Genomic DNA, 71,927 nt, shown 5'->3' with positions numbered 1-71,927 from the left:
GATTCTCGCAGCCGTTTGGGTAGGCACGGGTAGTATTTGCGGAACATACGATAGTTTCGAGAGTGCATAAGTGTTGACATATTTGATTCTAGCGCTTATTAACATTTGGCGTAGTCGGTTGAAGTGTAATACTGCTTGTAATTTGGGTAATATGGTTTGAAATGTGTGGTTGGAAGTCTCGAACAGGTTTCTCGAGAAGTAGGTCCCGAGTACTTTCAATACGTCCGTCACGGTCATTGGGACAGATTCTGTGCAGTTCCATGCCATTGTCCCCAAGTGCAGTATTTTTGATTTTTTTTTCAGGTTGAGACACAAGCCTGTATATTTTGTAATTGTTCCAAGATTTCCATTAGGTTAACATAATAATATTCAGGCTATTGCTTCAATATACAATTCGATATTAAGAAGTAAGTTAGAGTATGTTAGTGTCATCTGGGATCCTTATTTTCAATGCTACCGTGATTTAATTGAAAATGTTCAGAATAAGTTTGTAAGATATTTATATTACAAAAAATTTAAAAGATCTTCATATTTAGAAAGAATATCCTATAATACTATTTTATCTGAATTTGGGTTCTCTTCATTACAATCAAGAAGAGAACTAGCCAAACATATTTTACTTTATAAATTTATAAATAACTTAATTGATGCTCAAGACTGTAATCAGTTGATAGGATTCACAATTAAACCTAGAACGTTGCGTTCTTATTTGCCATTTTCTTTGGTTAATTCTAAAAATATTGTACATCAGAATTCAGTAATGGTTCAAATATGTAAAGCTCATAATGTACTAATACAAAATAATGTTAATATTGATTTTGCTATGTCCTACAAGAAATATTTATCTGTCATTAAACAATTTATTCTTAATTAGTTTTTTGTCTAAAAAATTGTAATTCTATATTTTAAGTTATTTTATCAATGCTAAATATAATTTTATAATACAATATAATATAACACAAACTGAAAATAGGCATTAATATCATTTAATTATTTGTGTATATGCAATTGGTTTATGTGTTTGTATATGTTAATATTTGTGTTTATGTATATGTTAATATTATGTTTATGTATATGGATATTATGTACCATAGTTTATTTACTGGTAAGCCCCCGTTGTAAGTGGAGCAATAGCTCTGTTATGGGGAGTATGTATAAATAAATAAATAAATAAATAATCCAGGTTATCACGCACCACCACTGTGATATCATCGGCGTATGCAAAAACTCGGTAGGTCATGCCATATGCTTGTATTCCTCGTAGTCGTTGATTTATTGGGTGTAGGAAGGGGCAAAGAGCTGTACATAAGGCGAAGAGTGAAAATGTGGAAACCTTGCCTAACAGAGTGTTGAAGAACAAAAAGGCGAGGATAATGTTCCATTTACACACAAATGTACCCGAGCCTGGGTGTATAGGCTCTTTATCGCTTCAACGAATGATTCTCCGCATCCAACATGAGTTAAATGCCGAAATATATAATGACGATACGATGAGTCAAATGCTCCCTTCAAATCCAGGGCCACTAGAGCTGCTTCCGAGTCAGGGGCTTCATTCATTACAGTAACGATGTCTCGTATGCTAGTGAGAACTGTAGTTGTATTACCTTTAGTTGCGTGCACAACTTGATGGGGGCCTAGTAGGGTAGCTGCACAGTGTTATAGTCGGCGCGTTAATACTCGTGCCAATATTTTATAATCGGCACATAACAAAGGGATGGGGCGAACATGTTCAGGTGTTGAGGGATGTATCACTTTCAGGATTAAGACCATGACACCTGTCGAGCTTGTACGACCTAACTTCTTCTGCGCAAAACAGGCATTGAGCCACCGCATAAGCAAGTCTGCCATGGTAGGCCAAAATGTTTGAAGTAATTCAATCGATAGTCCGTCTATGCCAGTGTTTTTTTTTATTTGAATTTGTTGGATGGCCGCTTCCACTTCTTCCTTAGTGAACGGTTGGTTTAAGATGGCTTCATCTTCCCCTGATAGCGTGAGGGTATTGGGGTATGACATGTGTTGTTCTTCCGCCTGGGATGCCTTAAATTGTGCTGCAAAGTGTTCATATAGGCATGCACGAATGTCTGAGGGTTGTGTGAGGCATTCGTTCCCTTGTTGCAATCTTGTTATGAGTTTCCTTTCCCACTTCCCTGTTCTGCTCTTACATGGGCAATACTGGCTTGTTCTTGGGGGTCAATTGTTGGGAGATGACTTCTCACCACGAAACCTGCCATTCGCTCGTGGTGCATCCTCAGTAGGACCGATTGTATTCGTTTCAGTTCCTGCAGGACTGGGTCGCCCCGTATGAGTTGTGTCGTCAACTCGTGGAGTACGCGATAATAGAAGTTGTATTTGTTATAGAAATCCGTGTGCATCATACGTGTGTATGGTATACAAAAATGCTTGATTGACGGCTTCGGGAACGTGTCCCACCATAAAATGATGTCAGTTTGGCGCCTGCTCATATTTTCCATTCCTTCCACTTTTGTTTGAAGGCTGTTAGAAATTGTTCATCTTGAAGAATCCGACTATTACGTTTCCAGTATCTCCGAACTGCAGTTCTGGTGTCGTTTGACATGTCTAGTTGCGCACTGAAGTGGTCGGTGAAGCAAGTGCAAAAATTCTTTATAGATGACACTTTGGGTAATAAGTTCGCACTTACATAGAAACGGTCTAATCGACTGGCCGAGTCTGGATGTATGAAGGTGAATCCTTCCAGTTGTGGGTGCATGGTTTCCCAGACATCTTTTGAGGTGAAAGGCCTCTACCAGGATAGAGAGACGAAGGGATGAGTTCAATCCTGGATAATGATCTTGTCGTCGTAACACACAGTTAAAGTTCCCAGCAAGGACAATATGTTGGTGGTTGCCCCTTAAAACTGTCGCCACTTCTGTTGCATAGAAAGTGTTTCGTACCTCGCGGACCACTGATCCTGAAGGCGCATAGATAGTACCACGTAATTCGCCCAGAGGGATGCAGGACAGTTTTGTTAACAGGTATAACTTGTCGTACAAAAATGGCAGTACCTTTAGCGTTGTATGTGAAATTATTATATATAGTGTAGTCGTGGTCACATAAAAAAATCGTCTGTACCAAACTCTTGAAGGAAAAGAAGATCGAGAGCACTTTGCTTTATATAATCAGTTAAGGCATGATGTTTGACTGTAGAGGATAGTTTGTTCAGATTTAATGTGGCAAAATGATACACGGGAGCCGTCATATAACACACTAATGATATAAACAAACAAAACATTGCATGTACTTACAGGTTTTGTAAAGAATCAGTATTTAGTGTGTTCTTAATCGTGGGAATGAGGGGTGTTTCCAAACCGTTGGGCACACTTGGGGTCAGGGTATACTTCACTGGCCATGGTGAACGCTGTTCGTTCGTTTTCTTCGCCGGGTGGGTGTGATTCTGGTCTGTGCTAAGTGGCTTCTTCCACTTCTTCTTTCTCAGTATGGGTGATGATGGGGTCGGCAATGATGGGGGTCCTAGAGTCAGGTCCATGTTTGTCGTCTGCAAAGAAACTGCATCTACTGGTGTTGAGTTCTCGATGGTTTCCACAGGAGTCATCTGCGTAGTATGGATACTTAGCGTCATGATTGTAGTCTCGTCATTGGAAGATACTGGACTGAACCTCCATGGGATCGACAGAATTTGTAATACTAGGCAGGGTGCTGTTTTCTTCGGTCGGCGTTAGAGGGACATCCTGTATTGTATCGGAACTGACTTCTACAGTTGATTCAGTTTGCGTCTTGGTTATTGTAGCCGGAAGTACTGACTAATCATTGTGTATCACTTCTTCCGCGCTGTTGAGATTGAATGGGGCGGGTCGCACTCTCCCGGCGTACGAGTTATCACTTGTGCGTGCTGTTGGCCTCTGGCGACTAGGGCATTGGTTAGAGAAATGATCGACCGCATAATAGTAGGAACAAGTACGCTCTTGACCATTGTACGTGACCCAATAACGGCCGCCACTGATCGTAACGTATGACTGTATCGCATGGGACAAGTTCATCTTTACTAATTTTCTTCCTGTTCTCACTGCGCACATGTGGTCTTTTGAGTACGTTGCGTCATCAAGGAAGATCACCTGTCCGTAGTTAGTACAGAATATATTGCTTCATCTGACATTTCACTCGACACGACGTGCAGCAGCACTATCACATGATTTTCATCTCCCCACTTCATTATCACTTCATGTTCGCCGTCATCGTCATTATACATATACACTCCTTTCGACTAGCGTAATAACTGTTCACCCGTCACTTTAGACAATAATTTCACAAAAACACATTTTCTATAATAGTCTACTTCTATACTTACAACCTGTTCTGGTTTCAGTTTCAATTTCGTACTTATCCAGCGATTTAGTTCATTTGACGTGGGTTTATTTCTCACTTCTCTAAAGTTCAATTTCAACGTGTTCACTCGCTTGATGGCCATTTTCAAGACTTCAGTTTTGTTCGACTGGACGATTACGTAAGACACGCCCGCTGTCTCAACTACACGCTACGTGAGAGAGCACTGATCCATCTTCCTCCTTCCGTGGTTCGCGCGAGACTGGCCTACAAACTTTCGTTCTTGAGAATAGCTAGGAGGAGCTGATCAGTGTGAAATGTAGATGCAACTCTCCTCCTACATGTAATGTGCAAAGAATACTTATTTGTAACAAAGAAAACGAAGGTAGTACGAATCGGTGCAATCATTTAATGGAGAATTGCACATGAAAACTTTTCATTCGATATTTACGGAGGTATCCTTGGATTGAACTGGAATGAGTAAAAGGGTAAAATTAGTATGTTCTGAATTACCACAAATATAAATAGCTATTTTATAAATATTTGTAAATGTCTTTGAAGCAGTACACAATTATCTTTAGAGTAACATAATTCACGATCTTATACGTAAAAATATCCCTTTGAACATGTGTCAATTCATTTATTTTTTTAGAAAATTAAATGTAGAAAACAGTGTAGCAACTCTACACTGCTATTACAAATAATGTTACAATGCTCTTGTTTAATAAAAGAAGAATTAAAAAGAAGAGCACATCGTAGTGAGACTCGAACCTGGGACGTCTGGATGCCCAGTCGAGAACTCTAAGCACTATTTTTTTTATTATTGTCTCATTCTGATATACAAGTTATGGAATTACATTGTTGTTGACATAAGTGTATTACTGCTATTACAATTTGAATTTCTATCTGGTTAACCTTTACATTTTTGTTTCACCTAAATTAAGTATAAAGCACTAATACGAAATTTGCATACCATTTCTTCCTTGCTTGGAGAGGAATTTTTTCGTATTGTTCTTGCAAAAAGATACTGAATTGTTTCTGAAAACTGCTCACGTCATTGTAAAATATATATAATAAGTATTCAGTTATCAACCGTTGTACTGCTCGTTGCTTTGTTGGTGCAAAAAAATTGAAATCAGGAAAAATTATATATGTATCCGTAAACTATGTTAATGAGGTGCGGCATATATGACTGAGCATTGTTCTCAATTTGTTCCATGCCGTGGAGGAGTTTCGACACTTTGTTATCCTGTGGGGTAAAGAGTCTGGCACGTTGCATGATATACAGTTAGGAGTGTCACTGATTCCATATTGGTATGTCCTACCTCTTGTCACTATAACACGATGAACCACTTTGTACCATATTGATTGGCCAGCTTTTGAAAGGTGTTTGGCTGAGACATTTTCCCATATTTGTGGCCAATTATGTGTATTGAAATCCCTGACTATTCGTGGTACTGTGTTCTTTGAACTATTGATTTCACTATATAACTTTTTAACAGATGGTGTAATTATGTCATGTCGTAATAACTGGTAGCATACCTTTAAAGCGATGTCCTTATAAAACAAAACCTTTTGGGGATACTTCGGAAATCGATGGGAGCTTCTGATGGAATGTTCCGTATTATCGTCTGTATACATGCTTGGGTCGTTGACTCGTGCAGTGAGAAAGCTGTTTGAAGGCCAGTCTGTACAAACAATGCTCTTGTCTGTGTTTTCGCGTGTATTAGTGCCAACCCACCTGTCTTCTTTGATAACGTGACCTCATTTATTGCCACCCGAAAATTGTATCGTGCCACATAAAGCAGCCAACAGCTTTGTTGACCTTGGCTAAGTGCTATGTTTTGAATGGCAGGATTCTTGCTACATACCAAAGTTTAGAGAGAGGAAAAACATTGATAAATCTTACTCGTGCTTTTAAACTCAGAGAGCGCAGCTTGTTCTCCTTGAGGACGTAGGTTGCCCTCTCGTACGTGAGTTTACTATTGGCTTCGATTGTTTCATCGATATTTGCATAAAAGTTTATACCTAAAACTTTTATTTTATTTTCTACAGGGATCTTCGTATTGTTTGTGAACGGATTCTCCTTGCCAAGGGGCATCAGGAATGACTTGCGATTGTTTAGTTTTGCTCCTGATGTGAGCTCAAAAGTATGTATTTGGCTTTTAACACTGTGCAGATCCCTTTCATGCTTGTGAAAAATTGTGACTTCATCCATGAAACTGCCAACTTGTATTGTGGTGGAAGCCAAAGAAATGCCCTGTAAATGATTCTGGATACTAAACAAAAAGGGGGCTATTGTGAGGACGTACAATGTGCTACTCAAGGGAATACCTTGTAGTACACCTCGTTGCATTTTAAAATTTGTTGTCAAGAAACCATTTGTTTTGAGTTTTAGCAGCATATGATTATATAATGTTTTGATCCAATTAATAAAAGTGTCTCCGAAGCCACATGCTTCTAAGACTTTGTACAGATATTCGTGACTCACTCTGTCATATGCTTGGGAAAAGTCTAAAGATAGAATTGCCTCCGATGCATTCTTATTGTGTTTGGTAATTATTACGTCTCTTATCGTTTGCAGCAAGTGATGTATACTTTGAGACGTATAACAAGCGAACTGTAAATTGCCAATAAGTTTAAACATATATTTTTTTAAACGCTGATTTATGCACCTACTTATAAGTTTGGTGTCACTTCTCAATATTGAAATTGGCCTAAAATCTGTGACGAACTTTGGATTTGCCTTTTTGGGAACTAACACTATAACTCCCGTGCTACTGGTCTTCCCTATTGTTCATGTTGTCAACACTTCGTTGACCGATTTCGATAATTCGTTTCCTATTAGATCCCAGAAACATTGATAGATATCTGATGGTAATCCATCTTCGGCTGTAGTTTTATTCCTCAGAGCTTTGGATACTGCATCATGAACTTCCTTGTTACTAAACGGTAGTGTGAGCTCAGTTCTTTTATTTTCCGTCAGTGATGCAGGGAGGTAGTTCAAAAAATTACATTGCGTTTCTGTTGGTTTAAAGGCTTGACGAAGAAGATTTTTATAGTATTGCAAAAACCAGTCGTGTATACTATGAGGGCTTGTGACAACGTCACCGGAATCTAAAGTTAATTTATGAATGACGTGACTCCTGGCGTGTTTATGTTCTTGGAGAATGTGACTTAGTGTGGCTTGCTCGTCAGGGTCTATAGGAAGAATCTTGCTCTTTATTATTGCTGCAGATTTTCGTTTCCTATGTATAGAAAGTAATTGCGCTTTTATTTCATTTGCATAGGGACGATCGAAATTACCTTGCAGTGCTAAACGATGGAGATCATTCAAGACTGCATACAAAAAAATATATTTGTTTCTTTGATCTCTAGTAACCTCTGTACTGAAAAATTTACTGACCTGACGAAATTTAGGCTTAACTCGAGTTTCCCGCCACTCGATTAGGGTCTTTTGCCCTGGCCAAGAGGCCTTGAGTTCGTTCCACGTTTCCCTGATTAGCTGGACATAACTACCATTGTGTAATAATGTGGTATTTAACAGCCAGTATCTGCTACCTTGTCGGGGTTTGATCAAATCTAAATTAATTTTGCGAATTGCCGGCTCTTTCAGTTCACTGTGCCCTAGGACCGGACGATATCAACACCATGTTTCTCAGGAAAACTGTGCAATCCCTGTGCTATCCCCTCGCTATCCTCACGCTTGGAAAGAAGCTAACATCACACCCATTCACAAAAGTGGTAAACATATCTTGGTTCTTCTTACATACTAATCTCCTTACTCTCCCGTATGTACATCATCTGTGAAAAAGTAATAAAAAATATACTGTACAAATTTGTTTCTCCTTACTTAAGCTCAAACAAACGTTTTTTCCTGGTAGCTCCTGTCTTACAAACTGATCTGTTTTTCTCTCACATGCTATGAGATGCATTTCAAATTATTCACAATTAGATGTAATGTACTTTGATCTGGCCAAAGCCTTTGATACTGTTAGTCATCGTCTTCAGATTCACAAATAATTCAATAGATTCAACATTCATGGCAAATTTCTAACCCTTTTCGCAGATTACCTTAGCGATCGCCAACAACGTGTCGCTCTTCCAGGAACTGTTTCTAACTTTCTTCCTGTCCTCTCTGGAGTTCCACAAGGTAGTGTTCTAGGACCTCTCTTGTTCATATTGTTCGTCGACGACCTTGCCGACCATCTCCCAGCTCCCTCTCGTAATTACCTTCTTTTTGCAGATCATTGTAAAATATTCAGATAAATCTCCACTTCCGACGATACTCATCTTCTTCAGAATGACTTAACAACATTTACTTCCTGGTGTCTGACATGGGACCTTACATGAGAGATCCAGTGTTCTCTGTATACAATAATAAGGCACCTGCTGCGTACAGTGATTTCATAAGAAAGGGAAAAAGAGCGAGGTGCGTACTAGCGATAGCAACGCAAAAAAATATATATAATTAAAAATGAGCATTTGAACCCCTAACGCCAACTAACATTTTAAAATATATTTCGAGCAAAATCGCATGTAAATTGTTTTTATCTCGCAAAAATTACTTAATCATCATGTCGAGTAGTGGTGGTGGTTTCAACATTTAACGTGTTGCTATACATTCCTCCTGAAATATTGCTTTTATATTTTGGTCTGTTTTACAGCTGTGACTCTTGTAATAAGCAAGGAGTTGTGGTTCATTAAGAGAGTAAGGATTAAAAACGTTAATAAATCTTCAATAAATATAATGAGTGAAAGTGAAAGTATAAAATGCTGTTCACAATGGATTCTGTTGAAGTGGATAGTTAAAATAAAAATCGTGTATCTTTCTTCTCACCACACGTTGGAAAAAATCGTTCAATAACATTGGGTCGATGCAAATCTTTGTTGTTTCCTTTTTCTTTACATACCTTTATCACTGTGTTGATGTAAACCCCAAACACTCCGCCGTGCATTTGACACCTTGGTTTATGTTGTCGGATGCGCCATTTGTTAATCTGGTCAAAATATCTCTTGGAACTGACTATAATTTATTTTAAAATAGTACTATGATATTACCGTCTTGCCATTTTCATGCAACAAAATAGTTACTTCACAGAACTTGCCTCCCCGATGGCGCAATTGTAGCGTGTTCGCCTTTGAGTAGGCCAGCTAAGCACATTAACTTGATTGTCCCTGCAATGGACCCTTCTTTGTGGGCAGGGACAATATCGTACTCATAGAGGAAAGTACCCATTCCAAACTATTGTCCAAAATGTCCTCACAAACACCACTGTTCATGTTGCTATTGACCAAAACTAATGGCCCCAGCCCAAACCAGGTAAAAGAGCCCCAAACCATGACACTACGGCCACGTTCACTTGGGTGTCCGATAACTTTTGGATATATAGTGTACAAGAAATGACTTATCTTTTTATATTTTAAAGTGCAGAGAAAATTTGTTCGCGTTGATGTTCTGCATGGCCTGTGAAAGTATATTGGTGTTGAAGTACAAATTACCGACTAGATATAAACAGTTAAAATGAATATACATATCAATGTTTTTCTATTTTTTCTTTAAAAACAGGTCTACTTGGTAAATAAATTCTTGAATGTTCGATTTTGAAATATAAATATTTTCTTCTGATGTGAAATACAAAACATACCACTTCCCTTGTTCGAATAATTTTAGTAAGACTAGTAGCAGAAATTCTGAAGACTCTTAGGTATTATACAAGGTGTTCCACTATTCGGCACTTTTACCCCCGCACTATGCTAACCCTAATATACAAAGGGAAATGTACAGTCTTTGCCTCCCCCCCTCTCAGTTTTTCGTAATAACGAATTCAAAACTGCTACTACAGGTTGACGCCTCAGTAGCACTTTCACCAAATTCAACGGAAACGATGCCATTTCGTAGTCTAGGTTATGTATCGTTTTGAACAACCTTCAGAAAGTTTTGAATCCGAAGGACAACTTCAAAAATTCAAATTCAAAAATGCTACTATAGCAGCACTTGTTTTGAATTCGAAAAATTCCTATGCCAGGATGATCTATGGGTTTTGTATAGTTTTGAACAACCTTTAAAAAGTTTTGAATCCGATTCAGTTTTTCGTAATAACGAATTCAAAAATGCTACTACAGGTTGACGCCTCAGTAGCACTTTCACCAAATTCAACGGAAACGATGCCATTTCGTAATCTAGGTTATGTATCGTTTTGAACAACCTTCAGAAAGTTTTCAATCCGAAGGACAACTTCAAAAATTCAAATTCAAAAATGCTACTATAGCAGCACTTGTTTTGAATTCGAAAAATTCCTATGCCAGGATGATCTATGGGTTTTGTATAGTTTTGAACAACCTTTAAAAAGTTTTGAATCCGATTCAGTTTTTCGAAATAACGAATTCAAAACTGCTACTACAGGTTGACGCCTCAGTAGCACTTTCACCAAATTCAACGGAAACGATGCCATTTCGTAGTGTAGGTTATGTATCGTTTTGAACAACCTTCAGAAAGTTTTGAATCCGAAGGACAACTTCAAAAATTCAAATTCAAAAATGCTACTATAGCAGCACTTGTTTTTAATTCGAAAAATTCCTATGCCAGGATGATCTATGGGTTTTGTATAGTTTTGAACAACCTTTAAAAAGTTTTGAATCCGATTCAGTTTTTCGTAATAACGAATTCAAAAATGCTACTACGGTTTGACACCTCAGTAGCACTTTCACCAAATTCAACGGAAACGATGCCATTTCGTAGTGTAGGTTATGTATCGTTTTGAACAACCTTCAGAAAGTTTTGAATCCGAAGGACAACTTCAAAAATTCAAATTCAAAAAAGCTACTATAGCAGCACTTGTTTTGAATTCGAAAAATTCCTATGCCAGGATGATCTATGGGTTTTGTATAGTTTTGAACAACCTTTAAAAAGTTTTGAATCTGATTCAGTTTTTCGTAATAACGAATTCAAAAATGCTACTACGGGTTGACGCCTCAGTAGCACTTTCACCAAATTCAACGGAAACGATGCCATTTCGTAGTCTAGGTTATGTATCGTTTTGAACAACCTTCAGAAAGTTTTGAATCCGAAGGACAACTTCAAAAATTCAAATTAAAAAAAGCTACTATAGCAGCACTTGTTTTGAATTCGAAAGATTCCTATGCCAGGATGATCTATGGGTTTTGTATAGTTCTAAACAACCTTTAAAAAGTTTTGAATCCGATTCAGTTTTTCGTAATAACGAATTCAAAAATGCTACTACAGGTTGACGCCTCAGTAGCACTTTCACCAAATTCAACGGAAACGATGCCATTTCGTAGTGTAGGTTATGTATCGTTTTGAACAACCTTCAGAAAGTTTTGAATCCGAAGGACAACTTCAAAAATTCAAATTCAAAAAAGCTACTATAGCAGCACTTGTTTTGAATTCGAAAAATTCCTATGCCAGGATGATCTATGGGTTTTGTATAGTTTTGATCAACCTTTTAAAAGTTTTGAATCCGATTCAGTTTTTCGTAATAACGAATTCAAAAATGCTACTACGGGTTGACGCCTCAGTAGCACTTTCACCAAATTCAACGGAAACGATGCCATTTCGTAGTCTAGGTTATGTATCGTTTTGAACAACCTTCAGAAAGTTTTGAATCCGAAGGACAACTTCAAAAATTCAAATTCAAAAATGCTACTATAGCAGCACTTGTTTTGAATTCGAAAAAGTCCTATGCCAGGATGATCTATGGGTTTTGTATAGTTTTGAACAACCATTTAAAAGTTTTGAATCCGATTCAGTTTTTCGTAATAACGAATTCAAAAATGCTACTACGGGTTGACGCCTCAGTAGCACTTTCACCAAATTCAACGGAAACGATGCCATTTCGTAGTCTAGGTTATGTATCGTTTTGAACAACCTTCAGAAAGTTTTGAATCCGAAGGACAACTTCAAAAATTCAAATTCAAAAATGCTACTATAGCAACACTTGTTTTGAATTCGAAAAATTCCTATGCCAGGATGATCTATGGGTTTTGTATAGTTTTGAACAACCTTTAAAAAGTTTTGAATCCGATTCAGTTTTTCGTAACAACGAATTCAAAAATGCTACTACAGGTTGACGCCTCAGTAACACTTTCACCAAATTCAACGGAAACGATGCCATTTCGTAGTCTAGGATATGTATCGTTTTGAACAACCTTCAGAAAGTTTTGAATCCGAAGGACAACTTCAAAAATTCAAATTCAAAAATGCTACTATAGCAGCACTTGTTTTGAATTCGAAAAATTCCTATGCCAGGATGATCTATGGGTTTTGTATAGTTTTGAACAACCTTTAAAAAGTTTTTAATCCGATTCAGTTTTTCGTAATACCGAATTCAAAAATGCTACTACAGGTTGACGCCTCAGTAGCACTTTCACCAAATTCAACGGAAACGATGCCATTTCGTAATCTAGGTTATGTATCGTTTTGAACAACCTTCAGAAAGTTTTGAATCCGAAGGACAACTTCAAAAATTCAAATTCAAAAATGCTACTGTAGCAGCACTTGTTTTGAATTCGAAAAATTCCTATGCCAGGATGATCTATGGGTTTTGTATAGTTTTGAACAACCTTTAAAAAGTTTTGAATCCGATTCAGTTTTTCGTAATAACGAATTCAAAAATGCTACTACAGGTTGACGCCTCAGTAGCACTTTCACCAAATTCAACGGAAACGATGCCATTTCGTAGTCTAGGTTATGTATCGTTTTGAACAACCTTCAGAAAGTTTTGAATCCGAAGGACAACTTCAAAAATTCAAATTCAAAAATGCTACTATAGCAGCACTTGTTTTGAATTCGAAAAATTCCTATGCCAGGATGATCTATGGGTTTTGTATAGTTTTGAACAACCTTTAAAAAGTTTTGAATCCGATTCAGTTTTTCGTAATAACGAATTCAAAAATGCTACTACGGGTTGACGCCTCAGTAGCACTTTCACCAAATTCAACGGAAACGATGCCATTTCGTAGTGTAGGTTATGTATCGTTTTGAACAACCTTCAGAAAGTTTTGAATCCGAAGGACAACTTCAAAAATTCAAATTCAAAAATGCTACTATAGCAGCACTTGTTTTGAATTCGAAAAATTCCTATGCCAGGATGATCTACGGGTTTTGTATAGTTTTGAACAACCTTTAAAAAGTTTTGAATCCGATTCAGTTTTTCGTAATAACGAATTCAAAAATGCTACTACAGGTTGACGCCTCAGTAGCACTTTCACCAAATTCAACGGAAACGATGCCATTTCGTAGTCTAGGTTACGTATAAGGTTTTGAATCCCAATCGGTGTTTCAAAATGACGAATTCAAAAACGTTTCTTCAAATTTGCAACTCAGGATAAGTTTCAACAAATTCTACCGTTGAATTTTCCATTTCTTAATACACTCAGGACTGTGCATATTACACTAGAAATTGTTTCATCTTAACACGCAATATTGAAGTTGATAGTACCTTAGAAAAGGGGCCACGCCTTATAATTTTGTCCGGATTGCAGGAGCGAAATACTGATAAAATAATGTGGACAGATATAATATTTATGAGTTTTACAAGCACGTATTCTCTGGCCCTCTTACTCTCATTCTCTCTCCTATTTTTTTTTTGTTTTTCTTTCGCCTTTTCTCTTTGCTGCTGCATCACTTCTTGTTTACCCTTTTCCACCATTGTCCTCTGCTTGTAATCCAACCACATCGCGCTAAGACGCCAGGTGTCCCAGGTTCGAATCCTGGCCTGGGCATGGATGTTTGGAGTGTCCATTCATCAATTTCATCACTCATCCCCATCTTCGCAAGTTAGCCAAAAGTGACACAAATAGCGAAGCAAAATAAAGCAAATCAATCAATCAATCAATTGTATTACAGCCCTCTCTTCCGCTTTCACCGTTTTTCTAATGTTCTTGTTATCTGTCTCATTTTTAGTATCTCTATCCATTCCAATCTAGAAAGAAGTAGGGAAGGGACTCGATGTTGTCACCTGTTGTAAAGCAGCTTGTCTACCATTCCTATCTCTCCTGTTTCAATCTTCACATAATCTCCCTATTTCTCTCCCTCTTGAGTTTCCCTAGCTCCGGTCTCGGTGGCGGAATGCACAGCTCGTTTCTCGGTTTTGAATCCCGGCCTGGGAATAGGTGTCCCTTCAATCAATTTCATCTTAGCATCACTCATCTTCATCTTCGCGATTAGCCATAAGTGGCAGAAAACCGAAACAAAATAAAATAAATCAAATGAAAGTTTCCTGGCCTTCATTGTATCCCTGTCCATGTATTTCAGTTGCTCGCTGTAGACTTTTTCTCTTTAAGTTATACTAGTATATTAGGTGAACCAAGCAAATTACATTAATTGATATGAATGATTTTTGTTTTTGCTGTTTGTTTCAATTTCGTTAATTTTAATGACCTTTTAAATGTCCATGTAGGAGATAAATCAGAAGTAAATGAAGTACACACAGCAGAACCTTTAGTTCCAGAACCTAACTTGACTGAAGTTAAAGATGCTATTAAAAGGCTAAAGAATAACAAAGCACCTGGCATTGATTTAATACCAGCTGAGTTAATTAAATATGGTGGAAATTCATTAATATGTCAAATTCATAAATTAATTTGTTTAATATGGAATAAAGAAGAAATCCCTCAACAGTGGAAAGAATCCATAATTGTTCCTGTGTTTAAAAAAGGTGATAAAATGAACTGCAATAATTACCGTGGAATTTCTCTACTCTCTACAACATATAAAATATTATCTAACATTCTTTTAACAAGACTAACCCCATATGCTAATGAAATTATAGGTGATTATCAATGTGGATTTAAACGTAACAGATCAACTACAGATCAAATTTTTGACATCAGACAGACACTTGAAAAAAAGTGGGAATATAATCAAAATGTCCATCAGCTATTCATTATATAATATATTAGTCGAGTTTGGAATACCTAAGAAGCTTGTTAGTATGATAAAAATATGCACCAGTGAAACAGAAAGTAAAATTCGTGTGGGTATTAATATGTCTCACAAATTTACAATTTATGATGGGTTAAAACAAGGAGATGCATTATCTTTTTTGCTCTTTAATTTTGCCTTAGAATATGCTGTTAGGAAGGTAAAAGAAACTAAAGAAGGACTAAAATTAAATGAGGAGACAGGTGAGTGGAGAAGGGTACATAATTTAGAACTACATAATTTGTATTCATGTCCAGATATTATTAGAATAATTAAATCAAGAAGACTTAGGTGGGCCGGCCATGTGGCACGAATGCGAGAGGAAAGAGGAGTTTACAGGATTCTTGTTGGGAAACCTGATGGTAAGCTACCTGTAGGAAGGCCAAGAAGAAGATGGAGGGACAACGTTGAGATGGACCTAAGGGAAATCGGTAGGGATGGAAAAGAGTATATAGAACTTGCTCAAGATAGGGAAAGATGGAAGGCCTGTGTTGCTGCAGCCATGAACCTTCGGGTTTAAGAAGGCTAGGGAGTTAGTTAGTAGTTAGATTATAAAAATTATAGAATGAGTGAATAAAATGTTATATATAGCAAATTAAGATAATTAAGAACATGCTCATATATGAAACAATTAGGAAAGTTATTAAGTGAGCAAATTAATTCAGAAATTTATCTGTTTTTGAATCTCTGGCGAGGAGAACGTCGCCATGTTTTGGTTGCTTGTCCCCGGTGGCGCTGTTGTCAAATTAGACGCCCCGAAGCACTTTACGGTTGCGCTCTTTATTATTCGCACTGGGCCATCGGCAGCGCTTGTTATTAGCGATCCTGGTTATTTCCCTTGGTTTTTGTTTTAGGAGGAGGCGCTATTGTCAGATTAGACGCCCCTAAAAATCCTCTATAGCTTTGGTTCAATTCTCTACAAGGAATGCAGCATAATTATTTGTCTATATTACTGAGAAGAGATATGGTAAAGAGAAATATTTGCGATAAATGAGAGAAATAAGACTTTTTCCAGTGGCAAAGAAGAATAGAAGAAATAAGAACTTGCTGTGGAAAGATACAAATACTAGACTTTATCGAGAATATAACAATATCTCATCGGAATATAGAAGATAATAAGAATTGCTGCTGAAAGAAGAAATAAGAATTGATATGAATAGAGGAAATAAGAAACAGCGATGAATAAAAGGGGATGACTATCTTTTGTAAATAGAAGAAAGAGATTGTCATAAAAGGTAGAAGAAAGAAAAAGAAGATTATACTTTTACCAAAGAAAAGAAGTGGAAATTGAAGAATGAAGAAGCCATTCATATAGTTTGTCATAGAAGAAATTGATGAAAGAAGAACGAGCCTTTCCATATTTTATCATAGAAGAAATTGATGAAAGAAGAAGAAGCCTTCCTATTACCATAGAGGAGATTGATAAAGAAGAAGAAGCCTTTTACCAAAAATAGAAGGAAGAAAAGAAGAAGAAGCCTTTTCCCAAATTAGAAGGAAGAATAGAAGAAGAAGCCTTTTCCCCAAAATTGTGAGAAGAAAAGAAGAAGAGGATTTCCTTTCGATTACACATATATATGTATATACAAGCTTCGCTATATATTTTCTCTGTATTGTGTATAGTTTTCAGAATATAGATCCGCATTTAACTATATCCTCTTGCCTATAAAACGCTTTCTCATTTGGAATTCTCGAATAAAGAACCTATCCCCCTGAGATAAAGATATCTGTAGCCGTGGTAAAGAACATTCAAGTACGTACCCCCAGAGGGAGTAGCATTTAGTGGCGCCCATAACGTGGAGCCTTGCCTTACCTTAACTTACCCACGAACAGGACGTAGCAAAATTCAAAAATGCTACTATAGCAGCACTTGTTTTAAATTCGATAAATTCCTAAACGAATATGATCTGTGGATTTTGTATTGTTTCGAGCAACCTTTGAAAGGTTTTGAATCCCAATCGGTGTTTCAAAATGACGAATTCAAAAACGTTTCTTCAAATTTGCAACTCAGGATAAGTTTCAACAAATTCTACCGTTGAATTTTCCATTTCTTAATACACTCAGGACTGTGCATATTACACTAGAAATTGTTTCATCTTAACACGCAATATTGAAGTTGATAGTACCTTAGAAAAGGGGCCACGCCTTATAATTTTGTCCGGATTGCAGGAGCGAAATACTGATAAAATAATGTGGACAGATATAATATTTATGAGTTTTACAAGCACGTATTCTCTGGCCCTCTTACTCTCATTCTCTCTCCTATTTTTTTTTGTTTTTCTTTCGCCTTTTCTCTTTGCTGCTGCATCACTTCTTGTTTACCCTTTTCCACCATTGTCCTCTGCTTGTAATCCAACCACATCGCGCTAAGACGCCAGGTGTCCCAGGTTCGAATCCTGGCCTGGGCATGGATGTTTGGAGTGTCCATTCATCAATTTCATCACTCATCCCCATCTTCGCAAGTTAGCCAAAAGTGACACAAATAGCGAAGCAAAATAAAGCAAATCAATCAATCAATCAATTGTATTACAGCCCTCTCTTCCGCTTTCACCGTTTTTCTAATGTTCTTGTTATCTGTCTCATTTTTAGTATCTCTATCCATTCCAATCTAGAAAGAAGTAGGGAAGGGACTCGATGTTGTCACCTGTTGTAAAGCAGCTTGTCTACCATTCCTATCTCTCCTGTTTCAATCTTCACATAATCTCCCTATTTCTCTCCCTCTTGAGTTTCCCTAGCTCCGGTCTCGGTGGCGGAATGCACAGCTCGTTTCTCGGTTTTGAATCCCGGCCTGGGAATAGGTGTCCCTTCAATCAATTTCATCTTAGCATCACTCATCTTCATCTTCGCGATTAGCCATAAGTGGCAGAAAACCGAAACAAAATAAAATAAATCAAATGAAAGTTTCCTGGCCTTCATTGTATCCCTGTCCATGTATTTCAGTTGCTCGCTGTAGACTTTTTCTCTTTAAGTTATACTAGTATATTAGGTGAACCAAGCAAATTACATTAATTGATATGAATGATTTGTATCATTTAGATTATTATACTGGCTTTGAGTCCAGATGTCAAAGGTTTGTTAGTCCGCAAAATGCAGTCTAGGGTGTACTAAGTTAGCATTTAGGGAACAGATTAGAGTATATTGTTTAATTCATGCGACAATTTTGAAAAATATGGAAAATTTTCTTTACAAGTGCAAGTGACACCCAAGTTATACTATAGCCGTCCGTAGGAGAGGAGCAAGGTTTCACACTTCATGGATGGAAGCAAACGAGCAGCAAAACTTTTTGAAATGTAATTTTAGCGTTTAGAATCTATTTTGTATGTATGCAACCAACCACAGGAAACGACCGCTCTGACTTAACTTCCAGGGGAGCGCGGCAGGGTTGCCACTAGCGTCACTTGGCAGTCTTACTCGAGTTAAATACAAAAGAGCAAAGATACGTATTTGCGATGTTGTAAGAATTACATATTTACAGTACTTGTTAGAATCTACACTCTTGACAGTGGTAGCGTCATTGCCTTGTAATCGAGGGGTTTCGGGTTCGATACCCGGTGGAGGCTCAAGTGGTTCGGATCCCACTTTAAACTGTAGGTCCAGTCCCGATTAGCCTTACTGTGCATAAAGTGGACTTAAAACACCAACTCAACCCAACTCAACACTCTTGAATTTCAGTCCTCATTTATTTGAAATCCTTTGCATTGGTAAGTTTGTAAGTACTGTAAATACTACTTACAACATCACAAATAACATTATTCTTTTGAATTTAGCTCAGGGAAGACTGACAAGTGACACTAGTGGCAACCCTGCCGCGTTCCCCTGGAAGTTATGTCAGAGCGGTTGTTTCCTGTGTTGGGTTGCATACATACAGGATAGATTTTAAGCGCTTGTAGCGCAGAAACTAAGCGCTTTCGAGGAAAAGTATATTAGGAAATGTTACTTTTTTTATGATATCTACCAGCACCCAAGCGTTGTTGAAGTTGTTTTGCGACACCCTGTAAATTAAATATAAAATTGATTTAACTTCTGATTTTCCTGTGTTCAGTACTGTCCTTCACTTCTCAAAGTTCTCTCGATCCATCCACATAGGAGTAGCTACGTCTGTCCATCTTGAAGTGCTTCCGAGTTCTAATTTGAAGAAATCCTGCTTTCAAGAAGAATTACAAAACAACCCTTTTCCTAGCTCCACCTTTTAGTCTACAAGGAACGGACATGTTTCCATTTTCATACTGGTGCTAATGCAGGCCCAGACTGGCCCACCGGGACACCCGCCAAAATCCTGGTACACCCTCTCAATGCCTTTCCGAAAACATATTTTTGTCCCCACGTTTTTGTCAACTCCTGGCAATCAGCGCCCTGTTGAGAAAAATTGCCACCGACCTCTTGGCAGCCCCAGTCCGGTGTAGTGCTAATGCACGTGTTTCTGGAGAACAATTAACAACACCTTGCAGTCACGGTAGCACGTAACACATTAACAGAATAACGACTTACCTTCTTCCGTTTGGAAACTGTTTTTGGGAAAATGTTTGCTTCAATGTTTTCGATTCTGTATGATTGTTTTGTCTGTCTCAAAACTATAAGTAACTATCCATCTAACAATACATAGCTGTTAACAATTGGGTCGTAATTTGAGACGGAGTGGTGGACTATTGCGGTAGTGGTTTAGATATGTCATCATTGGATATACTATATGAGTCAATAAGTTGAATTGTTCTACAACTCACACCTAGTATCAAAAAATAAAAGAGAAGTTTAACGCGGCAGAGTTGAAACCTTTCAACGCCTTTACATAAATGGCAATCACACTGTATTTTTGTCTCCAGGTCTGAAACTTCTATTTTATGGATTTCTTTGTATTGGTATGTGCGCCCGCTCGTGTTCGTATTTTACTGTATATCTTCCTGCACTCTATGGAAATACAAAAATATCGTTCTGTTAATATTTACTACAATTGGTCCACTTTGCATGTCAAATGTACGCCTAAAAAGTACATCTGACTGTACTAAAGGAACGTGGAAAAATTCTATAGGCTGAATTGAATTAAGTAAATGTATCGAACAGAAAGCAGTGGTCATTATTCAGCTGATTAGAAAGTACTTTCGTTTCTTGTTTTTCAAATTGCCTCGATACACTTATCGCCTTTAAAGAATGGTATCGAAGGTGTCGTTATTGAGATTGAACCCAAGTCTTAGGAATGTTAGGAATGTTTCTGTTAAGTTTTCTTTAAAACGTATTGTTGAATTCAAAGAACATCCTCTGTGGGATTTTAAAAACATTATTTTAGAAATTTCAGATTCTCGCCCGCAATAGCAGAATAAAAAGTTCGGTAGGGGAGACTGTTGTCCTATGGAACACTTCTAATTTACATTTAAAGTGTATATTGTTTACAAACATTACCTTCTTCTTTAAAATAATTCAAAGCACTGTGAACATATTCTACAATATTGTGGTAGTTAGTTCACTTTATCTGCGCTCTTGTAAACATTTTTTAAAGAGATGAAAATTGTTTAAAATGGGTGTGTAATGGTGTAATATGAAGAAGTGTAGTTACAGGATATTACATCGATTCAGTGCCGCATCTACAAGACGCAAAACCCCGCAGTGCAAGGGGGGGGGGCGGAGACAAGCAAGCCTTTAGGGGGCCCTCAGCCATTGTCATAGTGGAGGGTTAATATATGCATAGGCTATGGAAAAAATACAAACTTAGTTACTCAGGGGTACAGAAACGAATACAATATATACAGGTAAAAGAAAAATTATATTCCCTGTGCATATAGCACCGTGCTATGAAGGCACATTTAGGGAATGTGGCCTCACAGATTTTCGATGTCAGCCATCTTGGAGATGATGTGATCAGCACCACGCTGCGGTTGCCTTTACTCCCCGGCCAGATTCCATTTGATTTGAGGTTGGGTGGGCCCTAGAGTCGCTTTATACGGGGACAAAGCCGGAAAAATTACGACCTTAGATCACCCACCCTGGGTCTCCCGCGTGGCAGTCAGACTAGAATCAAATCAGGCTAGAATTTCACGAGAAATGCAGAGGTGAAGGTTTCTTCAACCTATCTTTAATCAGGAAAAAAATATGACTGCATGATTGTAACAAATGCATCATTTTCCAGGTGTGAGAAAATAACCCCCTTGCCATTTTTTAAAAAAAATTGAGTTGGGTGGGTGTGTGTAGGTGAGTGGAGGTAGGGGGGTAACCTTTGGTAATATTTTGCGGGGGGGCCCAAGACTTGTAGATACCGCACTGCGTCTATTGCTTGATAAGATGCAAATTTGTTTCAGAAGACTATGCTGCAGGCCTTCTTTCCCTCAGATTTTTTAAAAATAATTTTCCGAAAGTAAATACCGTACTTAGACAATTCACACAAAAGATATTGTAGGAATTTTTACTACCTATGAAATTATATATATTGTAACTTTTTGTATTCCATCACTAAGAAGAATTGATATTTTCCTCATTGTATGCATATATAAATGAATTAAAAAGGTCACATACTTTTATCAGATAAATTATTTGCAGATAGGTATTTCTATTTCAATTTAATCGCCTGGTTCAGTCCCGATTAGATTGTTTTAACAAAGTTCTGAGTATAGACTCAGACGAGAACAAACACAAACAAGGAGAAGGGCCTCACCATACACAAGACGAAACGAGATTGTGACAAGTTTCGGCTCGTCTCATCTCGGTAATATTTCGAATAGGTTGTGAGTTTACTATCTGAGTAAGCTTGTAGGTGTGTGCCAGTAGTTTCCAAGACACACGGGTTTCTATTAATTGAAACCTCGCATGCACTATCTCTTTTATCTATAAGTTAGGTGTGCTATTAATTCCATGTTAATTGCTTAAAATCTAGTTTTGTTATCACATGGAACACAAATTAACATAATTTATAGTTAAATTCTAAAATCAAACTATAAACATTCAAAGTTAAATTCTAAAATCAAACTATAGGAAAAATCATATAAATCTGCTGATTAGACAAATGAATGGGACTGTTCTTGCAGGTCTGATGGTTAACCAGTTGCTGTGTGAAGGGCACTGAGATCCTTGGACTTGATAAAAAGAAACGGTTCTATTGATTTCTCTCATCTGATAAAGCTAGATTCATAGCATTGACCCCGCTTTCACATTCAGCTGTAGATATTGTTACAATTTCGATTGGATTCACAAAGTCTTTGAGTGTGTTGGCAGTGTGATTTATATTTTATTTGTAAATGCGATAATATATAACATGCTTTCGCTTACATTAAACTTCACATTTTCACATAAACGAGGTACTAACATGTCGCTATAAAACACACGTTGACGCTCATCTGAATGTTATGTATCTGCATTCAACACAAATATATCCAGAATATTATATATATATTTATTTTGTTCAGTGTCTTCAGGACATATATTACATAGTTTGTTACATATTTGCTGTTATTTATGTCACAAACCAACTTTTACTGTAGTCGGGCCCCTTGGGGGAGTAGTTTGCAAATTACACTACGACATCAGAGGTCCAGGGGTCCCGGATTCGAATCCTGGACTGGGCATGGATGTTTATGAATGTCCATTCATCAGTTTCATCATAACATCTTTCATCTTCGCAATTAGCCAAAAACTGGCACAAAATGAAGTAAAATAAATCAAATAAAGAAATCAACTTTTACTCTAATTAACAAATTAAAGTAAATAATTGGAGCTTTCTAATTCAATTAAGATATAAGATAACTTTATCAAACAAAAACCATAAGTTATCAAATGGTCTGCTCTTTAATTTTGGTTATCTTCAGTTTTAATGACAAATTCACCGTTTTCGAGATATTCTTTTTTTAAATTTTCAACGTTAAATCTTGGCGCCATTTTTCAAGATGTCGTCGAAGTTACAGATTAGAGAGTTGTAAACTCTTCAAAATCGGATTCGTCACATTTTTTTTTACTATGGAGGCAGTTAGTTTCATTTCTGTTGCAATTAGTTGCCCAGACGACATTACTAGACTACGTTCTAAGGTGTTTCACTCAATGTAGCATATACTACTGTCAGATTTGTTTTATACCTGTTCTCAAATCAACCCCTAAATGAAACGTACACCAAACAGACATTACACTTAACTGTATAACATACCTTATTCCCACCAAAAATGAAGATCCGCTTTGCTAGGTATTCGAAGTCAAAGGTCACATCACGAAGTGTGAAACCTTGCTCCTCTCCTACGGACGGCTATAGTATAACTTGGGTGTCACTTGCACTTGTAAAGAAAATTTTCCATATTTTTCAAAATTGTCGCATGAATTAAACAATATACTCTAATCTGTTCCCTAAATGCTAACTTAGTACACCCTAGACTGCATTTTGCGGACTAACAAACCTTTGACATCTGGACTCAAAGCCAGTATAATAATCTAAATGATACAAATCATTCATATCAATTAATGTAATTTGCTTGGTTCACCTAATATACTAGTATAACTTAAAGAGAAAAAGTCTACAGCGAGCAACTGAAATACATGGACAGGGATACAATGAAGGCCAGGAAACTTTCATTTGATTTATTTTATTTTGTTTCGGTTTTCTGCCACTTATGGCTAATCGCGAAGATGAAGATGAGTGATGCTAAGATGAAATTGATTGAAGGGACACCTATTCCCAGGCCGGGATTCAAAACCGAGAAACGAGCTGTGCATTCCGCCACCGAGACCGGAGCTAGGGAAACTCAAGAGGGAGAGAAATAGGGAGATTATGTGAAGATTGAAACAGGAGAGATAGGAATGGTAGACAAGCTGCTTTACAACAGGTGACAACATCGAGTCCCTTCCCTACTTCTTTCTAGATTGGAATGGATAGAGATACTAAAAATGAGACAGATAACAAGAACATTAGAAAAACGGTGAAAGCGGAAGAGAGGGCTGTAATACAATTGATTGATTGATTGATTTGCTTTATTTTGCTTCGCTATTTGTGTCACTTTTGGCTAACTTGCGAAGATGGGGATGAGTGATGAAATTGATGAATGGACACTCCAAACATCCATGCCCAGGCCAGGATTCGAACCTGGGACACCTGGCGTCTTAGCGCGATGTGGTTGGATTACAAGCAGAGGACAATGGTGGAAAAGGGTAAACAAGAAGTGATGCAGCAGCAAAGAGAAAAGGCGAAAGAAAAACAAAAAAAAAATAGGAGAGAGAATGAGAGTAAGAGGGCCAGAGAATACGTGCTTGTAAAACTCATAAATATTATATCTGTCCACATTATTTTATCAGTATTTCGCTCCTGCAATCCGGACAAAATTATAAGGCGTGGCCCCTTTTCTAAGGTACTATCAACTTCAATATTGCGTGTTAAGATGAAACAATTTCTAGTGTAATATGCACAGTCCTGAGTGTATTAAGAAATGGAAAATTCAACGGTAGAATTTGTTGAAACTTATCCTGAGTTGCAAATTTGAAGAAACGTTTTTGAATTCGTCATTTTGAAACACTGATTGGGATTCAAAACCTTTCAAAGGTTGCTCGAAACAATACAAAATCCACAGATCATATTCGTTTAGGAATTTATCGAATTTAAAACAAGTGCTGCTATAGTAGCATTTTTGAATTTTGCTACGTCCTGTTCGTGGGTAAGTTAAGGTAAGGCAAGGCTCCACGTTATGGGCGCCACTAAATGCTACTCCCTCTGGGGGTACGTACTTGAATGTTCTTTACCACGGCTACAGATATCTTTATCTCAGGGGGATAGGTTCTTTATTCGAGAATTCCAAATGAGAAAGCGTTTTATAGGCAAGAGGATATAGTTAAATGCGGATCTATATTCTGAAAACTATACACAATACAGAGAAAATATATAGCGAAGCTTGTATATACATATATATGTGTAATCGAAAGGAAATCCTCTTCTTCTTTTCTTCTCACAATTTTGGGGAAAAGGCTTCTTCTTCTATTCTTCCTTCTAATTTGGGAAAAGGCTTCTTCTTCTTTTCTTCCTTCTATTTTTGGTAAAAGGCTTCTTCTTCTTTATCAATCTCCTCTATGGTAATAGGAAGGCTTCTTCTTCTTTCATCAATTTCTTCTATGATAAAATATGGAAAGGCTCGTTCTTCTTTCATCAATTTCTTCTATGACAAACTATATGAATGGCTTCTTCATTCTTCAATTTCCACTTCTTTTCTTTGGTAAAAGTATAATCTTCTTTTTCTTTCTTCTACCTTTTATGACAATCTCTTTCTTCTATTTACAAAAGATAGTCATCCCCTTTTATTCATCGCTGTTTCTTATTTCCTCTATTCATATCAATTCTTATTTCTTCTTTCAGCAGCAATTCTTATTATCTTCTATATTCCGATGAGATATTGTTATATTCTCGATAAAGTCTAGTATTTGTATCTTTCCACAGCAAGTTCTTATTTCTTCTATTCTTCTTTGCCACTGGAAAAAGTCTTATTTCTCTCATTTATCGCAAATATTTCTCTTTACCATATCTCTTCTCAGTAATATAGACAAATAATTATGCTGCATTCCTTGTAGAGAATTGAACCAAAGCTATAGAGGATTTTTAGGGGCGTCTAATCTGACAATAGCGCCTCCTCCTAAAACAAAAACCAAGGGAAATAACCAGGATCGCTAATAACAAGCGCTGCCGATGGCCCAGTGCGAATAATAAAGAGCGCAACCGTAAAGTGCTTCGGGGCGTCTAATTTGACAACAGCGCCACCGGGGACAAGCAACCAAAACATGGCGACGTTCTCCTCGCCAGAGATTCAAAAACAGATAAATTTCTGAATTAATTTGCTCACTTAATAACTTTCCTAATTGTTTCATATATGAGCATGTTCTTAATTATCTTAATTTGCTATATATAACATTTTATTCACTCATTCTATAATTTTTATAATCTAACTACTAACTAACTCCCTAGCCTTCTTAAACCCGAAGGTTCATGGCTGCAGCAACACAGGCCTTCCATCTTTCCCTATCTTGAGCAAGTTCTATATACTCTTTTCCATCCCTACCGATTTCCCTTAGGTCCATCTCAACGTTGTCCCTCCATCTTCTTCTTGGCCTTCCTACAGGTAGCTTACCATCAGGTTTCCCAACAAGAATCCTGTAAACTCCTCTTTCCTCTCGCATTCGTGCCACATGGCCGGCCCACCTAAGTCTTCTTGATTTAATTATTCTAATAATATCTGGACATGAATACAAATTATGTAGTTCTAAATTATGTACCCTTCTCCACTCACCTGTCTCCTCATTTAATTTTAGTCCTTCTTTAGTTTCTTTTACCTTCCTAACAGCATATTCTAAGGCAAAATTAAAGAGCAAAGGAGATAATGCATCTCCTTGTTTTAACCCATCATAAATTGTAAATTTGTCAGACATATTAATACCCACACGAATTTTACTTTCTGTTTCACTGGTGCATATTTTTATCATACTAACAAGCTTCTTAGGTATTCCAAACTCGACTAATATATTATATAATGAATAGCTGATGGACATTTTGATTATATTCCCACTTTTTTTCAAGTGTCTGTCTGATGTCAAAAATTTGATCTGTAGTTGATCTGTTACGTTTAAATCCACATTGATAATCACCTATAATTTCATTAACATATGGGGTTAGTCTTGTTAAAAGAATGTTAGATAATATTTTATATGTTGTAGAGAGTAGAGAAATTCCACGGTAATTATTGCAGTTCATTTTATCACCTTTTTTAAACACAGGAACAATTATGGATTCTTTCCACTGTTGAGGGATTTCTTCTTTATTCCATATTAAACAAATTAATTTATGAATTTGACATATTAATGAATTTCCACCATATTTAATTAACTCAGCTGGTATTAAATCAATGCCAGGTGCTTTGTTATTCTTTAGCCTTTTAATAGCATCTTTAACTTCAGTCAAGTTAGGTTCTGGAACTAAAGGTTCTGCTGTGTGTACTTCATTTACTTCTGATTTATCTCCTACATGGACATTTAAAAGGTCATTAAAGTAGTTCTTCCATCTATTTAGAATATCGCTTGGGTCAGCTAGAAAATCACCGTCTTTATCTTTTATCAAGTTTACTTTAGGTTGCCACCCCTTTCTAAATTCATTTACACCTTTATATAAATCTCGGATATTTTTGTTTTTGCTGTTTGTTTCAATTTCGTTAATTTTGCTTTTCAACTAATCTCTTTTTTTACTTCTAAACGTGCGGTTAACTTCTCGCTTTATTCTATTATAATTGTTTAGATTTGTATCATCAGAGTTATTTAACCACCTAAGTCTAGCCTGATTTCTTATTTCTATTAGATTATGACATTCATTATCAAACCATGGCTTACTTTTTCTCGGTTTATGGTATCCTATACTTTCCTTAGCTGCTGATTCTATTGCATTACGTATGTGCTCCCAATTCTTATTTACGTCTGTTTCATTTATATTTTCATCATCATTTAAATCCTGCAAAACATCAAATCTATTTGACAGTTTAATTTGGTAATCTTTCTTAATTCTTTCATCAGTAAACTTTCCTGTATCAAATTTTAGAACTTTCAGATTTTGTTTCTTATGATTTATCACTGCGAGTCTTTCTCTTAATTTAGCAATTACTAAATAATGGTCACTGGCACAGTCAGCACCTCTATGTGTACGAACGTCAATTATAGTAGTATGCCTTCTCTTATCAATGAGAATATGATCTATCTGATTATGAGTTTTACCATCTGGAGAAGACCAGGTATATTTATGGATATCTTTATGTTTAAAAGTGGTACTTTTCACAATTAAATTCTTTGAGGTTGCAAAAGTAATCAATCTTATACCATTATCATTACTTAATTCACGAAGACTTTCTTTACCAATCGTGGGTTTAAATGTGTCTTCTTTGCCAATCTGTGCATTACAGTCACCTAACAGAATTTTCATATCATACTGAGAAAATTTATCAAAGACCTGTTCTAACTCTGTATAAAAATCATCTTTAGTATTATCATCTTTATCTTCCGTTGGTGCATGTATGGTTATTAAAATAATTTTACACCACCTACCCTGTAAAACTGCATATGATATCCTATCATTAATAAATTCTACTGTTTTAAGAGCCGAGATAATTCTATTATTTATGAAAAAGCCTGTTCCAAAATTATGATTTTCAGTACCACCATAGAAAAAAGTATAATTTTTAGTTTTACAATTCCCTTCTCCTGGCCACCTAACTTCCTGGACAACTAATACATCTAATTTATACTTAACTATCTCATTAACTGTACACTGAAATGCTCCACGCCGGTAAAGGCTCACAACGTTCCAGGTGCCTAATATAATATCCTTATTCCTAATGTAGATCTTATCCTTCGTCCAGGGACCTCCCAAAGTAGTCCCCACCAGGAGATTCGAACGGGGAACTATTTTACCTCCGGAATATTTTACCTTGGGAACATCCATGGCCTTATATTGCAGTTTCTTGACATTTTTTTTCAGTGCAGAGTTGTCAGCTCTACGCCTAACCCCCAATATGAATGGAGGAACTACTACACAAGACAAACACAAACACATTAGACAACACAACTACTACACAAGACACACACAAACACATCACAACTATAACACAATATAAACATAAACACACCACAAGTACTACGCAAGACAAACACAAACAAATTAGACAGCACAAATTTATTAATCAGGAAAAAAAAAACATTGACATAAGGACTGAAGTGAAATCGCAAACATTGGTTGTTGACACAATAATACGTAATTTGATACTTACAGAAACATCGAAGGCTACTTATAGAACAGATCAATCCGACAACTCTTCATTGAAAATAGTTATATGATGCTGGGGTCCCGGGTTCGAATCCTGGATTCAGCATGGACGTTTGTGATGTCTATTCATCAATTTCATCATATCATCACTCACCCGATCATCGCAAATTAGCCAAAAGTGGCACAAGCAAAGCAAAATCAATCAAATCAAATCAAAACAGTTCTATGATGCTGTCATAAAGTGAAGTTTTTCATTTGAATTTGAATTTTTGGGTGCGTCATGGTCATGGTCCATATTATCCACATCTGAATTCAAAACGTTTTTTTTCACCCGAAAATAGAGTGAAATATAATAATATATAATATTCCTTTATATATTTTTCGTTTACTATAATATATATAATCGCTCTTCTCCGCTAGTAGTTTGTACAATGAGCTCTGTTCTTCTTTATATGGCGTGCTGCCATCTATCGTCGCTTCCGAGAAACCATTCCTCCTTGCAATTTTCATTGTGTCATCGAAACTGGCACGTGACAATTTGAATTTTTGAAGTTGTCCTTCGGATTCAAAACTTTCTGAAGGTTGTTCAAAACGATACATAACCTAGACTACGAAATGGCATCGTTTCCGTTGAATTTGGTGAAAGTGCTACTGAGGCGTCAACCTGTAGTAGCATTTTTGAATTCGTTATTACGAAAAACTGAATCGGATTCAAAACTTTTTAAAGATTGTTCAAAACTATATAAAACCCATAGATCATCCTGGCATAGGAATTTTTCGAATTCAAAACAAGTGCTGCTATAGTAGCATTTTGAATTTGAATTTTTAAAGTTGTCCTTCGGATTCAAAACTTTCTGAAGGTTGTTCAAAACGATACATAACCTAGACTACGAAATGGCATCGTTTCCGTTGAATTTGGTGAAAGTGCTTCTGAGGCGTCAACCTGTAGTAGCATTTTTGAATTCGTTATTACGAAAAATTGAATCGGATTCAAAACTTTCTGAAGGTTGTTCAAAACGATACATAACCTAGACTACGAAATGGCATCGTTTCCGTTGAATTTGGTGAAAGTGCTACTGAGGCGTCATCCCGTAGTAGCATTTTTGAATTCGTTATTACGAAAAACTGAATCGGATTCAAAACTTTTTAAAGGTTGTTCAAAACTATACAAAACCCATAGATCATCCTGGCATAGGAATTTTTCGAATTCAAAACAAGTGCTGCTATAGTAGCATTTTTGAATTTGAATTTTTGAAGTTGTCCTTCGGATTCAAAACTTTCTGAAGGTTGTTCAAAACGATACATAACCTAGACTACGAAATGGCATCGTTTCCGTTGAATTTGGTGAAAGTGCTACTGAGGCGTCAACCTGTAGTAGCATTTTTGAATTCGTTATTACGAAAAACTGAATCGGATTAAAAAAATTTTAAAGGTTGTTTAAAACTATACAAAACCCATAGATGATCCTGGCATAGGAATTTTTCGAATTCAAAACAAGTGCTGCTATAGTAGCATTTTTGAATTTGAATTTTTGAAGTTGTCCTTCGGATTCAAAACTTTCTGAAGGTTGTTCAAAACGATACATAAACTAGACTACGAAATGGCATCGTTTCCGTTGAATTTGGTGAAAGTGCTACTGAGGCGTCAACCTGTAGTAGCATTTTTGAATTCGTTATTACGAAAAACTGAATCGGATTCAAAACTTTTTAAAGGTTGTTCAAAACTATACAAAACCCATAGATCATCCTGGCATAGGAATTTTTCGAATTCAAAACAAGTGCTGCTATAGTAGCATTTTTTAATTGAATTTTTGAAGTTGTCCTTCGGATTCAAAACTTTCTGAAGGTTGTTCAAAACGATACATAACCTAGACTACGAAATGGCATCGTTTCCGTTGAATTTGGTGAAAGTGCTACTGAGGCGTCAACCTGTAGTAGCATTTTTGAATTCGTTGTTACGAAAAACTGAATCGGATTCAAAACTTTTTAAAGGTTGTTCAAAACTATACAAAACCCATAGATCATCCTGGCATAGGAATTTTTCGAATTCAAAACAAGTGCTGCTATAGTAGCATTTTTGAATTTGAATTTTTGAAGTTGTCCTTCGGATTCAAAACTTTCTGAAAGTTGTTCAAAACGATACATAACCTAGACTACGAAATGGCATCGTTTCCGTTGAATTTGGTGAAAGTGCTACTGAGGCGTCAACCTGTAGTAGCATTTTTGAATTCGTTATTACGAAAAACTGAATCGGATTAAAAAATTTTTAAAGGTTGTTTAAAACTATACAAAACCCATAGATGATCCTGGCATAGGAATTTTTCGAATTCAAAACAAGTGCTGCTATAGTAGCATTTTTGAATTTGAATTTTTGAAGTTGTCCTTCGGATTCAAAACTTTCTGAAGGTTGTTCAAAACGATACATAAACTAGACTACGAAATGGCATCGTTTCCGTTGAATTTGGTGAAAGTGCTACTGAGGCGTCAACCTGTAGTAGCATTTTTGAATTCGTTATTACGAAAAACTGAATCGGATTCAAAACTTTTTAAAGGTTGTTCAAAACTATACAAAACCCATAGATCATCCTGGCATAGGAATTTTTCGAATTCAAAACAAGTGCTGCTATAGTAGCATTTTTGAATTTGAATTTTTGAAGTTGTCCTTCGGATTCAAAACTTTCTGAAGGTTGTTCAAAACGATACATAACCTAGACTACGAAATGGCATCGTTTCCGTTGAATTTGGTGAAAGTGCTACTGAGGCGTCAACCTGTAGTAGCATTTTTGAATTCGTTGTTACGAAAAACTGAATCGGATTCAAAACTTTTTAAAGGTTGTTCAAAACTATACAAAACCCATAGATCATCCTGGCATAGGAATTTTTCGAATTCAAAATGGTGCTACTACAGGTTGACAGACATTAAAAGGTTGTACTCTTGCGGATGCATGAACGAGGTTTGGTCTTAATTTTTCTTTCATTTGTTACAGAGTACACATGTTTGCTCCGCTGGTAGTTTGCACCAAAAGGAACGGATATTTGTTCTTTTGGATTCTGGCTGAAAGTGATGGACACAGGTCTAATCTCCAGTGATAATTCTCTCCAAGGAAGCTTCACATTCATCGTTGTAGCAGTCGAGTAAGCGTTGACAGATCTCCTCATGATTGCGCTTCTGCCCTGCAGTAAGCTCTCTTGACACCCATCCCGCACTGACTTTATGAATGAGAAGCTTGTCGTGGATGATTTCGTTTGCAGAACCATGAATGATTTGATAATTATATTAAATGTACTTTATTTTATTATAATATTTTTGAATGGAAGTCAAATGCAAAGAATATGCCACCTCATCGATGGTCACTTGTCGATTCGTCAGAATCATCTATCGAGCTTGTGAAATCTTTCCGTCAGTGGTTGGAGGTGGATGGTTATCCTGCTCCCGTTTCTTGCTTCACGTTTGTCCGTCATTTTTAAACCTCTGTATCCAATCATACCCACTTCTGCTCTAAGCCTGCCATGAATTTCATCCCCTGTCACCTTCGAACAAGACCAATAGGATCATTCTTCCTTGGTGCACACTGCCAACGGATCAGCCATTTTTACTCTGTAACAAAAGAAAGAAAATGGAGCGATTTAGATCAACCCTTGGCCAGGCAACAACAAGAGTAACCACCTTTCAGCACGAGAGAGCTGAAGGCAGTGTGGCCAACCTGAAGAAAGTTATTACGATTTTTGACTTACCTCGTACATTCTTGCATAGTATAGGATTTTGCTTTACTTTTCGGTATATATCTTATTTCCATCGCATTTCTGTTCGTAGCGTCCTTCATACTCCGTAACTTTTGATTATGTACTTGAAAATTACAATAAAATATTAATGTCATTAATTTCCTTAATTCTAAATTTGTTTCAGGAACATAACCAAAGGATCAAGTTACTGCATCCATAAACCAGCACTAACAAATCCATTTAATATCTGTGAATCCATTGCATTGCAAATTTAAACTCACTAGATGTACCAATTAACGCTGAACTAAAAGTTCTGAGCATGAAGAGATTCTGTTTGATTTTTGCATAACTATTACAGTACATAATACAGGGTGATCGAAAAGTCCCCGAACCCAAACTTCAAATTTTTTTTTCGCCGGTCGTTATTATGATAATGTCAAAATTTCTGTGGAAGCAGGTTTGCGAGGGTCTTGGCTGTACACGACACAAGAGATGGCGCTGGGGAGTGGCACTAGCAGTCGTGGCGAGGAAATGAACTACGAGCAATGCTGGTAACAAAATAATCAGGTAAACCAAACCAACAGTTAACCTAAACTGTGACCCCACAAGAAAAAATCGGGTGTTGTTAAATCAGGTAATCTTGCCGGCCAAAGCCCTGATGAAATCAGGCGGTCATCAAAAAATTCACACAGAACTGCCATGGTGGCATTGGACGTATGGCATGTTGCCCCGTCTTGTTGCAACCACACATCTTGTTCATCGGCGTACAAAAGCGCGATAAACTGCTGTATAATGTCCTGGTACACAATAGAATTCACTCGGTTTTCGAAAAAAAAATCCTCCTCCACCGACAAAGTCATCCTTGCAACTGGCGTGATTATTTTGTTACCAGCACTGCTCGTAGTTCATTTCCTCGCCACGACTGCTAGCGCCACTCCCCAGCGCCATCTCTTGTGTCGTGTACAGCCAAGACCCTCGCAAACCAGCTTCCACAGAAATTTTGACATTATCATAATAACGACCGGCGAAAAAAATAATTGAAGTTTGGGTTCGGGGACTTTTCGATCACCCTGTATAAAGTACATAAACATTGTGTTCGTTGAATTGGCAAGGTGTTAACGAGAACTGGAATCGCCCACTACAGCCGTTAGGTCTGGAACAGATTCTTACAATTAGATAGTAAAATGTTAACAGTGTTCCCAATGAACTCCAAATGTATTTTTCCTTAGATTTCCCACAATTGTTTGTGACAAAGAACGTCTTTAGAGTTGAGAGTTCAGCAGGGGTTTTCATTCTGAACATGAACAGCCCAACATCATGCAGTACTGACGTTATACATTCATTGCTATAAAAAGCCTTCATTCTCTGATGAATGTCAATTGGGGGACACATTTTCTGTAGTTAGAAACTCTGTCACCACACGCAGTTTCAGGTGCACCGACATAGTATGGTTACATTCTGCCATTTTCCTCGCTCTTGTTCAGCAACCCCTGGTGATAGAAGTTTGAAACTTGGAATGAAGAAGGGGGAAGGTCTGAAGAGTACAATGCATGGTTGCTCAAATTCCAAAATGTCTTTACACTGTCACAAAAAATTAGGAGGCATTACTTTTTAGCCCGCCCTCGTATATTTTTGGATTGATGCATAAGTTCGTAGCGTTTTTATCACCGTGGCAAAGGTTTTTTTATTATTTCATACTCGCTTGAGATGAACAAAAGACAAAAATTACTTCATTGTCTATGACTGTCTATCAACGCTGGGACAGTATTTCGATTCCACGCCAGAAGAACTCAATTGACTTGTGGTTAAGAGCGTCGTCAAGTAAAGTTTGAAAATAATTTTCGTTACCAAAGGAGTTTCCGTGAAAATTGGTGGATTGAGAGCTGAAAATATGGAAATCAGAGGGCGCAAGAACGGGGATGTAAGTAGGATGTGAATAACCTCCTAAACAAGTTCTTGGCTAGCAACTTCGGCCACGTTAGCGGAGTGAGGGCGTGCATTATCGTGTTGGAGCAGCACTCGATGCAGCCTTCCTGGCCTACTCGCTGATTTGTGTTTTCTTCACTTAAAGCGTGCTGTATCCTGAACCTTACCCATGGAATGCAAATGTCGTACGATGATTGAATGCTCACATTTGCTAATTCCCGGGTCCGCTGACGTGGATTGTCGTGGATTAAAGCGTTTAAACGGTCTTCATTAAAGCCCGACGGTCTTCCTGAACGTTTAGAATCACTCCAGTCAAAATGGTTTCCTCTCTTTGAAATGACAGAACCATGTTCTTCCCCTGCTTTAACCTTTACCTGTTGACATTATCCGCGTACACGGTATATCTGTTATCAGCAGCCTCCGCTGCCTTTGCTCCTCAGACAGAAGAAGATATGTCGGAAGTGTTAGTTTTTATTGTTCTTTAGCCCAAAAATAACTCTGTCGTCCTTCAACCCTTCAAAATTCAAGCCACTCTAATTGCTGAACGTTAAACGATAAACAAACTGCAAAAACACCGATAAGAAATTATGCATCAACCCAATACAATGAAAGCCTCAACGTTGTTTCATACCATACCACTTCACTTCTGTATTATACACTATCGGTTTTGCAATGTACGTTGTATGATATATTTATAAATTGAGACTAATGTAGCGGTATTTCCGCAATCTTGTTATTTTTGTGAAAAACCTTTATAATAAACATAAAATAAATACTTATGTCCGCAGTTCCTTTTCAAAGGCAAGGCAAAGGTTCATACATTTCTGAAGCTTTTATGGCAACGAATGATGAGAAAATTTTCTCTGACTATCGACCAGGTGAGTTCTGAAAAGGTTTCGAAGCTTTCCAGAGCTGACGTCACTCTCATCTTCATGGTAGAAGTGAAGTGGTGAAAGTGATGCTAGCTCTTGAAAGCTTAGAATCCTTCCCAGAATTTGTTTTAAATTTCTACAAGCAGGAAGAACCAAGTTCTAAGTTTGTGCTGTGAGGTGGGCAGGGACAGAGACAGACTATATTCTATCCCGGCAATCAGGGCTTCTCATCCCCCCAAGGCCCATGACGCACTCCACCCCAAAATGTAAAACATCCCCCAGCGTTTATGCCGAATAAATCACTCAAATTAATTTTGTTACACAAAATTTGCGGAAAAATATAATACTAGAGCAGCAACAAAACAAAATTCTGGTGGTGGGGCAAGTGCCATGATAAACGTACCAATAATAATAATAATAATAATAATAATAATAATGGCTTTATTATTATTATTACTACTACCAAAGTCTGTGCTAAAGTATTTGTTTGGAACAAACTATTTGAAATATTTTTTTAAAAAAACGTCAATTTCACATTAGTTAATAATGGAAATCAAGCACACAAACTGTATTTTTGAATGGCAGAAAAAGAATGATAAATGCATTCCGAAGATACATATGTAACTTTCATGTACAACATATGTTTTACACATATGGAACATGGAGCGACATAAAATTGAAAATACATATGCAACAAGCTAACACTAAATTGTGTATTCAAAGTTTATTCAATACAAATATACAACACATATTAATTAAATACATTACACTACAGAAAACAAGGAAAATGCGAGCGAAGCGAGCAACAATATTTTTAGACCCAATTTTTGCAATTGAAGACAATATTGATTTAATACGGCGCAAAAAAATTCACTGGACGCCATGGAATTTTCTCTTTTACAACTTTTTTTTAGATCATTTGGTGCCCATGGCCGACTCCCGCCGTCCTTAGCTACAACTCTGTACTTGACGAAAACGAGCGTCAATAATGCGAGCGAAGCATGCAAGAAAAGTTTACAAAATGTATTTTTATTTGCATAAAATTTGAAATCGGAGCGGGTAATTGCTCCTCTGTGCCCCCTGCAGGTGTCGTAGGTCGTCAATGTTTGCCCCCCTTGTTACCCTAGAATTGACTTTCGCTGAAAGTTTGGGGGGGGGGCAATGACCCTCTGCCCTGTTTTTGCACCAATGTATACAACAGACATATATATGTTTAGATACTTTAGGCTCACTGCCATTGTTAGTCAACCTTATTCTGCACAGTTTGTCTCCTCTACTAACCTTCTATTAATGCCAATTCCACGCCCCCTCCATCCAAACCAATTCTAGCCTGCGATCGCTCGTGCCTTCACGTGTCATGCGATAACTCGCGTGTTAGATTTTTTCTAACAACTTGTTTCTTTCAGTTATCACTTATTATTTGCAAAATATATTTTATCAAACATCTTTTATTAAACATTGAAATCATTTTACATTGTTACAGCATTCTTCTTTATGAATATTTAAAACATTAATGCAAATAAGCACATAAAAATACAATTTATTACTGATATAAATTCAAATACAAAATGTTGTATAATTGAGGGTGTTTCTAATCAGATTCAGAGTCAACTTCTATTGCAGCACATTCACGGCAAACATAAACAGTTGTTTCTGTATGTTCTTTATATATTGGGGAGGAACACTTACAACATGAATGATATGTGAATCGATTCTTTCTTTTGGGACAATAGGCACATCGGGACTTTTCCTCTGATTCAAGAGTTCTCTGTTTTCGGCCGACTTTCAATGCTTGCAATACTTTTTATTTTCTCCTTCAGACGAAGTGATACATTTGGAACTGACATCCGTCTCATCATATGTGGTTTTGTAAGCATCATACTAAGTTGCGTAACAAATTTTCTACGAGCCAACAAGTCGCCTGTATTTGTTTTGTAAATTATCTGAGCATTTATTACTCCAATGTTGAGAAGGCTGAAAAATATTGGGAGAGGCCCGCGATTGCTTATTCTTGAAACAGAATATTCAGATTTCAGACGATCTACAACATCCACTCCTCCTTTTGTGAGATTGTAGAAAGTAATCACTTCTGGCTTTTTTGCCTCTCCAGAGTCAGGATCAATGCCGTCGTCATTATGCATGGTGGAAATCATAACATTTTTTTTCTGTTTCTTCTTTGGCACATAAGAGCAGAGGAGACAATTATTAGATGGTTTCTCTCCAAACGCAAAGATGCTGCTGTTTCCAAGCCTATCCTTGACAGATAAAAATTCCTTTGGAATTTCTCTTCTATTCAATCGAAGAGTTCCTACTAGTGTCAGCCTGTGGTTGGTGTACAGTTCATTAGCTAGAGGTATGGAGGTAAAATAATTATCCATGGTCACATTCCTTCCGCTGTTGTCAATTGGACTTATTAATCGCAAGACCACATTTTATGCATCATTGGGAACTTGGTAAAACCCAGATCGTTGTTTTCCTGCATAAATTTCCATATTTAGAGTGTAGAATGTTCTAGCATCAAAGAGTGCATATATTTTTATGCCATATTTTGCAGGTTTATTTGCAATGTATTGTCTGAACTTGGATCGTCCTTTGAATGCTTCTAACATCTCATCAATGGTAGTGTAAGCACTTGGCCTGTAACTATTCATGCAGACACTAACGAAGTCATCGAATATTTCTCTAATTGGAGATAGGTTGTCTTCTTGCTTCCTTTGTGCTCGTGTACTGATATAATCAAACCTAACAGCTTGGAGAAGAGTGTGAAATCTTTGTTTGCTCATTGACGCGATGAAAAAGTCTGGTGCAGTTCCATCTGTGGCCCACAACTCATCTGTATTTAGGTGCTGTGACGTCTTTACTCCAGCAAGATATAGTACTCCTAGGAATGCTGAAATTTCTTCAAAATCAGTTAGAGGGCAGTCCCGTGTATTACGTGAGTAGGAAGGTGCCATTTCCTTGAGCTTTACGTTTGTGTATTGGACAATATGTGTGATTAGAGAATCCGTAAAGAACAGTTTCCAACAGTCTAGAATTGACTTCAAATTCTTGGCCCCACCTATCACAATATTCTGTCTGGCGATTTTACTTGGTGGGCCTTTTTGCTTGAACCATATTGTTGAACCATCTTTGCCTCGATACGTATCACGGTTCACATGTCTTGAAACTGTCACAGAATCATCAGAATCACTAACTGACTGTTCTTCATGTACTGTTTACTTTGTTTGTCAGACATTTTACTGCTATTCTCTTCAATAACACAATGCCAAAACAACATTCATCAGATTGGAAGAACCAATGCACCTTTCCACTACACTGTACACAGACGGAATAATAAATGAAAGCGGTATTTCCCAAAGGAAAACTGTTGTACAATCATTCGCTGGAAATGTGACGCGATAACTCGCATGTTAGAAAAAATCTAACAATGCACTCGGCTAGGATCAAAGCCGCTAGTATAAGGTTTCGCTTTCAATTTCAATAACATTTGCTACAGTGTTGACAAGTAGAGATATGGAAGGAGGCATTTTAGCCTTAACGCATTGTTACCTCCAGTAACAATCTAGAAATAACAAAAGTTTTGCAATAGTTAGATTTTATGTAATAGCGCGAGCGATCGCGGGCTAGAGACATAAGAGGTGGTGTTTTATTTTAACCCTATCGCCGCGATCGCCCACATTTAGGTAGAAAAACTGCACATAATAATCAAAACTCAAAATCAATAACACCTCAATCAAACGATACGATACCCCCAGTTTTGTGAATTGGTATAAAATTGTGTCCCACCCAAAAATTTCCCAAACCTAACAGCTTGGAGAAGAGTGTGAAATCTTCGTTTGCTCATTGACGCGATGAAAAAGTCTGGTGCAGTTCCATCTGTGGCCCACAACTCATCTGTATTTAGGTGCTGTGACGTCTTTACTCCAGCAAGATATAGTACTCCTAGGAATGCTGAAATTTCTTCAAAATCAGTTAGAGGGCAGTCCCGTGTATTACGTGAGTAGGAAGGTGCCATTTCCTTGAGCTTTACGTTTGTGTATTGGACAATATGTGTGATTAGAGAATCCGTAAAGAACAGTTTCCAACAGTCTAGAATTGACTTCAAATTCTTGGCCCCACCTATCACAATATTCTGTCTGGCGATTTTACTTGGTGGGCCTTTTTGCTTGAACCATATTGTTGAACCATCTTTGCCTCGATACGTATCACGGTTCACATGTCTTGAAACTGTCACAGAATCATCAGAATCACTAACTGACTGTTCTTCATGTACTGTTTACTTTGTTTGTCAGACATTTTACTGCTATTCTCTTCAATAACACAATGCCAAAACAACATTCATCAGATTGGAAGAACCAATGCACCTTTCCACTACACTGTACACAGACGGAATAATAAAAGAAAGCGGTATTTCCCAAAGGAAAACTGTTGTACAATCATTCGCTGGAAATGTGACGCGATAACTCGCATGTTAGAAAAAATCTAACAATGCACTCGGCTAGGATCAAAGCCGCTAGTATAAGGTTTCGCTTTCAATTTCAATAACATTTGCTACAGTGTTGACAAGTAGAGATATGGAAGGAGGCATTTTAGCCTTAACGCATTGTTACCTCCAGTAACAATCTAGAAATAACAAAAGTTTTGCAATAGTTAGATTTTATGTAATAGCGCGAGCGATCGCGGGCTAGAGACATAAGAGGTGGTGTTTTATTTTAACCCTATCGCCGCGATCGCCCACATTTAGGTAGAAAAACTGCACATAATAATCAAAACTCAAAATCAATAACACCTCAATCAAACGATACGATACCCCCAGTTTTGTGAATTGGTATAAAATTGTGTCCCACCCAAAAATTTCCCAAACCTAACAGCTTGGAGAAGAGTGTGAAATCTTCGTTTGCTCATTGACGCGATGAAAAAGTCTGGTGCAGTTCCATCTGTGGCCCACAACTCATCTGTATTTAGGTGCTGTGACGTCTTTACTCCAGCAAGATATAGTACTCCTAGGAATGCTGAAATTTCTTCAAAATCAGTTAGAGGGCAGTCCCGCGTATTACGTGAGTAGGAAGGTGCCATTTCCTTGTGCTTTACGTTTGTGTATTGGACAATATGTGTGATTAGAGAATCCGTAAAGAACAGTTTCCAACAGTCTAGAATTGACTTCAAATTCTTGGCCCCACCTATCACAATATTCTGTCTGGCGATTTTACTTGGTGGGCCTTTTTGCTTGAACCATATTGTTGAACCATCTTTGCCTCGATACGTATCACGGTTCACATGTCTTGAAACTGTCACAGAATCATCAGAATCACTAACTGACTGTTCTTCATGTACTGTTTACTTTGTTTGTCAGACATTTTACTGCTATTCTCTTCAATAACACAATACCAAAACAACATTCATCAGATTGGAAGAACCAATGCACCTTTCCACTACACTGTACACAGACGGAATAATAAATGAAAGCGGTATTTCCCAAAGGAAAACTGTTGTACAATCATTCGCTGGAAATGTGACGCGATAACTCGCATGTTAGAAAAAATCTAACAATGCACTCGGCTAGGATCAAAGCCGCTAGTATAAGGTTTCGCTTTCAATTTCAATAACATTTGCTACAGTGTTGACAAGTAGAGATATGGAAGGAGGCATTTTAGCCTTAACGCATTGTTACCTCCAGTAACAATCTAGAAATAACAAAAGTTTTGCAATAGTTAGATTTTATGTAATAGCGCGAGCGATCGCGGGCTAGAGACATAAGAGGTGGTGTTTTATTTTAACCCTATCGCCGCGATCGCCCACATTTAGGTAGAAAAACTGCACATAATAATCAAAACTCAAAATCAATAACACCTCAATCAAACGATACGATACCCCCAGTTTTGTGAATTGGTATAAAATTGTGTCCCACCCAAAAATTTCCCAAACCTAACAGCTTGGAGAAGAGTGTGAAATCTTCGTTTGCTCATTGACGCGATGAAAAAGTCTGGTGCAGTTCCATCTGTGGCCCACAACTCATCTGTATTTAGGTGCTGTGACGTCTTTACTCCAGCAAGATATAGTACTCCTAGGAATGCTGAAATTTCTTCAAAATCAGTTAGAGGGCAGTCCCGTGTATTACGTGAGTAGGAAGGTGCCATTTCCTTGAGCTTTACGTTTGTGTATTGGACAATATGTGTGATTAGAGAATCCGTAAAGAACAGTTTCCAACAGTCTAGAATTGACTTCAAATTCTTGGCCCCACCTATCACAATATTCTGTCTGGCGATTTTACTTGGTGGGCCTTTTTGCTTGAACCATATTGTTGAACCATCTTTGCCTCGATACGTATCACGGTTCACATGTCTTGAAACTGTCACAGAATCATCAGAATGACTAACTGACTGTTCTTCATGTACTGTTTACTTTGTTTGTCAGACATTTTACTGCTATTCTCTTCAATAACACAATGCCAAAACAACATTCATCAGATTGGAAGAACCAATGCACCTTTCCACTACACTGTACACAGACGGAATAATAAATGAAAGCGGTATTTGCCAAAGGAAAACTGTTGTACAATCATTCGCTGGAAATGTGACGCGATAACTCGCATGTTAGAAAAAATCTAACAATGCACTCGGCTAGGATCAAAGCCGCTAGTATAAGGTTTCGCTTTCAATTTCAATAACATTTGCTACAGTGTTGACAAGTAGAGATATGGAAGGAGGCATTTTAGCCTTGACGCATTGTTACCTCCAGTAACAATCCAGAAATAACAAAAGTTTTGCAATAGTTAGATTTTATGTAATAGCGTGAGCGATCGCGGGCTAGAGACATAAGAGGTGGTGTTTTAATTTAACCCTATCGTCGCGATCGCCCACATTAAGGTAGAAAAACTGTACATAATAATCAAAACTCAAAATCAATAACAACTCAATCAAACGATACGATCCCCCGAGTTTTGTGAATTGGTATAAAATTGTGTCCCCCCAAAAAATTTCCCTAACGCAGGCGTGTCATGAACACTCCCTCTCCCCTTTGGGCACCCCTGCAGGGAATATGTGGAGCAAATCCGCGCATAACGGCAGAGAAGGGGATAATTCCAGTGGGCGGAGCGAACCAGTACAAAGGCTGTTAACTGCAGTCGCAGTTTCCTCGCACCTGCTCATTGGTCACATACGTGTTAACTGACATTGCACTATCTGCGAAAATTATTAATTACAGAAAGAGTCAGCTTGTAAAATGAATTTGTGCAAATTAATGAGATTTTGTAACCGACATGCCACGAAAATTCCTGAACTTAAATGTGCTTTCATTCATAATGTACTGAAAACTCACATATGCTCATATTTTGACGAGAATGTTTGGTTTTCTTTTCGAAACATTTCCACATAAATTATATTGGTGAACGCAGATTGTCCATATTTCAGCCACATTTGGTATATATACTTAATACTTGACATGCAATAATTAAAGTTTTTACATGAATTGCAGATCAAAATCTTTGGAAGAGAATCGTTGATCATGGAGTATTATTTTCAGACATGCATATACAGTTCAATCTAAAAAAATAACTCACAACATGCCGGAGGAACATGCCGGTGGTTTAGACTTAGTACAAAACCTGGATGAAGTTTACAGTTCTATTTCAAAAATTATAATCCCTTACATACAAATGTTGAAAGTTTTGGACTGATTATTGAGAGACTTTTGTGAGTATCAGATTTAAGATTCTTAACTGGCAGAAATACGTATACGAGAATTGGTTATGGATAATTAAAAGGGAGTTACTGTTCCCTGTTGTTAGTTTTGTGTAATACGTACATCTGGAGTTACAATCAAATTCTTAGCTTGCGCAAATTTAATTTCATTAATTATATAATTTGCAGCATAATGGAAAGCAAGCAAGATACCTCACGACACCAGGGAAACAAGAAACAATGTAGAACAAGTAAACAAATAAACAAAACATATAAATTGGTAACTTCGGGTGTGACACATGTGTTGGCATCTCAGATCCCCTTCACCTTCCACATATGTCACTTTGCTCTCCTCCACAGTGACTATACACTTTGCGTGCTGCAATGTAAAGAACATAGAAGGGAGGGAACACCTTCTGACCAATAATACAAAAGCATAACACACACGAGTACATTATAATTGAACTCTAATGCGTTACGTCTTCCTAGTAAATAAATGTTGATTTTGTCGTAACATATAGCTTCATTTTCGAGTTATCTTATGTTTGAAACTTAACATATCAGTACTCGCAGTCTGCCTCGTACAGAGCAGGCACGGCGATGGTATGATCCGCAACCTACAAATAGAATAAAAATAAGTTGCCATATTATATGTATCTAGGCATAAAATATTGAATATATAAGTGATAATCACATAACATATTGCGAAATTAAGACAATATTATATATATATATATATATATATATATATAATTATTTTTAGTTTTAGTCGATCTCGATTAGTCATTATATCCTAACCGATTGGGACGTTATATATAGAGTTATTGACTGAAGAATATACTAAATAATTAATACAATACTAGTCAATCAAAAATAAATTAAATAAAGTGTCCCCCCGAAGTGTCATCAGCAAACATCCAATTCCTTGCTTCCCGGTCCACTTTCAACACTTTTTTTAAAGCAAATAATAATATTAATAATAAGAAAAATGAATGCAATAAAGCATTTACTCCCTCACACGAAGTTTTCATTACTTAAATGTCAGCCCCGATTTTGTATAAACAAATAAGGGAAATAAATATGGTGGGTTAGTTTTCAAAATTTGAGTGGAAGTTGTGCACGTAGCTTACATTAGCAACAAATGTAAGAGCCTGCGCTCGGGATGTTTAAAGTAATCGAAGTTGTGACCTGTTCTGAGAAGAAATAAACAAAATTATTTACAGTCCCAATCTCAGTATCTGCTCCTGGTGTATTCATTTCAGCTACACTAATCGCAATAAGGATAACCTATGAAAATCTAAATGAGCGCAGGGTAGTTACGCACATGGATATTTAAGCGCAATTTCTGCAATGTTTGGGAAGAGAAAGCTATAAAATAAATAATTCCACGCACATGGAAATTTACGCACAATTTCTGCAATGCTGGTGGTAGGAAAAAGCTAGAAAATGCAAAGTTCCACGCACACGGAAATTTACGCACAATTTCTGCAATGCTGGGCGACGGGAGAGCTAGGCAATACACAGTTCCACCCACACGGATATTTTGCGTGCAGCCGTAGGGACTAATGAATGAAGAAGGACTTTATGTTCGGATGTATGCTGTGTTACCTTACCTGCCACTCGACAAAGTTGACGACGGTTAGCTGTGCATTCAAGAAGAAGATCCTGGGAATAGAAAACTTACACGGTTTCTTGTTTATGTTATTTGTTGCTTGATAATACCACTATTACTATAGGGATATGGAACTGCCACGACAAGCACCATAGGACCAACACCATTGTGTATTGATTGATTGATTGATTTGGTGTCTTACATCAGATTTGTGCACACTAAGGCTAATCTGGACTGGACCTACAGTTTAAAGTGTGATCTGAACCACTTTGCCTCCACCGGGTATTGAACCCGGGTCTCTTGATTACAAGGCAACTACGCTTCCACTGCGCCACCGGGCAGACTAAAATATTGCTGAAATCACGGTTTTTTGGTACGACAGAACAGTATTAAACCTGAGAGGTAAGAAACAAAAAATTGAGCAATATTAAACTTGATCATTGTATTGTGCTGCAAGTCTGTAAAAGAGAGACCTCTTTTGAATTTCTAGTCTAGGTTTTCTTGTATAAAATAATCTTGTGTTGCGTGTTGTAAGCATAGGTAGGTACTCGAAAGTGGAATTCCACAAGAAGTGTGTTGCAGCGGATTTTGCCATTCACAATTTTGTATAAATAACTGAAATTATTCTGAAAACGTCGCTGATAAGCAGTTTGTAAGTTTAGAAAAGGCAAGAGATGCGGAGATGAAAACTTGCGTAATGATGAAATCCTGTGAGGACTATAGCTAGGGAGAAGTGAATGACTGAATCGATTCTGGAGAGGTGAGTGGGACATGACATGGACCAGACGCGAGAGCAGTATTCTATTATTGGGGAAATGAATGATTTGAAGTACAAGGTGACTGCTGAGATGTCACTAATTTCAGTGAAACGGTAGAGTAAGCCTAAGAGACGCATGGCTTTTTTTGTGGTGCACAAAATATGTTCCTTAAATGTGACCTTTTGGTCGAAAACAATGCCTAGGTCTTTGTGATAGAATATTGCTTTGATGTTATTGGCAGAGATGGAGTAAGATGACTTTAACAGGTTCCTCTTGAGAGAGATAGTGAGAGTAGTACACTTTTCAAGATGTAATGTAAGGTCCCATGTCAGGCACCAGGAAGTAAATGTTGTTATGTCATTCTGAAGAAGATGAGTATCTTCGGAAGTGGAGAATTCTCTGAAAATTTTACAGTCATCTGCGAAAAGAAGGTAGTTTCTAGAGGGAGCTGTGAGATGGTCGGCAAGTTCATCGACGAATAATATGATCAAGAGAGGTCCTAGAACGCTACCCTGTGGAACTCCAGAGAGGACAGGAAGAAAGTTAGAAACAGTTCCTGGAAGAACGACACGTTGTTGGCAATCGCTAAGGTAATCTGCGAGAAGGGTTAGAAATTTGCCATGAATGTTGAATCTATTGAATTATTTGTGAATCAGAAGGCGATGACTAACAGTATCAAAGGCTTTGGCCAGATCAAAGTATATTACATCTAATTGTGAATTATTTGAAATGCATTTCATAGCATGTGAAAGTAAAACAGACAGGTTTGTAAGACAGGAGCTACCAGGAAGAAAACCATGTTGCTTACAGCTAAAGTACGGAGAAACAAAATTGTACAGGCTGTTTTTGATTACTTTTTCACAGATGATGGACAGAGGAAATAGTAAGGAGATTAGTCTGTAAGGAGAAACAATATTTTTGTTACTACTCTTGTGAATCGGTGTGATGTTAGCTTGTTTCCAAGCGTAAGGAAAGATGCCTTCCGAAAAACATCTGTTCAAGCGAATGGAGACGGGATTGCACAGTTTTCCTGAGGAACATGTTGTTGATATCGTCCGGTCCTAGGGCAAGATGAGCTGAAAAATACGACAATAGATTCACCTCATCGGGTGTAGTGACAAGTAGAGAGGAGGAACAAATTGGTCTTAAGTTTTGCGCGGAACTGTTGAGAACCCAATCGAAAGAGCCTCCTTGAAATACGTCCGAGAGGTTTACAAAAGATTCTAACCAAGACCAACTGGTATTGTTGAGTGCTGCGTTATGCCATTTTCCATGGAGGGTGGTTGGCAACAAACCATTGTGAGATGTACTTGATACTCAGCCCGGTTTGGAAATGTATACCCTGTCTCAGCTAACTGTGGAGCAAGGCCGCGCATAGAGTGAGATAAGCGAAGGAGTGGCCAAAACAAAGCAGTACGCGCTGATGTGAAGGCAGTCGCTTTCCCACACTCCACGCAATTCCATTCCTCTTACGTGTCCATTGGTGGAGCCGTCCCTCGTCACTACTTGCGCAGAGACTTGTCTTCGTTTGCCTGCTTCACAGTTAGCTGCGACAGATAATAGGACACCTACCACATCGCAGAAATAAAATACAGAAATTTATTTGTTTAGAGTATAAAGAAACTCCTAATCGTGCCTATTTGAGATGACTGCCATGTGTGAGTCCTAGGATAGATTTCTCGTCTGGTTGATGCGATGGTAAGGCTCCAAAATTCTCTATCTCTGTCATTGTGGAAGTGACGTGATCAGGCGAATGTCGGGTCGCCTTCACTTCCCAGCTTATCTCTCAAGAACCCATTGATTGGAAGCTCTGGGGCTCCAGAGCCTCTTTCGCAGAGACATTGAGAGAAGATTCCATTCCTTACTGCAAAGTTAGTTCTAGCGTTGTTCACATATTCTGTTCCTGAAGCTTTGCCTTCATTCCATCACGTAATACGTGTATCGCCTTGATCAAATAGATCCTGTGTCCTTCTCAAACAGCAGAGGAAATTTGATGCAATAACATTTATCGTACTTTTAGCTAGAATTGATGTAAACACGAAATGTGTATTTCCACTGTTCTTGCGTATGACATATATATATGCCGACAACGCTTCCGCTTATAATCGTTTAAAAGATTCATATCGATACTCTCTGCAAGCTTTAGGATGAGAAACCTTTATCGTTTCCTCACATAATATCGGTTTAAACAGTCAACAAGGATCTGCGCTTCATCCATCGCGGTTATTTCAGGATATAAACTATTGTAATTTCCTTATGTAATCGTTTTGAAGGTCTAGCTGTGGTCGTAGCTTCAGCCAACGTGGTTTCGTGATGTAATCCATTATGGTTTCCTGTCAAATGATCTGAATATATACCAGCGTGCTGGCTTGGTACACATCAGACATTCTGCAGGGACCAAGATGATGCTGCCAGTAATCTCTATTCTGTTCGTCGCATCGTTTCACAGCCTACAATGCAGAGGATCGGTTGAGGTTCAAGTAAGTAGTTCATATCTTTGTCTCAGCATTCGTATTCTCTTGCACTACTTGTCCAGAAGTCTATGCTTGGTAAACGGCGGCGCTGCGAGCAGAAACTCTATGTCTATGTCATCTCTTTCTCTCTATCTCACACATTCTTGCAGACATTTATGACTCTGTCATGCTCTATGGGTGGCACATGCAATCCTTGTCCAACTCTGCTGTTCTTGTCTTGAATATACAGTGACAACACTACATTATATGTATGCAAAGAACAGTGGTGAAATATCTATATCTTTGCTTGTAGCATTAAGCAATAAACTTTATTCCAACAAGGTATCACCGATGGCGTATTGATAATGTCGTCACCTTATAATCAAGAGGTACCAGGTTCGATAAGCGGTGGAGGCACATTACACAGTGATTCAGGTCCCACTTTAAACTGTAGATTCAGTCCCGATTAGCCTATGTAGGTATACAGTGGACTTAAAACAACAATTCAAACAAGTAAACGAACTTCGTGCCCACAAATTATTGGTCGGTTTTGTAAGACTATAATTTCACCAATAATGTACAGAAATACATGACGTGAAAGAGGGACGTCTGAAGTTTTGGACTGGTCTACGCATATGTGTGATCCATGTGTGACACGGCAGATGTCCGGGCTGTACTCGCATTTTAACCTTCTCAAGCATGTTTTTTGTGACGTCTCCAATGGCGGTTTCTCGGTCACCAGACCTCACAGCGAGCGACTTCTTCCTGTGTGGTTTCATCAAAGACAATGTCTACGTTCCTCAACTTCCAAAGACACTGTCCGAATTTCAAAGGTGGATCAACACCGCCATCGGGAACGTCACACAAGACATGCTTGAGAGGATGCCGTTCGGATATTTTGAGCCCTACAACGTTAGAAGATATTTAAATATAATGTCTTATGAAACGTCAATGAAATTAGTATTTTCCTCTTCATTTTAACACGTTAACTGCCGTGCCGGTCCCATGGGCCCGACATCAAGATTTCTTATGAGGCCGCGTTGGTCCCATGGGACCGACATTGTAACGTCTAATTCGAATCATTCTGGCAGGCCAACGGTCCTTCGCGTAACATATTTCATATTGGAAAGGCCTAGAATCCAACGGCACGTGGATTTTTGGCAACTTATAAGTAGCAAAGCCATTTTTTAAAAATATTTATTATTATTATTGATATGAAGCATGTATATTCCTTAGGACGTCTCTTGGGTAAGTAACCTGAATTCTATCATTATATAAATACAGCATTTCAATATATTTATTTATTTTTAATTTATTTGTTGTATTTGTATATATAATTAGACAGTGGTATTGGTGCGTCAACACTGAGGCTATTTGCACCTATGTAACTCCATGGCGAGACGTCCCTATAAGAATGGGGACAATATTTGCATTTGTTGCCTGTACGCTATTTTCACCAATTATGTAGAATATATGTTTCATTTATGTTTTTAATATTTTATTTATATTTTTGTATTATTTGATATTTTTTATAATATCCACCAACTTAAGAGATAATCTTTAGCATACATTTTAAATATGTATTCATACAATGGCATATATTTTGGGAACATAGGAAAAATATAATACAGCAAATACAGTACATAATATTCATATTTTTGTAAACGAAATGAGTTATACTACTGCATTGCAAATGTTTTCACAAAAGTTTTGAAAACTTTCAGTCAACACTTGAAAACTGTTATCACTCCACGTGAACTTTATTGAAGCAATAATACACATATGTGGTTTACCTTTACACCCTTCGCAAAAAGTAACAACGCTCTTCACTTTATTCGCTGCTGTTTTTCGGCCTCCTTTTTCAGAGACCAATTTGATTAGAATACTTCTAACTAAGCAGGTCAAATATAAAGCTCAAAATAGAGAATGCATTTTCGCAAAATTGATTGTTGCTTTTCAATCGCCGGTGAAGCACAGAATGAATGTTTCCCTGTTGGCGCCGCGTTGGTCCCATGGCACCGACACACTATAATTTCGATTTATCGATATAATAAAAACCAAAAACGAAATTTTATAACATGAAGTTATTTTACAACAAAACCACTACCCAAATGGCATTAACGGCGCTGTCAGTGAATATTGAAAATTGACGCGTTGTATTATTTTACTAGTATTAATATTAACTTAATAATACTCAGCGGTGAACGATGAGACTCCTCTCAGGTACAGTGATAGTGTTAGGCAAAGACAATATTCACAGCACAGAGAAATAAAACCACATTACTGCAGTATGTATAAACTGAAAGGGTTTATTCTTTATGTATCCTTATTTGCAATTATAATGGAAATGTACTTGAGACGAAGGCGAGGATTTCGCTTTGTCGATGAATTGACTCAACTAAAATGCATAAACTCAATGCGTGGCTATCGGCAAGCCTATGATCACATAGACCTGGCTTGCACCCCGCACTACCACACCAAGAGATATGGAATGATAACTAAGCCAATATTTGCTCTTTAGCCATTTATTTCCAAATTAATCCTTAGGCTAGCTTTATTATTTAACGTAGAATGGTTGCAGTATTGTGCATATCATCAATGCATGTCTATCGGCGTACCTATGATCACATAGGTCTAGCTTGCGCCCCGAACTACCATACCAAGATGTATGCACAACACCGAGGAGTTCTTTTTAAGTTTAAATGCTTCGTCGATCCGTGGCGAAAAAGTGTGATATTTCTTACGCGATATCCTCGCTTTTATACTATTTTCGAGAACACAGATTAAAGTACAAATGAATCACTCACTATCTACAAAAGAATACTATCAACAAAAATGACATCTATACAGCTTTAGAAATACAAATTCGTATAGTGCACTCTCGCAAACATGAAGATAACATTAAATTACTCATAACAGAGCATAAAATACAATAAACATTAAATAAAATATATACTTTACAAACAGGGTGCAATATTACATATAATAACACAACATTAACGTGTCCTTTCATAAAAGTATAATATATCAGTGACATATTTTAAGGTTGTGACGTCACATAAAAAAATGGATCATATCAAACGTGTCAAACTGATTAACGTGCTATAGCACGGCATTCATGTGCGTAGTTCGTATAAAGAAGTAAGCCATATAATTTTGATATTCACTGTAAAATAATGCTACTTTCTTCATTTATTCAACCACAATATAGCAATCCACTTCCATATTTTTAAAACATTGTCTTCCACAGATTTAGCATCATCTTGCACATTTCAATCAAGGTTCTGTCTAATCCCAATACATTTTCTTGCAACTCATTCAATAACAGAGTGGATGTTATTAGAAATGTCTTCAAAACCGGAATGCTTCAGCTTCCAGTATTGAAGTTCTGGTATCTCAGACACTTTTTTTTATTTGAGTAATCTTCAACGTAAAGCCAAAAACTATAAATTCAAAACAACAATAAAACGTATTAGTGGGAAATATAACAAACAAAACTTATGCAAGTTAAAAATAAACAAGACGTAACACTATGATGCCAGAGTTTGAATTCTGTTGTGTTCCTTAAGGTGTAAGCAATCCAACCTTATACTTACTTATTACAAATATACTAGCACCATTTTACCCACCCATGCATCACCAAATAACCTGTACAGTTTCACAGAATTATCAAAGAGAAGATAGACAAAAGATAAGTACATAATGAATATACGTACAAAATCCGATATGGTTTAGGCTGGCATATTACTCAAACAAACAAGCACTGACACAGATGGGTATGGCAAATTAGTAACACAAAGATTAACTGAAATAGATGTGTTTGCCCAGGATAGGGCAGTTCGTGTTTGATAACTTGACTTCCTCTACCACTGGCGCAGCATTCCTAAAAATAACGCCATAGTTGGGAAAGATTCAAAAGATGGGACTCGCTTCTAGTCACATACCAAATTGCAAAACTGGATTAGGACAGCTTTTGTAAACCTTCTCTTCACCACAAATGACAGGTTGGAACACTGACGAATTGATCGATTGATTGATTTGCTTTATTTTATTCGCTCTTTGTACCACTTGTGGCTAATTTGGGAAGATAAGGTTGAGGGATGACATGCTGAAATTGATGAATGGACACTCAAAAATATCCATGCCCAGGATTCGAACCCGGGACCTCTGGCGTCGTAGCGTGATGTGCTAATCACTCCGCCACGGGTCTGGAGAAACACTGACGAAGTCATAACCGTGTGCATATGCAACGACTGTTGTGAAAAATTATTTGATGAATCAGTGACAAATTGCTCACTTGCCTCTCACTGGAAAACCTTTCGACTGACAGGTCACCTACTTACCTAATATTTTTTGCATTTTCTTGTAAAAATTATAATCCACAGTGAGCGCACAGATAATCAATAAAGTAGTGATAAATATTGTCTGGAAGAATTGCCTCAATGTATACATTTATATTGAAACGTTAAATGTGTTTTTTCTTTAAAGAAAATAAGTTTCACATAATTGTAATAAATTGTATAACAGTAAATAACCTCTATTATTGTTGACTAAAATACAAGACTAAATGTGTTTTTCATGTAACACATTTTGGTTTCAAAAAAGTTGATGTTGTAATGTTAATATGAATTTGTATTTAAGATGTGGCAAAGATTTTGCAAAGGAAAGCATTCTCAAATTTCTTGTTTCAGAGACAAAGTGGCCGGTTTGGTATGACAGTACATATTATTAATGTATAGATCTAACATAACCTTCTTACTGTTCTTTTCTATGTTATCCATACATGTAATTGTTAATCTCTAATAGAAACATTTTTTTCTATACGTTACATTCATTATCGTGAAAATATATTTTATAACTTCCCATGGTGCAGCGGCTTCTCTTTTCATATAAAGCTGTGTTTACTACCAAAATACATTTTACAGCCTCAACAATAATTGGCTGTATTGTGCTAATACCACTGAATTAAGAAAGACAAATATGTAACATTTAAAAGCAGTGTGGAGGCCACAATACTAGTATGTCATACTTTCTCATGATGTAATATTCTAATTGTCATTTAGTATTTTTCTTGCATTTATTACAACATATTATATTAAAAATAATAATTTGGGTAGTATGATTCAAACCAAATTGTAACATTTTTTGTAATTTTCTGGCATTTTCACCACATATGCCTTCTGCGTCCAATCATTATTTTATTTTCTTTCAAAGATGTATTGTCACAATTATTTTCCTAACTTTTGATTAGGAGAACATTATTTTCATGTTGCATTATTAACAACAAAACTAATCCTGCCTATAACTGACACTGTACACATCACACCCGAAAGCAACTGTTATGTATTTCTGTTTTGTGATAACGTCTGAAACAGTTGTTTCAAAGATTGAATAATTCAATACACTTCATTTTAAGGTGTTTCCGCAAAAAATATATAGCAAGAGTGCAAGGGCCGATGAGATGCAGTCCTTCACAAAAAAGTTGAATTTATTGAAATTTGTAAAATGGATTGGGGATGATATTGGATGTAAATTTATTCTGGGAAATTATGAATCTATATAAGTGCTAAAAATTACTCTTCTGTCGTGTATTCACACGCAGAGGTTAATTGATTCGCACACGTAGGTACTTCACAGTATAAAGATAGAAACGAGGATACAAAATAACGATTTAATACTAAGCTTACAATAACCATTTCTAAGATGGCTGAACTCTCTATTTTTTCAATAACAACTTTTCAAACAATTGAATATCGATTCAGATATTATGCACACTTAACATTCCCCCTCTTCCTTATTTGACTTAGTTATATTTCAGTCTATCAGGCGGTTTTCTCTGTCGGGAGGACCTCCTACCCTGATGCTGCTGTTGTCGCTGATGTTGGCTGCAGGAATCATCCAAGTACGATGTAGATGGTTTGTCATTTGGCGTAGAAGCTTCCGGCGCCACAGAACCACTGTCATTACTTCCACTTTTTCCTGTAATGAATAAGTCTTCATCGAAGAAAACTGATCCGCCGTCTTGACCTGTATCTGGTCCATGAATTCGTTCATCATTATCCTCCTCCTTCTTCTGACTTCCAAAATGATACCTATCTTTCTTGTCTTGCATCCATTTTAACTGATCTTCATGCACGATCCGGTTTCTACCTTCAACATTCACCAGCCATGTAACTTTGCTTTTCCGTGCCATAATTTTTCCCTTGACATACCTCATAGCATTCCTCTTGTCCTTAAATGGTTACATAACCCATGCAAAATCGCCTCTTTGGTTCACCTTTTATCTGCTTCTGCTTTATCCCCTTCGCAGTTTTGATCTATTATTTCTTCCATTTGGGCATCAAATTTATTCCTGAGAATGTAGGAAAATATCATTTGCTGTGGCGTTTTGTCACCTGATGCATTATATTCGCTTCTCAAAGCTACCAATACTCTCTGCAACAATTCTTCAACGTTGACACGCGTATTCTTATTCAATTGCTCCCGTACAGCACAGTCTAGCTTTGTTTTCACTGTCTGCACGTAGCGCTCGACCTGACCATTGCTTTCGGGATGGTACGCAGGAGAATGGTACAAATTGACGTGACGTTCATCACAGAATGTTTTAAATTCTGATGATGAGAATGGGGGACCATTATCTACCACAATACACTTTGGTAGCCCAAAAATAGCAAAATGTTTGATTAGATAACGCTTTACTTCTTTAAATGAAGTAGACGAAACTCTATCACAATCTACCCATTTGCTGTAGGCATCTACTATTATAATATAAGTAATACTTCTATACACAAAAAAATCCATATGCATCCTTTCCCACGGATGTCAGCATTCAGTCCATGCACTATACTTCTTAGCACTTGTATTTGGCTTGACTGCTGCACAAACTTCACATTTGTTTACATACTCTTCCATAGCCTTATCTATTCCTGGCCACCAATATCTCTCTCTGAGCATTACTTTCATTCTTGCAATACCACAATGATCTTCATGGGCTCTCTGAATAATGTAATTTCGCACTCCTTTGGGAACAACCAGTCTCCGACCACAATACAGTAACTCATCCGTAATGCTTAATTCTGCCTGTCTTCTCTTGTACGCCAACAGTTCCTTCAATTCATCTCCTTTGGACCCTTTCACATCTTGTGGCCATCCATTCTTGCAATAAGATTTCGTTAACTTAAGAATTTCATCTCGTTTCAAATACGTCAAAATCGCCTGCTTTGCATTCGGCGTAAGCGTAACCTGGTACACAAATTCTTCTTGCCTAGGATCATCATCATGTACGTCAGGAAGTGGCAACCTTGATAACATGTCTGCAAGTTCAACCTTTTTAGTACATATTAGTTTATATGTGAAAGATGCCAAAAATAAGCACCATCTTTGAATGCGTGGCGACGCCATAATAGGAATTGGTTTTTCCATAGCTAACAATTGCTTAGCTGGCATTGAATCTGTCCATATTTCAAACAATCTACCTTGTACGTATTTTTGGAATTTCCTCACTGCATATACGATACATAAAGCTTTCTTTTCATGCATAGGATACTTAACCTCGTGCTTATTTAACGTACATGAAATACATTCAATCGTACGCAATTCTCCTTGTACTTTATGGCATAATTGCGAACCTAATCCATTTTGAGATGCGTCAAACTGTATAATAACTTCTTTATTTTGGTCGTATGGAACAAGGACCTTGGTATTTTGCAAAGCCAGTTTAGCTGCCTCAAATTGCCGCTCACAATCATTTGTCCATTGCCACCGCACATCTTTCTTCAATAAATTGTAAAGATCCGACAAGATAACTGACAGATTATGCACACATCTTCTGTAATAATTAATACCTCCAAGGAAAGCCTTTAATTGTTTGGTGTTGCAAGGCTTTGGACATTGTATCAATGCATGCAGCTTCTTTTCAGAAGGATGTATTCCTTCTTTACTTAAATTATATCCTAAATAATCAATTTTGTTTTTGAAGAATGAACACTTGCTCCAATTAACCTTAACATTGTACTCATTCAAACGGTTTAAAACAACAAGTGTTCTGGTAACTGCTTGTTCTAAACCCTTGCTAACAATAAGTAAGTCATCTTGGTATGGAATGACAAAATCTAATCCCTGAAGTATGCCTTCAATAGTTCTTTGAAAGATTTGTGATGCGATCCGTACACCAAATGGCAATCGAGTATGTTGTACCAATCCCCATGGGGTATTCATTACTAGTAACTGTTTAGCTTGATCATCAAGTTTTATTTGAAGGTAAGCACTTCTGAGATCCAAGGTAACAAATACATCACACCCATTAACTTTTGGAAACACTTCGTCTATCCTGGGCAATGGATAAGTTACGTTTTCAACATATTTATTCACAGTGTTCTTGAAATCGCAGCGAAGCCTCAAATTACCATCATTCTTACACACAACGACCATAGGACTCGCCCAATCACTTGAGTCAATCTTCTCTAGAATGTATTGCTCAATCAATTTGTCTAATTCAGACTTAACTTGGTCACGTAAACCATACAGAACATTATAAATTTTCTTAAAAATTGGTGTAATGCCTTGTTTCATTGGAATCGTGGCGGTAAAATGTTTAATTGGCTGCGACAAATCATTATCGAATAACTCTTTATATTCGTGCCTAATAAATTTTATTAATCCTTGCACATCACAAGATGCAATCAGATTTTCACACTTAACCACCTGTGATTTAATCAAGTTTTGCCCATGCACAATTTTCAACTTGTCAGCTGTTAACACAGACGAAGCATTAGTCGTATCCTTCGACTTAACCAAAGTTTGCCCTTGAACAAATTTCAACTTGTCAGATGTTAACATAGACGAAACACGAGTCTTGTCTTCATACACTTCCAATGATGGCCTAAGTTGAGATAGATTAATGTGACAATCAGGCAATAAATGCTTAATCCATTGTCTTCCCATGAGTGGATATTTTAAATCACATGCGACTACATATAAGTCTAATATTTTATCTACATGTTCATAACGAACTCTTACGGTAACCTTTCCTATTAACGGCAAAGTCATATTGCTAGCACATCGTAAAACACAGTCAGCTTCCAGATATTGCAAACCATGCAGTTGACTGTCACAAAATGTTTCACTTGCAATCGAAACTTGTGAACCTGTATCTATTTCAAAGTTCAACATAGAATCATTAATATTGAGAGCAATTACATATTCGGACGAAGAAACAAACTTACTAGTAGCTTTATCACAATGAGCTATTTTCATAGGCAATGAAGAATGGTCAGATTTAAGATATGGTTGCGACGAAACTGACCTTTCATTACAGTGGGACAAACTATACTCAATCGATCTTTCTTGCATAAATTTACTTTCTCCATTTACTTCCATAGTAATCATTCCAACCCTTAATTCATTTACATCTAACACCTCATTGTCCATATCATCCGAAGGAACAGGTTCAACGGCCTGTACAGCGTTAGCTTTGTACTTGTTATAAGGTTTAGTACTATTAGTTTCTTTATTGCGCTGTAACTTGAAACACTGGGAAACATCGTGACCGAATTTCTTACAGTATCTGCAATGCTTGAAATATTGTTGCTTTCTTTCCCGTTCATTTTTACTTCCCTCATTATCCGATTGATTTTGTCTGAACCTAAGATTGGATCCACTTGACACAGTATTTTGGAATGTCCAGCTATCTTGTTTTGGATTAGAATTGGCACCTTAGTTCAAACGCGTATCGCCCTTGTACTTATTTACCTTTGCGCGGTTAGTGTTCACAAAATTTACATTGGACTGGACGTAATACTAATTCATATCTGCTTGTAATTTTTCCCTCTGCTTAGCTACCTCAAAAGCTTTGTGAAATTCCATTACATTGTCAGCAATGAGTTTCTTACGAATAGTGTTAGATCTGATTCCGCTAATTAGTGAATCAAATAAATTAATGGAAAGAAACTCACCATAACCACACTGCTCTCCGATCTTTCTTAATCTCCTTACAAAATCTTCTATTTGTTCGTCTTCTTCTTGTACACATTTTCTAAGCTTTAACCTTTGCACAATATAGTTGGTTGATGGACTATAATAAGATTTTAATCTTTGTGCAATTTCCTGATAGGATTTATCATGAGGCAATGTAGGTGCAAATAATTCACGCAGAACTTCATATGACTTGTTTCCAATGACAGATATTAATCTAAGAACTATCTTGTCCTCTGGAATAGCTTGTGTTTGACAATAATTATCAAAGCGCTCCAAATACGCTACTATCGATCCATCTTGGGGATCGTATTTATCAAAACCAGCTACTAAAGCCATTATACATTTACGCTATAACACAAAGCTAAGAAGTGAAATATACTTTTCCTCGATTTCTAACTAAATTCTCGTCGCCATGTACAGATCTCTGTCGTGTATTCACACGCAGAGGTTAATTGATTCGCACACGTAGGTACTTCACAGTATAAAGATAGAAACGAGAATACAAAATAACGGTTTAATACTAAGCTTACAATAACCATTTCTAAGATGGCTAAACTCTCTATTTTTTCAATAACAACTTTTCAAACAATTGAATATCGATTCAGATATTATGCACACTTAACATCTTCTGGGAACAATTATTTTAAATATAAATTATGGTTTAATTGTGTAACCTGCATGCGTGTAACTTATCTGGAATTAACCAATTGTAAGCTACTGTCTGCATTTATATTCATACACTTTTAGAGTTAACATATATACAGCGTGAGTCAAAAGTCCCAGGACACCCTTTTTATCTGAAAACGAATTGACGGACTTGACAGAAAAAAATGTGCGGAACAATATAAAACAGACATATTTAAGCAATATATGTTTACTTTCGATACTTGAGGCTCACTTTCATATTTGCTGACATAAAACGTACAAACCTGTTCAGGCTCACTGCCATTGTTAGCGTACTGAACCTTATATCCAGCAGTTTGTCTGCTTGACTAACCTTATGTTAATGCAAACGGTACATCCCCCCATTGAAACCAATTCTAAAGTTATAAGAGGTGGCAGTGGTGGCGAATGGGTTCCAAAATTAGGGGGGCAAGGTGCCAAACACTATTACCGGAAAATTGCATTTATAGTTTATGTTGCAATTTATTGCGATTTCGAATTTCGCATAGAGTAAAGTTGAATGGCACTTCCACCACTCTATATAAGGATTTTATTGTGTGTAAAAATGAACACAAATAATTTTAAAAACTATCTGCCGAGAGAATTCAATTTCCTTTATAGTGAAAGATGATGGAAAATCACGGAAGTTATAACATATTTTCAACATATACATGTTCGTTTTAGGATGTAGTGAGGTATTAATTAGTTTCATGGATCCAATCATTACAGATATTAAAATTAGTGTGATTCGGGATGATAATAATTAGCGTGGAGGATGCGGAGGTGGTCCTCCAAAAGTTCTAAATATCCATGGACCTACCAGGGGTGGTTTTCTATCTCTCATCAAAAGTAATGATAACGATTTGAAGAAGCAAAAATGTCTTGCACTTGAACAGGTCCATACATATTTTTGTGGTTGCATCTTTTCCTTCATACGTGTATATATATTGTTGAGGTTGTACTCAATACACACATACACACACACATAGCATTCTTAAACCCGAAGATCAATCCAATCTCTTCCATCCTTACCGTTACAGATTTCCTTCAGGTCCATCTCAACATTATGCCTCCATATTCGTCTTGGCCTTGCTACAGGTCTCTTACCATCAGGTTTACCAACGATAATCCTGTAATCTCTTATTTCCATTCCCAATTGTCTCACATGGCCTGGCCATCTAAGTCTTCTATAATACGTATATATATCTGTGTGTGTGTGTGTGTCTACATACACATACATGTACATGTATTTTACTTGGTTAATTTTTCTTCGCTTTTCTGCTTTTTTTGGCTAATCGCGAAGATGGAGATGAGTGATGTGATGAAATTAAGGAAGCGACATTCACAAAGAAGATCCAGCATTGGAATCAGAGACTTCTGGCGTAAATTGGATAAGGATCAGGAATTCATTTTAGTGCAAACATAAACATTAATAATGCCAAGAGTGTCTAAAATATTATTTTCTTATTTTGTTTAATAGAGCCGAAGAACGTAATCATTGGTAAGTTGTAACGCTTTCTAAACGTCAAGCGTTCTTTTAAGACGTACAAGTTAATATTGATCAGTTTCCTCCATAGTCTAATTTTATAATTTAAATTAGTGTGATGCGGAATTGAACTAACTGGGAAGACACTGGTAATTCACCAGAAATAGACCCAAGTATCAATGTCAATAGAGGTGTCTTCAGAAAATAATAATCACCGTTTGTAGAATTTTGTTTCTAATATAAACTTCTTAAAGTAAACAAGAACAATGTCATACAAGAATAGAGTCCCTGAAGAAACGTCTTGACATTTTATATCCAGGTCACGACCCTGCAATCATTATCAATATTTCTTCATGATGAATGCTGTACGAGATCGGAGTAAACTATTAATAGATTTAAATGTTAAAAGTTTACATGATATAAAAATTTACATCATCTTAAGATTAAGTGAGAGGACGGAGTTGATGAGATATTGTGGGTAATTCTTTCACGAGGAGAGGTCCAAAAAATATGCTATGTCCCAGCGATATCATTACATGAACTAATCTTTATTCAATTATCATCCGGTTGTGTTTTATATTTGTTCAATGTTTCACATATGATATTGTATGATGAATGTACCGTAATCATTGAGTAAGGAAATGCATAAACTTATTTTATGTCATGAAACCTGTCAATCCAATAGCAGGCTCCCACCTGGCTCTCAAATGCTATAACAAAGTTGGTCAGTGAAATAGCTGACACATGAAGTACACATGTGTCTGTTGCTATGGAAACGGTGTTGCAAATGTATGCAAATTGTTGAAGGAAATCTGCCTCAATCTGTACTCTATCGCAAGAATTCCGCTCATAAGGAGCAGAAAGCGGGAAGCAGTACAAGCTGCTGCTAAGCCTGGGAACTGCAGTCCCTCTTCCTCCTCCAAAGCATCTTTCGTTCGCTCACTCCAGAGATTAACGGGACAGAGTATATCTGGATACTTTACCTGTGCAACAGCAGAGAGCTGTTTTCCCCTATCTTTTGAAGAAGGATGCCGAAGTGGCCCAGTAGAGTGATTTCCATGGAGCGTTAAATTGGAAGTTTCGCGTTGGACATTAATTTACGCTGATTTGTAGGTGCTAATGTCTCTTTCCTGTGTATTGCAATGTATGAAACCAAATTTTCGGAATGACCCAGTGTGTGGTTCGAGTCTCCCGGTAGTGAACTTGAAGCACATCCGGTATATCTGGGCTATTTCCAGTTTCGTACATTGGAAATGAGAGGAAAACAGCTCTCCAATGTAAGTCTGATAAAGTTTTCGGACAGAAAGATATCAATTTGCTTCAAGAGTACGCTTATATTTGAATCACCATTCCGTCTAGCAAGTTAACTACATGAGAGCTCGTACAGTCAACATAGGCGCTTGCATACCATCTGATTAGGGGGTGAAGAAGCCTTGCTGAAAGTTCAGTCGGGAAGAAAAACCTCCTTCTCTGTCACTGTTTTAGCTTTATTGCATCGATGCGCGCCAGTAAATATGTATATATCGGGTGGTCCAAAAGTCCCAGAACTGTCGGATATCGTGAGGAATACACATCGAATCGGAAAACGAAAAAATACATGTTTAATAAGTGAGAGAAAGCTATTAAATGATATCACACTTGATTCCCCACCCTCGCCCCCTGCAGGTGTGGCGTGGGGCAACTTTGAAATTTGAAATGGAAACCACATTTTGTATTATAGAATCGGAAAGAGTACATCATTCAGATTCCAACAAGCTATCAACCATCCTCCTAGCTCAATTGAGAACGGAGATATGGCGATTATAAATTTTCGCAAAAAAAATCGGAATCTGCATGTGATCGTAGACCCCCTTCCATATAATCTGCAATTTCTTTCACTCTAGCTCAATTAGTGGCAGAGATAAGTCCCTTTGATATTTTGGGTTTTATTAAATTTACACGTTTTTCTGTTTCTTTGTTTTTTTGTTTCTTTGTTGTTGTTTTTTTTTCTTTCGAAAATTCAAAATCGTATATCTCCGTTCCTAATTGAGCTAGGAGGATGGTTGATCGCTCGTTGGACTCGAAATGAAGTCCTCTTTCCAATTCTACAAAACGAAATGCAGTTTTCATTTAAAATTTCACAGTTGCCCCGCCCCACCCTCAGGAGGCGGAGAAGGGGAATCAAGTGTGATATCATTGAATAGCTTTATTTCACTTATTAAACATGTATTTTTTCGTATAGATTTGTATTTGTCACGATATGTGACCGTTCTGGGACTTTTCGACCACCAGGCGTGTATATATATATATATATATATATATATATATATATATATATATATATATATATATATATATATATAGGGGGCGAACAAAAACATGAAATCACCTCGTGAAATGCACATCTAAATTCACATGTTCATTATTTCAACGTTTGTATGTGGCTCTGCCGTATTCGCCCAATACCACTACCTGTCCAAAATTCGCACTACGTTGGGGTGAAGACAGTGTTCTGTGCAGTTGGCAGTGGATCATGTCAGAGCTAACAGAATTCGATCGTGGGCAAATTGTTCGAAGCAAGTATGGTGGGTGGTTCCGCAGACAGGTAGACGAAGTGTTTGGTGTTTCGCGAGGCACGGTATCCAAGATTATGACCACATTCAGGACGACTGGAAAAAAAGCATCCGATAAACACCAGAGTGGACTGGAATGTTTTTTGAGTGATGGAGACTCCAGAACATTGCGTACGATTGCGACGAAAATTAAGAAGACTACAGCTGCAAAAGTGACTGCTGAACTGCATGTCATGCTCACAAACCCTGTCAGCATCAAAACTGTACGAAGGAAGCTCCACAAGTAGGGTATTTCTGGACAAGCTGCAATTCCTAAGCCACTCATCACTGATCGAAATGCCACTAAGAGGAGACAGTGGTGCCAAAGTCATAAAACCTGTACTATGGGGAAGTGGAAGAATGTCATTTAGTCAGATTAGTCCTGCTTCACACTCTCCCGACTTGTGGCGGAGTTTAAGTCCGGAGAAACCCAGCTCAAGCTTACGATTCCGATTGTTTGCTGCCAAGAGTGAAACATGGCGGGGGTTCGATCAGAGTATGGGCAGCCATATTGTGATATTCTGTGGGGCCCATCGCTACTCTGCAAGGTCACGTCACTGCCAAGGACTGTGTGACCATTTTTAGCGACCAGGTCCATCCTATGGTACAAACTTTGTTCTCCAACGGTGATGCCAATTACCAAGACGACAAAGCTCATGTTCACACAACTCACATCGTCCAGGACTGGTTTTCTGAGCACGAGGATGAAGTGTCACCTATACCATGGCCACCACAATCACCAGATATCAATATTATTGAGTCTTTGTGGTCTGTGTTGGAGAGAAATCTGCCATATCCACCTCCATGATCGTTAACGGAACTTGCAAATGTTTTGCAGGAAGAATGGTTCAACATTCCCTTGAAAACCATACAGGATCTCTATTTGTCCATTCCGAGAAGACTGCAGACTGCAGCCAGTTCAGCAATACAAAGGTTCTCCTACACCATATTAGTCACGGAAATGTGTCTCTGTTGGGTGTTTCCATATTTTTGTCCACCCCTGTGTGTGTGTGTCTATATATATATATATATATATATAGACACACGTTATTTAAATACTTTACATAATAAATTCTTCAACTCATAACAAACAAACGAAAGAAATGTGCGTGCTTCTTTTTCTACTCCCCTCTCTGATAATTTGCAACGCATTACAGATAAAAATGAAATTGCGAGCAGAAATTTTTTAGATCCAAATTTCAGCAAACTGAAAACAATATTGATTTAATAGGGTGAAAAACTATTAATTGCGTGCCATGGATTTTTTTTATTTAAATCGTATACCTGTACCCTCTTCAGGTGCTCTTGATTGTCAGGAAGAAATAATTCAAGAAACACGTGAAAACTGATACCACTTTGAGTGTCCTTTTGTCCTGCTAGTCTTGCTTTCTATTACTTCAATGTTTGCCCCCTTACACCCCCTAGAATTTATTTCCTTCTACGATTTTTGGGCAATGTCCCTCTGCCTCATGTGGTCGTGCACTCCCTTCCCTCGTAGTTGCTTTGCACTTTCATCGCCTTGAAAATACTTCAATTTATTTAAGTGTTTAATATAGTTTATGAACGGTGATAAGACATAATTTCTAGGTGAAAGCATAATAATATAGGGGCAAGACGTCTGTAAAGGGGGGACGGGACAAGGATCGCTAAACTTCACTCTTAAAAAGCGAGTGTCAACTTAAAGTATATATTAATGCTTTAATTTCAAATCAAATGCTGTTTTTTGAGGGGGCAACACTATTATCGGGGTAATATGCCCCATGGAAAAATACCTTGCTTGTCCCTCATTGGAAAAAAAAAATGCGGAAGTCCATGACTAGGGTGTGCATCCGTCCGCACGCCTATGACCGTCAACGAAGTTAGTATTTATTGATTGATTTGCTTTATTTTACTTCGCTTTTTGTGCCACTTTGGGCTAATTTGCAAAGATGGGGATGAGTGATGACATAATTAAATTGATGATTCTCACAAACATCCATGCACAGGCAGAGATTCGAACCCGGGGCTCATGACGTCGTAGCACTTTTTTAAGGAATCTAGTAATACGGTGTGTTTTATACAGCGTATGTTGTTACACTTGTGGATTTAATTGTATCTTCTGCAAATATGCTGTATAAAGAAACAATGTCGGAGTACTAAGTGAAGCGACTGTATGTTAAGTTAAATGGTTCTGTTTCGCAGATGGTCCCACAGGGGTTGATAAACATATTTTGTGCACAGGAACGTGTAGGGTGACATACGGGCTGAATCGAAACTAGATCTCCCATTTGGCTACTCGACGTAATACCTGCTGTATCGCAGACAGAAAGTAACAAAAAATATTTTTTCTTCTTCTTTCAGAGACTAAAACCTACAGGGAATGCTCAAAACTATGTGGTAAGTATGTGTATCTTCATTAGATTGTTAATTAATATGCTATGCCATCTACAATTAACAGCCCCATTGTTTGTCCTTGTGTTACAATAGACCTGTCTGGTTCGCTGCACTTTTGACTCTGTTTGCACTCCCGTGTCTAGTTGGTTACAAAGTGCAGTACCGTATATTTGCTGATATGGTGTCACGTATGTCAAAGGTCATCCCGAAATTAATGTCTCCTCTGCTGTAAAAGGTAAAAATCGAAGGAGCAACAATTGGAAAGTTTGTGTGAAAATAGATACACTTGTTGGGTACCTACTAAGGGTATTCAAAATACTGTTCTTTGCTTTCGATACATTTCTGCCAAAGTTCAACCCAATGCCGAAATCCGATTTGTAAAAAAGTCGGATGCAGGGGTGCCCATCCCCCCCTCCAGAGCCAATGGCGCAATCCTCCCCAAAATCACGTTATGCGTCCCCGCCAAATCATATCATGTGTGCCCTCAAACCACATCGTAATCCCCACAGAGTAATTAATTACAACAGCGTGTCTACCGAAAGTAACTTTTCTCTCAGCTTTACACTTGATATGCCCCTCCTCCTTAAACAGAGGTTCATTGTCGTTCATAATCCCCACAAAATATTTTTGTTGAATACATAACAAATTATGTTTATTTGAATGAAATACCACGTTAAATTGTCCATATTTTTGTATTGTTCGATTTTCGAAAAAAAACTTAGTTAGCACATTGATTGGTTAAATGTAGTAAATTAAATTATGCAAATATGTATATAAATAGTGTTTGTGAGTGGGTTTATAAAACTCACAATTTGAGTATTTAACACAAGTTGTTCCACAACTTAAGATAAAGATAGAAAATTCAACCTTGGCAAACGAAATAACATGCTCCATCCACATGACCGATTATGTTTCGCGAGACATCACAGAAACCTAGCTAGGAATTCTTAAGCTCAGGGCAATAACATAATACGGTTTTTCTTTCAAATAACTAATACCCCCCCACCCCGCCGCCCACGTTTCCTTGGGGTAAATATATTTTAGTAACTCATAACCATAAGTAAGTGGATTTTATCTTCAGTGCAAATATAACTTGTTACAGTAAAATTTTCTTGTCACATGAGGTTAAAAATGGGGATTAGATATATTTTCCTTCTAAATGATGCATCTGCTTTAAATTAAGCAATATACTAACCAAAGCGTTATATTTTAAGAAGTGATGTTATTAATTAACATCAAGAATATCGCTTATGTCTTGTAATGTAGTTATAGTATAAAACGTCACATTCACTTCAGTATCGCGCCAAACAACCATCCAAGCAAAATATATTTGCGAGCGAAGCGAGCGAGAAAATTTATACATCCATTTCTTTGCAGGCTTTCAAGAATATTAATTTAATGGGGTGTCGATAATTTTTAGGATCCCGAGATATTTAGTCTTTTCCAGCTTCTCTTTTGGCTCGTTCCGCGTCGAAAACATGTGGATACCATATCACTGATCTGTATTTAATGTTCGAACTCTCTCTCCACTACAGAAATTTCTTGACAATCTAAAATTTAACACTTTATCAAGAGCTTCCTATGTCCCCCTTTAAATTTAATACTCAATCCTTCCACTAAAATTTCCATGTCAATTTTAGACTACTGTTGATATTGAAGAGTGGATATTGCCTCCTCCAAAAATGAATTCTCAGTCTCCACACAAGAATTTCCGCAAGAGTCTAAGACAATATTAATACACAAGAATTGGATACACCCTCAATTTAATGCTCAATCTCCCTCTAACTAAAATACCCGCGATCATCTAAGACCTAGAGTTGGATACTGTCCCCCCAACGTTTAATTCAGAATCCCCCCAGAACCCACGTGTAAAATAAGGCCTAATATTTTGGAGGTGGATATTTCTCCCACCCCCTTCTCTTCGAGAACACCCTTAAATACTTTATTTTTTCATCTAATGGATTAAATTTGGTGCATTTAAGGTGTAAAGTTTTTGCATATATTTTGGAAAAATATATAAATGTTGAATTTTATATTATTTGAAGAGGAAAAAAATCCCCCCCAAAAAAATTTCAATGGCGCACCCTGCGCCATAATCCCAAGCTGTGGGCACCCCTGGTCGGATGTTGTGTTTTGACTCATGCATTCACATCAAATGTAATGTCTTCCACGTCCTGGAAATGCTTCTGTCCACGAAGGTTGCTTTTGAGAGGGGCAACGAAATGGAAGTCATATGGATCTAAATCAAGACTGCAAGGGGTTTTCTGGTATTACTGAACACCGCATTTTGACAATGGCCTGTAACAACCCTCTATTTGCAAGAACTGAATTACAGCTCTTTGTTCTTCTGTGCAATTCATGTTGTTTATTTAGTTATGTGCAAGTGAAAGAAACTGTGTGCATTAGTAACATATCATATTATATGTGTGTGAAGTTTCATTGCAATCCGATAACACTATGACGAGTTATTAAGGTAGAGGCATTAATTTATCGTCGACACCGTTTGCACTACGTTATGGAACGGTGTATAGTGTAGTGTATTGTCACGTTGTACGGTTTAACCAATCAAATGAATATATAAAGTAGCAGACGGGTATTTGTCATATCATCTGAACTCGAACACTGTATTTCATGCGTACAGCGTCTATTTGGTTGAACACAATTTATTTGTGCCAATCTCACTTGGGATGTGTACCCGCACTACATATGGTGTCAAAAAAGGATTATGGATTACAATATAGCATATTGCAGAATCTGTATTGTAACTAAATCTTTTGTTAACAATGTTTCTGGTGTGCTTTCATTTTAATATCAATGTATACAACTGGTCACAACAAAAAGGTAAAAAAGGTAAAGTAGTCCCCTGTGCTTAGCACCAAGCCATTATTAAGGCGTATAGGGTGTCCGGGGGTAACGACCCACACTTTCTTGTTTCGGTCGTGAGTGGGGGTGATGTAATCAGCACCACGCCCCTGGCCGCCTTTACCCCCCAGGTATTACCCATCTTATTCGACACTGGGTGGGCGCCTGGGCCGCTTCCAACTTTAGAAAATTTCCCGGATTTGAACCGGCCGGGAATCGAACCCGGAACCTTTAGCATGGTAGTCAGAAGCGTTACCGACTGAGCCACCACGGACACTGGTCACAACAAACAATAATAATTTTTGTGTTTATTTTTCTGTTTTGGTGAATCCAGAAACAGGCTTGAGTCCGATATTTCATCAACTAGACACCTAAACATCATATGAGTAACAGATATTGTCTAATTCTATCTAGATATGACTTGTGTGGTTCTATATAGTGCATAGTTTTTTATAGGGTAGTAATACGCTGGGATTGGTGATTTTAAGTTAGTCATTTCTGTGACTATCCCTTCCTCTGTGACAATAATCGGTGTCTCAGAACTACGAAGACTAAATTTGGTAGACAGCTACATATATTTTTAAAACACAATTAAAACATTTCTTATTGGACACAAATAGTTAGCACCTTAGTGCAAGCTCATACACTTTTGTGAAAAATTGAATCCCGTTAAGTTGAGAAAATCACTGAAGACCCTTATTCACATTAATATTTCAAATCCCTAACTACTGTCCTACTGTCAGGAATATAAAAGTGTGTGTGTGTTGTTGTTGTATGCTCGTGAGTATAGGTTAGACTTCTATTCCCATATGCATTTTTCTCTTTTCCTTCTTTTTTTTGTAATTTCTCTTTGTAATTTTTTTCTTTGTTTTCAACATTTAACTTTTTATGTATTGGTTTAATATTGTTTTCTAATTTTCATGTGTTAAATTTCGTCGTAAAATGGTTATTTCGAAGAAAAGGCTACAAAATCTTAACTTCACCTAGATAAATAAGACGCAATAAAATAAATAAATAAATTCGGAGCAATAAATTAAGTCGTGAAAGACAGCAATTGATCAAAAGTGACTCGTCTACATTTCGGAAATTAACAAATACAAAGATCTACTATTTTTCGAAAATGAGGATTAAGGAACATACGTGTGACATATTTTTTGTCGCATAAATTACATACACCTGTCTGTCTGTGTTGGATAGTGAAATAATAGATAGTTAACAATTAATCAATTTTTAATGCTGCGATATATTCCAAACTGTGAAGCTTAAAACTTGGTGAGTTCAGAGAACAATGAAATGAAATCACACACGATTCACCTATCCTTGTCTCTTGTCTAGTTTAGTTCACAACAGAAGCTTCTTGATACAGTCCGAGAACTCAAAAAATAATACAAAATGAGGAACTACTTGTTTGTTTCTTTAGTTAGTCTCCATAGAAACTAACTAGCTCAAATTTGTCCATATTTATTATATGAGAGTAAAAGTTGAATCATTTTGTACCTTTTTACGGGTTTTCATGTATTCATATTTTTACATATGCTTTCACATAGACAGAGACTTCAGGTATAATTGGTATAAAAATTAGCATCCATGCTAGGTGTTATAGAAAGGACAAATTATTAATATAAATGACTGAGCGAACGACGAAAATGAAATAACTATACTAAACTTGTCATCCTACGACGATTCATTTCTAATAGTCCTTCATTCTTGTTTATACAAACGCATACACACGTCCGCGCATATATATGTTAAATGATGGACTAGAAATGAGCATATTTTTTTCTCAGAATGGTGGTAGAGGTGTATCATTTTAAAAAATAATTCTGAAAATTTATGGTTTGACTATGGAATATACCCCTACCATCCCTCTGAGAAAGAATGATTCTGTTCACTGCATTCATTGTAACACTGAAAATCTAGGAAATATAATGCAACTGGAAAGTTGATTGTTGAGGACGAATAGCGTAAATATTTATAAACATTCTGTCAAGGAAAAGCATGTCAATATGTATAGTTTTGGAATAGAGAAACTTGCAACGTCCCTCGGTTGTACACCAGTCATCACAAAGTTAGTCCGCTACTCCTTTAGTCGGGAACATGAGAATCTGCAAATCATCAGGGCTTGCTGGGTAGAAAAGAAACACAACACTGTTTTCAAAGTTAAAACGCAGTTTAATAATCGCATATATTTCATAATCACTTACCAGTAAAACACTAGAACATTCAATACTAACGTTGGGCAATTCCCTTACATATAACGAAAGTCAAAGGACATAATTAATTGCTTACTTTCAACTTATCGGCAAGAAAAAAAACTCGAAAACCCAAAATCTGTACTTGAATTCTCTCCGTTTCCCAGTTCTTATTGATTCTTCACCTTCACATGTTTTCCAAACTCAGTCTGTCGTCAGGTGAGAAACATTCAGGTGGGTTCACTTCCTCTGCTGAGATGAGAAAGTGACGTAAACACGAACAGATTTTGACGTATTTATAAACATATATAAAAGTTCCAACTACAACTGTATCAATCTAACTATAATAGTCTGTGACAGCTTGCACATTATTTGAAGTAACAAACATCTTAAAAATCTTAACTTCTTACAAATATAAAACCTTAAACTCTCAGGTTCGTTACAAACTTAATGTGAATATCTCGAAGTGTTTTGATATTGATAGGCACTCAATATTATGGTTGTCCAACTTTTTGAAACACGGTGTATATTCTAAAATTAAATTTCAATTTTTCAATTCTCCCTCTAGTCCCGCTACCTAAGTGCAGTAAGTAAAACTTCCGTTATAGTTTTGATATTTTTATGTTATAATTTATTGTGAATTTTCCCACTTTTTTCTATGCGAGTTTAATTGATAGAAGACACTTCTTGAAGATTTCTTGAAGAAATGGCTACGCGAATGTGGAAGCAAACTAATCAGGAAGTAGTTGATGTCAAGTTGCATACGAGTAGGTACTTATGTACTTAATAAACATGTGAAATTTAGTGGAATATGGAATCACCTTAACAAGAATTCTTGATTATCCTATACAGTATGAACATTATAGATAAGGTATGTGATTATGGTCTACTACCGGCTGAATTAACATACATTAGCACAAGGCTACGACGACGTTAAAGAAGTTAATTAGAAAATTAATTGAAATCCAATGCTTTATTATAATTCACTTTAAACTCATGATTTACGAAATACTTTAAATGTTTATGCATTGTTTATAAATTTAAACCATTTTAATAATTTTGTATTACAAATCAATTAATTAATTAAATTAATTATTCTGAAAAGATTGGTTATTTCAAGTGGTTTACTTAATTAGAGGTATCGAGTATAAATCCTTTTTCCAGATAGGCTCAAACTTAGAAAAATTATAACGTTACTTTCAAAACTCTTATTTCGTAAAGATCTATCATAAAATTTGAATGTCCTTAGGTACAATTTCAATGAAGAGGTGAATATACGGGTGTATCCGAAGTCCCTTACCACCCCTTGTAAAATCCGCAAAGATGTATTTTCATGGAATTAGATATGGCCGATACAAAATAGCCCTGGGGGACACCTTTTGGAGTATGTCACGTGGACGACCGCCATCATGGTTTCGCCATCTTGAATTCAACTTTTTAAATAAAATGATAGGTGGGTCATCTGCTACATGACCATAGGCTAGAATTTCGTCAGGATGTCAAATCTGAAATCAGATTTGATGTAACTGCATTTGGTGAAAAGTTATTGGCAACTGAAAGTGACGTTTACGTGTTACAGAATGTGCTTCACATGTTCGTGCTGGGCAATGCACGTGTGCAGACGCTTCTACCAATGTCTTAGGACAGCGAGCAAGGTATCTGGTGAAATTTTCTCAAAGGTAGCCATGATACGTTTTACCAGATGAGGAAGATCACGAATTTTCACACCATACACCAAAGCCTTAACGTGTCCCTAAAGATAGAAGTCCATTGGAGTTAGC

General features: G+C 37.1%; 1 long non-coding RNA gene across 1 annotated transcript; it reads left to right on the top strand.

The window, feature by feature from the left end:
* The first annotated feature begins 52,694 nt into the window (after window positions 1–52,694).
* LOC145981317 (uncharacterized) lies at window positions 52,695–70,733 on the top strand. The gene is made up of 4 exons (XR_014440954.1): window positions 52,695–52,714; window positions 60,123–60,143; window positions 65,060–65,095; window positions 70,715–70,733. It is a non-coding gene; the product is annotated as an uncharacterized LOC145981317 (long non-coding RNA).
* The last annotated feature ends 1,194 nt before the right edge of the window (window positions 70,734–71,927 follow it).

Source organism: Lepisma saccharinum, chromosome 29 (assembly GCF_977018435.1).
Source record: "Lepisma saccharinum chromosome 29, izLepSacc3.1, whole genome shotgun sequence".
NCBI classification, from domain to species: domain Eukaryota; kingdom Metazoa; phylum Arthropoda; class Insecta; order Zygentoma; family Lepismatidae; genus Lepisma; species Lepisma saccharinum.
Note: the sequence above shows the minus strand (reverse complement) of the source record. Positions and strands in the feature narration are given on the sequence as shown.